Below are 70,178 nucleotides of genomic sequence, written 5' to 3'. Positions count from 1 at the left end.
CCCAGCGGTGCCCAGGGCAGGAGCGTGGGAGGTGGTGCACAAGGTATATGCAGAGGCTGAGGCCCCATCACGGCACGTGACTTCAGGGTGAGAGCCCCAAGTCCCGTGTGGCACCTAATCACTGACCATGCCAGCAGGTTATGGGCAGCACGCTCTTTGGACTAAACAGCACAGGGGGATCCCTGCACCTAGGCCACTGCCACTTCCCCAGAATACCCACTCGGCCCTTGCACTGCTGAGCATCCCTGAGCCCGGCAGTGGGTCAGTGTAGAGCGGCCCAGCCCCAAGGTGCAGTCGTGAAGCCCCATCTGTGCCAATGGGCTCCTGGCAGCTCCAGCTCCTGGAGTGAGTCAGCCAGACTGTGGGGCTGCCACCGCCCCAGAGTCTGCTGAGTCAGGACCGGCCTCTGCTTCCTGGGGACTTCCTGGGGTCTTGCGGGGGTGCACACCCCATCCCAGCTCCTGCAGCTTCTCAAGAAGGGTTGGGGTGGGTGAGCGGCCACAGCCCAGGCTTACCTGAACCCGAGTGAGCCAAGAAAGGGGCTGCGACAAGGTTAAGTGCCAGTAACAGTGGTTAATGTTGCTGTGTGGTGTGTGGAGTAACCCCCAAACAATGTCTTCTAAGAAAATGAGTTGCTTTCACTCATTCATTCATTCATTCATTCATTCAACAGATTGTTGTTGGAGAAGTGGGCAGGAATGAGAAGAGAGCCAGCAATTTCACTCCATTGTGTGTCCCCCAAGATAACCGGAAACATGTGTCCACACAAAAGCTTGTCCATGAGGGTCCATCACAGTATAATTCATCACAGCCCAAAAGTGGCAACAGCCCACATGTTTACCAACTGTCAAATGAATAAACAAAACTGGGGACACCCACTATGGAATGCTATTTGGCCATGAAAATGGAATGAAGGGCTAGTAATGAATACTACAGCGTGGGTGAGCCTTGAAAACATGCTGAGCGAAGGAAGCCAGAGCCGCAGTGTCTCATCGCAGGATGCCCAGAGCAGGCAGATCTCTACGGATTCCTGCTGATGGAAAGCATACAGTGCGGGGGTGAGCAGGGCTCTACCTCTGAGAATCCAGCTCCAGGTTGAAGGGTAGGAACGTCACCCAGTGGGCTGGGCTCTGCTGTCACGGCTCTCTTTGGTGGCCCAGGGTGTGGCCTGACTCTCAGCCTGTTGCAGGGGCTGCTGGACTTCAACAGAACCTTTGAACATGGAGGTCAGTCCACGCTCAGGGCAACAATACCTCTAACTGCTCAAGAACCAGGTTACAATAGGCATTTGCGCCTTCCCCTGCAGGGCCCTCGCAGCGTGGGGCTGAGGCAAAGACAGAGAGAGCGACCTGGTAGGATGCTCACCTGCTCCACAGGTCCTTAGTGTCCTTGATCCCAAGGGGCCACACCTGGGCTGCCCATCACAGTCTGGCCCCAGCCTTCCTTTTTCCAGCACTATCCTTCCAAGCTACTCACCCTTCCTCCAAGCACCCCTGTGCCTTCTGGTCTTCATCCCTTCGTTCACAGTTTTCTCTGCACCCCAGTCCTTCCTCCGTCGCTCCCTGCTGAAGTCCCGCTCCTCTAAGATCTGGACCCAGTGCACCTCCTTCTACCTCCCATGTGTTCTTCACCATCGGCTTCCCTCCCTCTGTCCAGCATCAGAGTGCATGTCCCCCTCCCCTGTGGCCCCAACCCCACCCTCTGTGGCCGGGAGACAGCACCCCAAACGCCTATTGTGGGCATTTCTGACTGGGGATCTCCTTGAGGGCAGGGCTTTTATACGATGCCAATGTGCGCTCTCCCTGGCATCTGGTGCACTGGTGCAATGCCTTGCCCTTACAGTGTCCTCAAGAGATGTCGGCTGAATTATGGCATGGCAGTTTTCTAACCAGGTGAGCTAGGTTCAGGGAACTGATTTTGTAGAGGGGACCCATTCCAAAATTTTCAGCTCCCTTAGCCCATTTGTGCACTTAGGGTTACGTTCCACCGTCACTTCTGCAGCTCTTTGTCTCTCTGTGCCTTCCCTCAGAGTAGCCAGCACCTTGCTCGATGCCAGCAGCTTCTGCAGAGCTCCCTGGGAACAGGGTTTGTGCGCCGGGGAGGGCTCTCAGGACTGGAGGGGGAGCTGCTAAGCGGAGAGGTTTTCGGTTCGTTATGTTCTGTTCAGCGAAGCCATTGGTGATCTTTCTTCTTTAGACCTTTGTGCTTTTCTGCCAAACATGAAAATATTCCAACCATTTGCATTCATATTGGTGAGCCACAGAGAGTAACACAATGAATCTTTTAGCGGAAAACTGTTGTTTTTCTTCTGGGTGATTTTTAGAGGTCTGTTGTCCCTTTGCACAGAATTTTATGATGTGTCGGCGCCAATTTGTTCTCCAGAGAAGCACCTCTCCAAATTTATAGTGAAAGGCAAGCAAAGCGGGACTCCTCGGCCTTGGCCGGACACCAAGTGACGGCTGATTTCTTGCTGCAGAGAAGGTGGAATAACAAGTCCCTGAGTTGCCATTTTCGCCTCCCCTTCTGTTCCTAAACAAAATCGTCTAAATAACAAACTCCTGCCTTAATCATAGTTACTAATTAATGAAAGCGTGTCTGCATTTCAGGAGTATATTTTCATTTTTCAGATCTTGAATGTCGTTCTGGGATTGGCAACTACTTTGGGGCTGCTGCCTTTGATTAATGAATTAACGGTTCATTTAACCTAATGAGCTGGAAGAGCAAACAGAAATCCAGTTGACTAATTGTAGTTCTTTATTGCTGGCTTTAGCTGTCACCTCATCTTTAGCCAGTACACAGAAATGAGGAGTACATCATTTTGTAGGATTAAGGAGTTGTATTCATGCTTGAAACTATATTTTATACTCGATTACTTTCAGAGTCTGAAATAAGAGATGTCATTGTAACAAACTCTGAACCATTTTGGAGTCTCATTTGCTTTCAAGAACAAAGGAGGACCTTAATTTATGTAATTTCTTGTCAAGACATAAAGTTTACATCTCCCTAGAGAGACCCTCTCGTGTTCCTGACCCCTTGCTTTTGGTTGCTTGGATCCCTCATACTGTGGAGCCTCTGCCTTGCACACATGTGCACACACCACACACACTCCCCTGTGTGTGTAAAGGTCCTTTCCTGCTTGTCTTTCTCTTCACTGAGCTCCTCTCTGTGGTTTTCCTTCTTTGTAGACTCCGATCTCTGCCTCAAGGATGCTAATGGATGCATGTATTGCTCCCAATTCATAGTCCATAGTCCTCCCAAGTCACACACCATCATTCTTCAAACCTGAGATGTCACTGATTGCAAGATGCTCCACTAGTTTGTGTGCTGGTAGGAAAGAACACTTATTGCAAAAATCCAGAGATGTCAAGTTATGTCCTGCTTTCAAAGATGTTTAAAGGTGACACTGTGTGGGTTTTGAATTTTGAGGGCAGCTTTCTGGAGGCAGTGCCGATGGCGGGGAGACAGGCAGTGAAGGCAGGTGAGTGGGGGGAGGGGGTAGAGTCCAGTGCCACACACATCATGCCGTGGTGGAAGGTGCCTGGTTCGTCTACAGAGTGGCCGTGGGTGGGAAGACTCCATACGTAACAGCAACGTAACACATCAACACAAACACAAGCGAAGGAGTAGATCCGCGTGTAGAAATCCCCACACGCTCCGTAACTCTGCCTCTATCTCACTGACCAGGGAAGGCCGAGGGAGCAAGGCCCCACGGAGTGCTCCGAGAACGGCCCGCAGCCTGTCCCTGCTGAGGCTTCTGAGTAGAGGCTGGAGACGTGAGTCCCAGCATTTGCTCTGCTGATCTCCAGCCCAGGGGCCCCTGGATCCAGGTCTGCGATTTTCAAACCTGGTCCCCAGGGCTAGGGCCTCCCCGGTGAGGGGGAAACCAAGGGGCCGTGGGCTTCGATCAGAACAGCACCACTTTAAATCTGTCTTGGAGACTCACTGTCTGTGATTTCCTATTTAAAAAGAAAAAGTTTCCCGGGAAAAAAAAGGTCTTGAAAATCATTGACAGACATGAACTCTATACTCTGTTCTGTTGGTAAAATTCTCAGATTTATCATTTCACTTCCAAAACGTAGGTTACAGAGAACATTTCTCCTTAGGTGGTAGCACGAGGACAGAAAGGTTCCCTTCATTTAGGCTGCTAGAACAGCGCAGCGTGGACTGGGGGCGTACAAACACCTGGTTTATTTCCCACAGTGATGGAGGCTGGGAGTCCTAGATTAGGGTGCCAGCGTGGCAGGGCTCTATGAGAACCCTCTTTTGGGTTGCAGACTGCCATCATCTCGTATCCTCACGTGGCAGAAAGGACACAAATCTCCTTTGTGAGGCTACAACCTTCGTGACATAATCACTTCTTCCCAAAGACCCCACCCCTAATACCATCACCTTGAGGGTTAGGGTGTCAACATGTGAGTGGGGGGAGGGGCACAAGCCCTGGGTCTAAACAAGGATCCAGTGGGAGAAGCTGTACCAATTGCTCGCTCTTCGTTGACCCCGTCAAGACCTCCCTCCCCTGTAAGCGGCCCCCTGGAGTCACTAGGAAGCTGGACCTGCCTAGTGCATGTTTCCTCTGTGCTGAATGAATTACTAGAAAGATGGTGGCTTAAAGCGAAACAACCATTATTTTGTAGTTTTGTGGGCCAGAAATCTGACAAGGGTCTCACTGGGCTAAAATCAGGTGTTGGCAGGGTTGCATCCCTTTCCGGAGGCTCTAAGGGAGAATCTGTCTTTCCTTTTGCACTTTCTCGAGGCCACCTAGAGTCCTTGGCTTGTGGCCTCTTCCTCCATTTTCAAGGCCAGCAGTGGTGAGTCAGGGACTTTTCACGCTGCACCCCTCTCACCCCATTCCACAGTCATGTTCCACTCTCACCTCCTCCTTCTGCCCCCCTCTTCCACTTCTAAGATCCCAGCGACTACATTGGCCCCATTGGCCCTATTTTTACATGGTCTGATCATCAACCTTAATTCCAGCTGCCATCTTGCTTGCCCTTTGCCATGCAATGAACATATTCACAGGTTCTGAGCATTAGGACCTGGGCATCACTGGGGGTCATTGTTCTGTCTACCACACCTAGAAATATGTGTCATAGCGTGACAGTTATTCTGAGGTTCAGAAAGTAACACAAAAGAGAAGCCACAGAGCCATAAATTAGCCTATTTTGAGTGATGGCTTATCCCCATGTGTCTGCTAGATAATGTTTATTGAACAAGGGCCTAGACAGTAGCAAGTGAGTAAGTATTTCCTGTGGGACTGGAGTCACAGGCTGCATTCCTCCGGATGCTGAAGCGTTCCATGCAGGACACTGGTGAGGGAGTGTGCTCTTGTGACCTGCACCATTGGAGGGAAGGGAGGCAGGAAGATGGTCCGGGCAGGGAGAGAAACTGGGCTGCAGGGCAGCCTCAGCAAAGCTGGGGTGAGGGAACCGTACCTTCTTCCCCATGTTGACCCGCCATTGGGTGTGGACAGCCCCAGAAAGGGGTCATGACCCCAGAGAGGACTGGTGGCCGAGGGCTGTCTTACAGGCAGCCCCAGCAGCTGGGGGATGTGTCCGTGGGTTCTGGAGAGAAACCTGGGTGCTGCATCACAATGCCCACTACCGGCAGATGAAGGGCGCTAGTGTGGGTGGTCGTCTATACACTGGAGGGGACCCTGGAGCTTGGTGGCAGGAAAGGACCCAAGAGCAGGGAGGATGTGTGTAAGAAGAGATGCGGGGATTTGCCCAGCCAGGCACAGAGTTGATTCGCAAGGGGTGTTTCTCATGGCCCCCCAGGACCCCAAGCCCGCTGCCCACTGAGGACAGCTTGCCGGCTGGTTACCTGCAACCATTTCATCACTGGAAGTGACAGGTAGGACAAGGGGTGGTATCCCTGGCCTGAAGACCCTAGACAGCAAGCAGGTTTACCCAGAGTGAGTAAGAAGCTGGCTTGGACGTGGGCTCAATCCCCGCCCCAGAGACCCGAGCACCGAAAGCGGTTAGTTCCGACGTCTTTAATGCGCCCTACGGCCAGTGCGCGTGGTGATGGCTGGGAGGACATCACCCCACAATCACACATCAGCACTCCTTATTACCTTGTTATCAGTAAGAGGAAGGATGTGGTTATCAATCACTTGCGGATTGGTGCCTTATTTCACTTCCCCCAAACCAAACTCTCTCCTGCCTGCACTGCGATCCCCGGCTTCTCAGAACCCTGGCCGGGAGCCTTGCTTTGTTGCAAGCAACACAGGAGTCCGCTGACCAGCCACCAGAAAACCCTCCTGATCCCAAAGAACCTCCCTGAGGTTCCTTCTGGTGTGGAAGGCCCTCCGTTAGGGCACACATCTTTCAGTGTCAAGCTCTGGTCCTGATTTAAATGCAGATGCTCTCAGAAAGGGTTACTATGTCTCAGTGAAAGGACATTTTAGAAGTTTTCCCGGGAGAAAATTCTGGGAGGTAAGAAGTAACGGTCCACGTATGGATACCCTGCCTAAGGCTTCCACGGGAAGCGGTTCCGCAGCAACACTGGGAGCCCTGACAAACCCTCACATCCTTTGACCTAGTAATTCTCCTCCTGTGCACGTAACGGGAAAAAATTGCTGTAATTACGGAGAGGGCTCTGTACACAAGAACGTGTTCGAGGAATCATTTGTAATGCTGTAACTTTGGAAACCACTTGAATGTGAAACATTTGGAAAATGCTCCAGCAAATAGGAGCATATCCACCCCATAAAAAACAAATCCTGTCATTACAAATTGTAGCTAGGAAGGGTTTGTAATAACCTGACAAAAATACTGATGTGATAAAGTGAGAAGAACCCTGGCTTCACATCCGTCTGTGCGTTCCGTGCGTATCATGACAGCTCTGTAGGAAGAAGGCCATATCCATGAAATGGAATATGCAAATAGCAACCATGATTTGCTGGGCGGGAGGATTAGAGGCGCTCTTAAAATGATTCTATTCTCAGTATTTTTAAAATGTGTCATGGGCCTCTAATGCTTCTGCAGGGCAGGCTGGTGGTAAACGTGGGGCAGGGAGGTGGAGAAAACTCTCTGGACCTGCCGATTCCCATTGTGAGTCCCGGGCGTGGGTCGGGGGTTCTTTAGCAGCTGCGACCACGGTCAAGTGGCAGCTGGGGGCGCGGGCTCACACGCTTGGGAGCCCCTGCCGGGGTTCCCCCTGGGCAGCAGAGCTGGGACAGCGCCCTTGGCCGGAAAGCCTCTCTGCTCTCCCTGCTGGCCGGGGCGCGGACGGGTTTGGAGGCTTAGATCGATTTCCCGGGGCCACTGCTCTGGGAAGCGCAGGGTTCTGCGGCCGGACCCTCGGTGGCCACCGTAGTGCAGAATCGAATCTGCGCGACCCTGAGCATTACGGGAGTTTCGCGTTCAAACCGACCTGAGCAACTCTGCAGCGTCTTCAGAGCATGGGGACTTTGGCCCTCTTGCCTGTAAAACGGGTTCCGATCTCACGTGCCCTGTGAGCCCTAGAGGAGGTAATGCATGTGCAGTAATGAAGGGCTTCACAGTGCCCAACCCCAATGAGGGCAGGCAGCCCAAAGAGGAACCTGTTAGAGACCCCACCTCGGCAACGCCTCTGGCACCAGGCAAGGGACACTGTGGGGTCTCCAAATCCTTCAGTGCAGAATAAGGATGGTGATTCGGGGGTTGCTAAAAGGATTCAATGAGATTATATGTAAAGGGGTGAGCATGGTGGCTGATGCAAAAACAAGTCGTTTTCTGTGCTGCCACCACCCTTGACAAACTGGACATCTTCAGGAGCCTAGGGCGTCTCCTCCCTTGTAAACTGGAGTTAGTAGGTGTGCTGTGAGAAGTAAGTGAGAAATACACGTAGAAAACTTGCATTTCATTAGGACGAGGGAAATGGTGGCAATTCTGTCTTCACTAGGGTGGTCTACAAGCCGCACCTTTGGAAACCCCCACCCTTAGCACCTGAGTGCAGTGGGCGGTGAGAAGGCAGGTGCTGGGTAGGCCAAGGGAGCGGAGGGGAGCCAGCCGGGCCCAGGCAGCCAGCGCAGGCCTGACAGGACCGCACCAGGCCCTCGGCAGCGCGTTGGCCCTGCCTGCTGTTCTCACCACCGCCCCTCAGTTCTCTCACCTCCTCTTGGGAGCGCAAGTACAGCTTGTCCTGACTGAGCAAACCCAGGGCAGCACACGGCAACAGCAGCATCCCTAAAAGCCAGCAGGCAAAGGTGGTACTGGAACCTCAGGGGGACGAGGCACTCCAAGTGAGCTTCTTGGAAATAGCCAACTCAAGGGCTCTCGGAGGTCAGTCCCTCCTCCTCTCTGTAGTAAATCAGACTTCATGGAGCAGTAGAGAAAAGAAAACTGGCATGTCTTTGTTCCAGTGTCCAAATGAAAAGTTTTCCCTTGCATTTACGGTGAGCTGCAGTACCAGCTACATTGATGGAACATTTTCTCTATGCAGCGGTCCTAAGGGCTCGCTCATCTCTTTCACAACCACCCTCACGAGGTAGGTCTACGTATTGGAAAACGAAGACTCAGAGATTAAGGGACTTGCTGAAGTTCACAGCTAGAAGTCAGCAGAGCCAGAACGTGGGTCTCGGCTGACCTTGACTCCATACAGTTCGCTCTTAACAACCGCGCTACTCTCAGTACATTGCCCCTGTGTTCTGCTTTAAATACAGTGCTCTCTGTAGCTAGACTTTCAGCGTCTCCAGTAAGACATTTTGCAGAATGTATTTTCTGGGTTCTCCTCCACCCCAACCCCAGGCTTCCTTCACGAACCTTGAATTCATTGCACGTATATAATAAATGCGTGCCGAATCTGTGAGCTCAGCACCACCCCTGGCAGGCTCTGGTTAAGGGCTTCGGCTGCAAGCTACCTGCTGCCCAGCCAAACCCCCAGCACGGAACTTAGGGGCTGCACAGTATGGGGGGCTCACACACTATGATATGGCCTTTTTGGGTCCTGTCTTGCAGTCCCCTCCCTCTGCCTGCTGAATGCACTTCCCCTTCCCCACAAAGGTACTGGGACAAAATGTCTTCTTCTTTCATCATTAGGAGGCTGCTGATGTTGGGTTTCATTTTTTAAACAATTCCGCAGCAGAAATGTGGTTATGAGTCAGGGATGTGTACGTGTGTGCTCGCCTGTGTGTGAAGTCAGTCTCTCAGCACCAGCTATAAATGTGAAGCAGCCAGCCTGCCAGGAATTGAGGACACCGTATGCTTGCATTTCTAGGTCTCCCTAAGAGTTACATAACCGCCCCCAAAGCCAGGGGGCAGGAGCAGGGCCAGCCGTGGGAGATGTTTCCAGAGAGAAATGCTGAGGAAGGACTGACCTTGGGAAGACGGGGAGTTCGCCGGGCCATGGAATGTTCTCGGTCCTGGGGCTTAAACAAAAACTGTATTCAGAGGGTGCATGCTCTGCCGAGAACAAACCCTGTCTGTCTCCCTGCTTTGTCATGGGGGCTTATCAAGGTGAGCCCTCACCCTGCAGGGCACTGGATATTGAATTTAGAGCCGGGCACAGCTGCCAGGCCGGGGCCCTGGTAATCCTCCCAGCCATCTCTAATTAGCAGGCTGCAGGGCCTACAGCGTCTAGAGAGCCAGGCAGAGGGGAGATAAGAGCTCCAGCCTCATCTGTTCACCAAGAAAGGCCGCAGAAGGCGCTGTTGGGGAAGGAGGGCTGTGGGCAGGGGCGCAGCCCATCGAGCAAGGCTTATCAAGGGCTCCCTCTGTGGTCCTCCTTGGGGGAGGGAGGAATCTGATTGGTCCCTTCCTGTTGAGGGCCTGGCAGAAAAAACTCTCCCTGCCCCCCTATCTTACTGGACGACAACTTATTTTTTCTCTCAGGCCTCAGGGCAGAGGTCTGAGACCGAGAGCAGTGTTTTTTAAACGGCGGGTCATGACCCATTAGTAGCTTGTGTAATCAATGTAGTGGGTTGCACCCAGCATTAAAAAAAAATAAAGAAATGCAATAGAATAGATGGTCCAAGCACACTGGCTGTAGCAGAGGTCCACGTCTCTCCAGCTGTGTGTGTGAAATCAGCTCTGACTGGTGATGGCAGGCAGCAGAAAGAGAGCAAAGTCACCAGCTCAGGGACCGTCTGCCCACAGCCTGCTCCCTGCAGACATCAGGAACCCAGGCCCAGTCTAGTTGAGACAAGGAGGACATTTATCATCTCACTCAGAGGGAAGGCAGAGGTGAGCCTGGCCCCAGGGTCGGAGAAGCAGCCTCCGTCCTGCCACCAAGGACGTCCAGCCGTCACGGTGGGCTTTATCCTTGGGCTGGCAGCAGGGTGGCCACAGCGGCTCCTCGTCGCCTCCAGAGAACATCCGTGACGAGCAGACGGGCTCTTCTGGTGTCTCTGAAGAGTGGGGTCTTCCCTGGGAGCCCTCTGGCTGACTTCTCCATGCCAGGGGAGATCTGGTCGCCACTCTAGTCCCAAACCCATCCCTGGCAAGGAGCACATGACACCCATGAACAGGCGCGAGTGAGCAGGGCATGCCCACAGCACTAGAGACCGGAGGGAAGGAGGTGCGTGACCGAATGGAGGGGAGCAGCCCGCAGCACAGAAGGGGGAGGTGCTCGCAGTGCCAGGAACTGACAAGGGACAGACATCTGGAACGCACCACCTTCTACAAATCAGAGAAAAGAGAGTGACCCCAACAGAACAATGGGCAAAAGATGTGAATGTGCAATTTTCAGAACGGTTCACCTTAAAAGCAAACGAACATGACCAAGCACTCAAAATCAATGTTAATCACCAAAGAGATAGGAATTTAAATGTGGCGTCACACCCATTAGGTGAGCAAGCAGACAGCCGAGGGATGCCAGCCGTTGGCGGGAGGTGGGGACCGGGGAACCGCAGCGCCGCTGGTGCGGTGTGGGCTGGCGCAGCCGTCCTGGAGGGCCGTCCCGTCTTCTTGGTCAAGTTAGGTAAATGCATCATCCGTGTGGCCTGCAGTTCTGATCCCAGGGGAATTCTCACAAAGGCCATGGGACACGTGTGTGAGGACGTCCCCTGCAGCTGTGTCGATGGTGGAGGGGAGCTGTCACAACCCCGGTGTCCGTCACCGAGAGAAGGAAGAGGGCAGGTGTGGTGGGTGCGCCTGCAAGGCTCTGTGCAGCGGTTAGCGGGGACGGGCCCGAGGCACCCGTGGCGACACGGATGGACCTTAAAAGCAATGTGTTTTGTTTGGAAAAAAATCGACTTGGTGGTTATAAGTTTTTTTTTAAATGTCATTTCCTGTTGAAGATACATACTGACGTATTTCTGGATGAAATACTCTGATGTCTTGAATTTGTCCTAAAATACTCCTGAGAGAAAAACGTGAGCATGGAGGGGAGAGATAAACAGATGGAACAAAATTGGCAAAATGGTAGTTGTTTAAACTTGTGATGGCTACGTGGAGTTTTTGTTATATTATCTCTGCTTTGGTGTACCTTAGAGGTTTTTCAGAATACAAGTTTTAAATAGCACACACCAAGAAATGTAACATCCATGTTGCAAAAGGTGGGAATAAAAATACATATTAAAATAACACTGATAAGACAGAGCCCAGGAATGGGAACTGGACATAGTGAAAAAAAAAGGGAAAAGAAAACAGGGAAAACAGTTGATGTTCTATCAGGAAGGCCCAGAAGGCTCTGGCTATCCCCTGCCCCGTGGAGCTGGGAAAGGTGAGGACGGCGGCAGTGAGGGTGGGCGTGACTGTGTGTTTGCAGGTGACCAGCGGGGTCTGCACCGTGCGCACTTTTATTTTCTCAAGGAGCCTCCTTTTAGCTGCCAAGGTTTTGTTAGGCTCCTCCCACAGCATGGGGGTTGTCTATTCTGGCACTTGGCTCACGACATCTTAAACCTTCTCACTGTGCCTCCCCAGTGCATGGCACAGCCCCCCCGCCCCCCTCCACCAGCTGGGTGCACTCTCTGAAGTCTGTTTAATGACAAACAGTAACCAAAGCTTGTGGAGCATTACCCCATTGTATTCACACAACTCTGTGAGGTAGGAAACAGTACTTTCCCCATGTGATCAACAAGGACATGGGGGCTCAGAGAGGTTAAGGAACCTGCCCAAAGTCACACAGCCAAAGCCTGGCAGAGCCAGGATCCAGCCACTGTCCACTGTTGGGCCTGATATTGTCACTCACTCTACCGCACTGTCCTGAGGGGCAGGTCAAGACCATGGTGTTGAGAGGAGAAGCTAACACACCTGATGCACTGAGAGTGCTGGTGGACCCTCCCAAACAGGAGCTAGAGGGGCGGTGCAGGCGTGGCTGGGAAGGAGATGGAGGGCCCGGGAAAGGTGAGGCGAGAGAAAGGAGCTTGCTGTGAACCCCGGGGGGAGGGCAGCCTGTGACTGCGCTGGGGTCTCAGAATGCCTTCTCAGGGTGAGTTGTGAGTTGTGGGGCTGAGGCCCAGCCCTCCCCGATCTGCGTCTCTTTCCTTACGGGAAGTTCTTAATCAGGTCTCCCCTGGTGGGGGTTTGCCACCCCTGCCCCGGGGACATTTAGCGATGCCTGGGAAGACAGGAGGTGACTTAGTAGCATCTAGTGGGTGGAGGCTGAGGATGCCGCTAAACATGCTACAAAGTAGCACAGTGCCCAGGACAGTCCCCTACAAGGAAGAGTCATCCGAAATGGCTCAGCACCAAGGCTGAGAAGCCCTGATCTGCACCTGTCAGTCACTCCTGACCTGTAAGACAGTTCTGACCATCCATCACCCGGTCTCCTGCTTCCCACAGCCCTGCTCCCTCAGCTTCCAGCAGCTCTAAGTGCAAGGGCTTGGCAAAGACATGGCATCGTGGAGAGCAGCCTGAGCCCTGGCGGGGCCCGGGAGCCACGTGTGCTGGGGGCCCTTCCTCGGTGGCTCCTTCCGGTCCAAGGCTGTGGCGCTGCGCTCCCTTCCCTCTCTCTGACGCTTGGTCCCCATGCTGTGCCGGTTAACATTGCACAACTGGCTCTCTGGGAAAGCAAACCCTGGTTTGCAGCATTTGACAATTTCCGTGGTGTAAATATTCCAGCCTCAGCCAATTTCAAGCTACTCCTGTGAAGGCAGCTGGCTTGCAAAACTCCTGAAAATTGAACAATTAAAATAACTAGTTAGGAGCCAGCTCTCGCACACCGGTGCATAGTCCCACCTCCTCATCTTCTAGCATCTCTTACGCCGCACGAACACTTACCTACGGGACACAATGAAAGTTTATTTCTCACTCATACTTCAGTGTGGGTACTCCTGACACCGCAGCTCCGGACCAGGCTCCTTTTGCCTGGTGTTTGCCCTCCACTTGGGCAGTGGCTCCCAAGCTTCGTCGTGTATCAGAACCGGGCGGAGAGCTGAAAACAGGGTTCCCCGGAGTTTGGGGGAATGCAGCAGCGGGTCTAGGAGGGCGGGGGAGGATTGCTGCACAGGCGACACCTGCTGAGGACCGCCTCTCTAGGGCAGAGAGGCTGAACCTGGCTGCACAGCGAAGCCACCCGGGGAGCTCTGAGCACTCCTGATGGCTGGGCTCCCCTCTCAGAGACCCTGATGTGGTTGGTCTTCGGGGTGGCCCTGGGCAGGGAGACAGGTGAAGCTCTCAGGGGATTTGATGGTCAGCCAGGGAGGAGCAGCATGCTCAGGTCTGTACTGTCTCTTCCTCCATCCAGCGGGTGGATGTAGCGAGGGGATGAGAACCGTGTGCAAGGGTTGATGGGCCAGGCCTGGGGCCCATCTGCAGATCAGGTCAGCTCCCACTCCAGGGCGTGGCCACGCCGGACGTGGGAGGCTGGGAAGCGTGGTCTCGCCTGGTGCTGAGGAGGGAGGTTGTTGGTGAACAGCCGATGAGAAGCTACTGTACCTACCTACTAGCTGCTACTTTGGGACGAGCATGCCAGAGGGATGCCTGCGCATGGGGACCCACAAGTATGGGGACGCTAGGTGAGAGTGGGGTGGGGGGTTCCTGGCTTTTGGGTGACTGAGGTAGAAACCGCCAATGACAGCATGGGGTGTTTCTGTGTCCCTAGAGGGAGGCAGCTTGGTGTGGGGAGAGACCCAGGGCTCACAGACCTGTGCTCCCTTCCCCCGCCTCCTTTTATAGGGTCCTAATCCCTGAGCCTCCCTTACTTCCCCTGTCCATAAAGGGCGGATAATCCCTGTTCATAGGGGTAAATGAAAGAAGGATAAGCCCCCAGGACAGTGCTGGAGGCAAATAGCACGTGTTCAGTGAAGGTGAGTTTCCTCTCCCTCAGACAACATGCCCTGCTGACGCCAGAGACTGGGGACCTGGAGGGGGGACCTGTGGAGACCCCGGCTCCTCTCCTGGCTCACACTTGTGGCGGGAAAAGCTGGCTCTAGAGTTTTGCTATCTCGTTTGGGAGAGAACCCCCGTGCAGGCACTCTCATTGTAGTGAAGGATGAAACTATGTTTCCAGGATAATATTTAGTTGGCCACCATGTCCTCATATGTCTGTCTGTCATTCTAGGGAAAATTTAAAACTTTGCAACCAGTTTTACATGGAGTAACAGTTGACACTACAGAAAGATTCTTCGTGCTCACGAGCAACGTCTTTAAACAGCTCTGCTTTCCTAGCTCAGGTGAGCCTCGCAGAGGCCGTCCTGAGTGCAGGTCGGGGTGCTGGCCTCCTACAGGGGGCAGCACGGGCAGGACAGGGTCAGAGCTCCGGACGAGCCGCCATTAAAGCAGAGCCTGCAGGAGGTCGGGGACCCGCCACCCTTCCGCCCACAGCCTGGGAGCGGAGCTGCCACTGGCCAGACAGGCAGGCGGCGGGCGTGGAGCTGGCCTGGGATGGGGCCCCTGCACGCTTTCCGGTTCCGCAGCTACAGCTCCCGGGGGCAAATCCATTTGAGTAACTGTTCAGCAGCATGTGCTCAATTTCCAAGAAACTTTCCATGATCTTATGTTTTAGCACCAACTCTAACCTTCCCTGTTTTCTGTTTTTTATGAAAACACTGCCCTTCCCCAGTTCTTGGCCCCGGCGCCCACTTCCGACCACACGCTGACACCACCCGAGGGCCAGGGTAGAGTGCCAGGCACCAGGGTTTGGGAGCCCGGACTGCGAGCTCAGCCCTCTGGGTGTGGGGCAGGGTCGCCTCCTCCTGCCACTTATTCGTGGTGTGACTTGGGGCAAGTCCCTCCACTCCTCCGAGCCTCACTTTTCTCGCTGGCACAACGGCTGTCATTCAGGACACAGCCTGGCACAAGCGCTATTCCTGTTCTGTGGGGACACCATGGCTGCCCTCCCGGGCGTGTCTTCGGGGACACTGGGAGCACAGTTATGGGGAAGACCCACGTGGACGGTGTAGGAAATGTTACCCTTCACTGACCCCCTCGGGGAGATCCAGGTGCCAAGCCCAGCCCTGTCCACATTTTATTGGGTTGGCCAAAACGTTGGTTTAGTTTTTTTCCATACAATGGCTCTAGTAGTGCTTACTTGTCTTCAACTTCATGTGAAATGATTTTGTTAGATTGTGTTGTGACAGCTCTCATATCAGTGTGCATTAAAAATAAACATCGAAATTGGTGAATTTTTGTGCGGCCATTTTAATATTGAAGGTAGAAGAAAATACGCAGCATTTTTGGCATATTATGCTTTATTATTTCAAGAAAGGTAAAAATGCAACTAAAATGCTGTAAAAGATTTGTGCAGGGTATGGAGAAGGTGCTGTGACTGATGGGATGTGTGAAAAGTGATTTGAGAGAAGTTTCTTGGTACTATTGACATTTTGGCCAAATAATTCTTTGCTCCGGGGCTGTCTTATGCGTGGGAAGATGTTTAGCTGCAGCCCTGGCTTCTACTCACTAGTAGCAGAGAGCTGGCGTACTCAAAATATCCCAATCAATAAAGTTATAGGTGAAGATAAAAAATGTGCCTTTTGTTTTATGGGAAAAGATCAAACGAATTTTCTGGCCCACCCAGTAAGTTCCCTGTCCCGGGAGCGCACCTAAGAAGCTGAGGCATCTGGAGAACCGACCACTGCTGAGATCTCTTCTCCCCAGGAACACACGAGGTGAGGGTGAGGAGGAGTGAGGAAGAAACTCATCACGTGACCGTCTCTGGGCTGAATGCCATGCAGCCCCCACCCTCCTGAGCCCAGCCAGGAGGTGTTTTGCCCACAGGGCGGCTGAAGCTCTCTCAGCAGCATGGGGCCACCTCCAGGACGCGGGGTGGGAGTGGGGGTGGGGGCACAGACCTGCCAGCGAGAGCCTTCTCTTCCCAACTACACAAGGTCATGGACACGTCCTCTTTGCTTCTCTGCACTTCTGTTTGTTTATTTTTGATACAGTACATGATTTTATTTTTTGAGGTACAATTGACACATAACATTATCCTAGTTTTAGGATACACAACCTGATTACACAGTGAGTAGTTAACACCCGTCAACATACACAGCTACATTTTTTTCTTGTGAGGAGAACTTTTAAGGTCTACTCTCTTAGCCACTTGCGAATATGCAACACAGTATTAACTGTATGAGGGTTGATGCCCCAAAATGGAATTTACTTATAAGTTTATTCTTACATGTTTAAATTTTTGTTTTTTAATATATTTTATTGATTATGCTATTATAGTTGTCCTATTTCCCCCTCTTCACTCCCCTCCCCCTAAACATCCCCTCCCACCCTCATCCCCCGCCTTTAGTTCATGTCCATGTGTCATAAGTTCTTTAGCTTCTACATTCCCCATACTATTCTTGCCCTCCCCCTGTCTATTTTCTCTCTACCATCTATGCTTAGTCTCTGTACCTTTTCCCCCTCTCTCCTCCTCCCACTCCCCTGTTGCTAACCCTCCATGTGATCTCCATTTCTGTGGTCCTGTTCCTGTTCTAGTTGTTTGTTTAGTTTGCTTTTGTTTTAGGTGTGGTGGTTAATAACTGTGAATTTGCTATCTTTTTACTGTTCACATTTTTATCTTCTTTTTCTTAGATGAGTCCCTTTAACATTTCATATAATAAGGGCTTGGTGATGATGAACTCCTTTAACTTGACCTTATCTGAGAAGCACGGTATCTGCCCTTCCATTCTAAATGAAAGCTTTGCTGGATAGAGCAATCTTGGATGTAGGTCCTTGTCTTTCATGACTTGGAATATTTCTTTCCAGCCCCTTCTTGCCTGTAAGGTCTCTTTCAAGAAATCAGCTGACAGTCTGATGGGCACTCCTTTGTAGGTTACTATCTCCTTATTTCATGCTGCTCCTAGGTTTCTCTTCTTCATTTTTACCTTGGCTAATGTAATTATGATGTGCCTTAGTGTGTTCCTCCTTAGATCCAACTTCTTTGGGACTCTCTGAGCTTCCTGGACTTCCTGGAAGTCTATTTCCTTTGCCAGAATGGGGAAGTTCTCCTTCATTATTTGTTCAAATAAGTTTTCCACTTGTTACTCTTCCTCTTCTTCTTCTGGTACTCCTATAATTCGGATGTTGGAACATTTAAAGATGTCCTGGAGGTTCCTAAGCCTCTCCTTATTTTTTTGAATTCTTATTTTTTCATTCTTCTCTGTGTAGTTGTTTCTTTCTTCCTTCTGATCCATTTCATTGATGTGAGACCCAGCTTTCTTTCCATCACTATTGGTTCCCTGTGTATTTTTCTTCATTTCACTTATTGTAGTCTTCATTTTTTCATCTAATTTGTGACCCAAATCAACCAATTCTGTGAGCTTCTTGATCACCAGTGTTTTGAACTGTGGATCTGAGAGGTTGGCTATCTCTTGGTCGCTTAAAAGGATGGGTTCTGGGGCTTTCATTTGTTCTTCTGTTTGAGCAATCTCTCTCTCTCTCTCTTTTTTTTTTTTTTTTTTTTTTTTGGTCTGGTCGCGCCTGTTACGTATGAGGGGCGGAGCCTTAGGTGTTCACCAGGTGGGGGCAACCCAGTCGCTGGGTTGTGACGTTCTATGTGGGGATGGGGTCCAAGAGGGAACAGCCGTGCTTGCTCTGCTCTCTGCCGATTTCAGTCCCTTCTGCTGCTTTCCCTGAGCAAACTGGACCTTTCTGGTGCTGATTCCCGTGTGGGTGGGCTTGTGCACCACGTGAGTCTTTCCAACCACCTCTCCTGTGAGGCTGGGAGTCTCTCCCTGCGCCTCAACCCCCCACAGGTGTTTTCAATCAGTGCCCCGAGGCTCTATTTCCCAGCGCTGGGACCCTGGGTTGTGCGCAGTGCCTTGCTTCACAATCGCCGCATTGCTGAGTCTGCTGGTTGCCACCCCTCGGCCAGGGCCTGCCAGCTGCGGTCTTACGTGCCCAGTCCCAACACTCCTTGTGCCATGAGACCTTTCTCTGCCTGGCTACCTGACTCTGCCCCTCCTACAGGTCTGGATGCACGTGTCTATTTTAACTCCTTGGTTGTCCAACTTCCATACAGTTCAATTTTCTGTCAGTTCTGGTTGTTATTCTGTTTCTCAATTATTGTTGTCTCTATGTTGGTTGTTCGAGGAGGCACAGTGTGTCTGCCTATGCCTCCATCTTGGCCGGAAGTCACATGTTTACATTTTAATCACCTTCAAAGTACTCTCCATTTGATGTACTAGACCTATTGAGATGTTTTCCTACTGCTCAAAACAGTTTTTGAACTTGCCAATTTTGATGCCTTTTAGTGCTTCTGCTGTTTTTTGTTTCACCTCTTCCACAGCAGCAAAATGTTTCCCTTTGAGCACTTTTTTCATCAGGGGAACCAAAATAAATTGCTCAGGGTGAGATCAGGTGAATAGGGAGGGTGGGGCACAGGGGTCATGCTGTTTTTTGGTCAAAAACTGCTGAACGCTCAGCTCGGGGTGGGCAGGTGCGCTCATAAACCACCCATCATGAAATGGGCAAATGTGTTGAAAGAGTCTGTGTTGAAAAAAAAAAAATTCACTGAAGCCAAACACAGCCTCTCACAACAACGCCAGCTGGTGCACCTATACAGATGGGTTCCTAGAACACTCACCTAGAGGTGGAGAACTGTACTACAAGGGACCCACACTACAGAAGATAATTCCGGTTCTTTTTGGGTCCCCCCTGGTAGTCACCATGCTGTATATTACCAGCTGTGACTTGTTTAATAACTGGAAGTTTGTGCCTTTTGACCCCTTCACCCATCTGCTCCCCATAACCCGCACTGTTGCCTCTGACAACTGCTAATCTGTTCTCTGTCTGTGAGCTCAGTTTGTTTGGATTGTTTGTGTTGGAGTTTGCATGTAAGTGAGACCCTACAATATCTACCCTTTGACTTATTTCACTTAATATCGTACCTCCAGGTCCATTCGTGTCATTGCAAATGGCAAGATTCCCTCCTCTTTTATGACTGAATAACATTTCTCTGTGCATGTGTGTGTGTGTGTGTGTGTGTGGACACTTAGGGTGTTTCCATATCTTGGCTCTTATAAATGAGGCTGCAATAAACATGGGATGCAGGTATTTTTTCCAGTTAGTGGTTTCATGTTCTTTAGATGAAGAGGTAGAAGTGTAATGAATGGGTCCTATGGTAGTTCCATTTTTAATTTTTTGAGGAGCCTCCATACTGTTTTCTATAGCAGTTCACATTCCCAGCCGTTCACAGTGGCCCCCTCTGCTCCAGGTCCTCGCCAGTACGCGTTTCCCGTCTTTTATGAGAGCCATTCCAACAGGTGTGAGCTGTTCTCTCACTGCACCTTTGATTTGCATTTCACAATGCAAATTTGCTTTGATTCGATTTGCAACTGATGATTACTGAGGTTGAGCCCCTTCCCATGCACCCATTGGCCCTCTGTATGTCTTCTTTAGAAAATGCCGTTCACATCCTCTGCCCAATTTCAAACTGGATTATTTGTTTTTGCTCTTAAGTTGTATGGGTTGTTTATGGATTGTGGACATGAAGCTCTTGTCAGATCAATGATTTGCAATTTTTTTCTCCCATTCGATAGGTGGCCTTTTCATTTTGTTGATGGTTTTGTTTGAGGGGCAAAAGCTTTTTAGTTTCATGTAGTTCCACTTGTTTATTTTTACGTTTATGGCCTTTAATTTTGATGTCAAATCCAAGAAAAATCATCACCAAGACTGACGTCACTGAGCTTACCACCTGTCTTCTAGGAGTTCTTTGGTTTTAGGTCCTATGTTCAAGCCTTTAATCCATTTTGAGTTAATTTTATGAATAGTATATAATAGTTGCCCAGTTTCATTATTTTGGGTGTAGCTGTCCAGTTTTACCAACACCACTTATTGAACAGACTGTCCTTTCCCCATTGTATATTTTTGGCTCCTTTGTCATAAATTAATTGACCGTATATGCATGGATATATTCCTGGTGTATTTTGTTACATTTATTTATGTGTTTGTTTTTATGTTAGTACCATACTGTTTTGTAATATAGTTTGAGGTCAGGATGACTGATGTGATGCCTCCAGTTTTGTTTTTCTTTCTCAGGAATGCTTTGGCTTTTCAGGGTCTTTTTTGCCCCATACAAATTTTAGGTTTTTCTTGTTGTAGTTCTGGGAAAAATGTAGTTCTGTGAAGTTGGAATTTTGATAGGGATTGCATTGAATCTGTAAAGTGCTTTGGGTATTATGGAAAAGTTACCAGTATCAATTTTACAATCCAGGAGCATGGAATATCTTTCCATGTATTCATTTCTCCAACTTCTTTGTCTTTTAACATTTCCTCTTTCATTTCCCATTGTATCTGAGGCCTCTGTTTTTCTTGAGGACTCTAGCTAAACATTTGCAAATTTTGTTTATCTTTTCAAAGAATCAGCTCTTAGTTTCATTGATCGTCTCTATTTTTTTAGTCTCTATTTCATTTATTTCTGCTTCAATCTCTGTCTTTTCCTTCCTTCTATTAACTTTGGGCTTTATTTATCCTTTCTCTAGTTCCTTGAGGTGTAAAGTTATATTGTTTATTTGAGATTTTTCTTGGTTTTTGATGTAGGCATTTACTGCTGTTAACTTCCTCTTAGAACTGCTTTTTTCGTATCTCATAGGTTTTGCTATGTGTATTTCCATTTCCATTTGTTTCAAGGTATTTTTTAATTTTTCTTTTGATTTCTCCTTTGTCCCATCAGTTGTTCAGCAGTGTGTTGTTTAATCTCCACATATTTGTGAATTTTCTAGTTTTCTTTTTGTACTTGATTTCTAGTTTCATATCGCTGTGGTCAGAAAAAATGCATGAAACCTCTGTCTTCTTCACTGACTAGGACGTGCTTTGTGGTCTGACATGTGGCCCGTTCTGGAGAATGTCCCATGTGCTTGACCAAGGATGCCCCCTGGGCACCAGGTGTGTATGTGTGTGTAAATCTCCCTCTGGAAGATGCTGGTATTTTGGAGTGTGCCAGAGGAGCGTGAGAAGACAGTGCCCGCCTTCGAAGGGCTCCGGAAAGGATTGCTGTAGACCCTTAGATACATTTCATTAGAAGCCTATCCCTCAGGCCACGGAGGTGAAGAGAAGCTCATAAACGGGCCTCTTTTATAGGAAGACCGGGCTCCTCTGACCACTGCCCCTTGCAGTGCCCTGAGGGTAGCAGCCATGGAAGGACTCCTCCCTGGCCCCCAGTCCCGTGGGACCCTGGAGCATAAGCCCACAGCCACCAGAGCCAGGTGACCTGGACGTGTGCCCTGGGCAGCAGCTATAGAAGTCGGGGCCAGCGGAAGGATCCAAGCTCCTTTCCAGGGGCTCCTGGTGACCTAGAGCAACACGGGGAGGACTGCAGAGAGGGCAGCCCCCAGCCCGAGTGGGGCAGGGTGGGCAGAGACAGTGTGCACCGGTCGCCGTCCCCAGAGAGCACCCTGGCAGGCCCCTGAGTGTGTTCCGTGAGGCGCCTGCCCTGTAGGCTGATGCGTTGAGATAAGCAGCCATGCCTGTTTCTCGGAAAGTCTGGGCCCCTCTGCGGGTCTCTGCAGAGTGAGCGGGTCTGAGCCCTCGGCTCTCAGAGAGCTGTCGGTCAGTTCACTCCAGCCCTGTGTGCCTGAGCCCGTGGGTTTGCAAAGCTGGACACTTTGGGGGCTCATCTGTCAGGGGCAGGTCTTCAAAGTTGGGATACTAGATGTGGGGTTCAAATGCTTCGCTCCTTGGGGAGCTCAGAGATGTGGGACTGCCCCACACTCCCCACAACCGATGCTGGGTTGCCGCGCCAGGGGTGGGTTTATGGCAAGATTGCATCTCAGCCTTCCCTACCTGCTTCAATGTGGTTTGTTTGTTTGTTTGTTTTCATTTGCCTGATGTGTAGGAGTTGCTTAGCTAGTTTTTAGCATTTTTCCTAGAGGAAATTGTCCCATGTGCAGCTGTAGATTCAGTGTCTGTGGGAGCAGGTGAGTGCAGGATCTTCTTGCATCGCCATCCTAACCGGAGCCCACTGTGCTCTGCAAACAGGGAGGACTGGCCACGGGACTAGCTGCCGGTCCTCTTTTTAAGGCAGGGAGCTGGGCACATGGGGCAAAAGGGGCAAAAGGGGAAGTCAGACAGGCTGCCGGACTTCATGGAGCTTACAGGTTAGCAGGGAAACATGGCTGTTAAATTAATTACATAGTTGGGTGATAAATTCTATGACTGTGAGTTCTATGAAGAAGTAGAGTACTAATGGACTAATAGATCCCCGTGTAGTTGGGGGAGGGGGGAGGTTGGGGAGGGTTTTCGGTGAGACCGTTCAAGGCCCAGCTCGGGGATTCAGAAGCTCTGGAACCCAGGCAGGTCCAAGGGCCGACGTCCCCCTCTCTCGGTGTCTGTCTCTGTGTAGACCTCCTCATCTTCTTCACCTTCTGCCATCACTTGCCATCCTAATTCCATGAGCGGCCCATTCGTAACACACTCTAATTTCCAACTTCCAAGTCCCGAGAGAGAAGGAGCGGCCCTGACTTACAGACTGCCGGCAGCCTGGGCAGTCTTATAGACTTGCCATTCCCCTGGGGCGATGCGTCGGCCCTGATTCAAAACACAGACACAAGGTGAGGGCCAGATGTTCCATGCAGCTGCTGGGGCAACAGAAGAAAGTCTGGCAACAAGCGTTTATTCATGCAAAGAGCACCAATTGGGCCAGGTGCTGGGGAGGGGATGGCCGGGTCTGTGTGCTCAGGAAGTTTAGGGAACACACCCATCCACAGAGGCCTGGGTGCCGCCGAAAGGTGTACAACAGCAAGGGCCCACGGAGCCTTTCCCAAGGAGGGAAGGCCCGGACGGTACCCAGAAGGGCCCGTTGGTCGGCCGGGGAGTGCCGCTTGGGGCGAGCTGTGGGGCTGGAAGCCGGATGCCGAGGGGTCTCACAGAGCGGTGTGCAGCCCAGTGTGGCTGCCCAGCTGTTTCCGTGGCTGAGCAGAGGTGGATTTGCGTGCTGGGGTCCGGGGTGTAGTCACCGATGGTGCAGAGGCGGCCAGGCAGAGCTTGGAAGATGGGGGAGAGCTGGGGGCTTGGAGCGTGACGTGCATCCATCAGGGGAAAGGTTTATCAAAATGGATCACTGGGTCCTGCCCCATTTTTGACTCGGTAGGTCTGAATCAGAACGTGCTTTGCTCAGGAGCTCCCAGGGAATGCTGGTCTTGAAAATGTTTGAGAACCTCTGGGTCAGAGGAAGGCGGAAGGGAAGGTCACTCTGGAGGTTGTTGCCACTATCGAGGTGGGAGGGGCGGTGGTGGGAGAACAGGACACACTGAGCACCAGCCACCGTGCTAATCGAGTCACCTATAATCTCACTTAATCCCTGTAACAACTCTGCAACATCATCCTTATTCCAGAGTAAATGAAGCACCAAGAGGCCGATCCTGTGCCCACTGTCAGTCGGTGACAGGGCCACTGTCTGTGTCTAGGCTGCTAGGACCCCAAGCCCGTGCTCTCAGCTGCCACGCTGGGATCAGCAGTGATGGACCGGAGGGGTGGCTGGGGCCACAGCAAGGTAGGGGCCAGAAGAGTCTCACATGACCTCCAGGCTTCTGACAGGGTGACAGATGTCACTGCCTACAGCATGTTCATTTGGAGGGGCCTCAACTCAGGTCTGTCATTGGGGTTAAGACCCCAGCATGCCACGCTCTTTCTGAACAAATACAGTGTCCAGGAGACGACTGCATGTTTGGGTCTGGAGCTCAGGAGACGATGACCGGGTCGGGACAAGAGTTGGAAATGAGTTGGAAACTCCAGGAAGAACGTGAAGCTGGCAGAGGCAGGAGTGCGGGGAGGGATCTCCCTGAGGGGAGCTAACAGCCCAGGAGCAGATGAGGGGGAGGTGAACGCTGAGGAGTGGGCACACATGGTGAGTGACGGTGACAGAGAGACAAGGCCTCTGGTTCCAGGAAGCATGACGGGGGCACAGAGGCCGAGGAGGGGCTGGGACGTGCCCGCGGGACTTAATAGTGAGGTGGCGGTCACCTCCCCCAGGACAGTTCCAGGAGACTGGTGCTAACGGGAGGAGGGGGAGGGGTGACCAGGAGGTGAGTAGAGGAAGAAGTCACAGCGAGTCTTGTCAGGCGCTTGTCTGTGACAGGAAGGAGGGCTGGGCAGGGGCCTGGACCTTGGACATAACTGTCGAGAGCTCGGCTACTGAGGTGGCCAAAGGGGCACGTGGCCGTGTCGGGAGGGTGGTTGGGGTCAGCTGCCGACTTGCAGGAACAGACAGTGGCGGGGCACACACTCAGCAGCCGTTTCGGTACCAGACCTGGAGCCGTCCCTGGCTCTGACAGACAGGGCCCACGTGGCAGTTCGTGTGCGAAGGTGCAGAAATGAGAGTGAGGCCCCCTCCCTCTGGCTGCTTCTGGAAAGCTTGGCAAGATGGGCCCAGGAGGAGGCCTGGTTTGGTACTGACTGTACCCAATGCTTATCTGGTTTCTGAGACCCAACGTCTGGCCGCAGAGCGTTTTATTCAAAGCATTGTCAAACAGAAACAAGGCAGAAACGCCCCACCCTCCCTCGCGGTGTTCCCGGAAATCTGGGGCTATTTTGAGGTGCCTGGGAAGCCTGGCCGGGACGCTATCTGGGGCCATCCATCTGCAGAGCCTGCTGTCTCAGGCTGCTTTGAGAGAGGAAAGCCCATGACCTTCATTGCAGCCGTGCGGTCACTGGTCAGCTCGCCAGGGGCACCAGAGAACAGGCACGGGGGCCACGGCGCACAGCCCACCTCTGACCAGGCTCTGCCAGTCCATGCACATGGGGCGCCTGGTTCCCGGCACACAGCTGAGTCAGTGCAGCGCGAGGCGTCCCCGGGGAGGACCCGATTGCCACACCTCTCCTGGCCCTCTGACCCGGGGTCTTAGCTGGTTCCTTAGCTTCATCCTAGCTCCCTGCCATCGGGCTGAACTGGCTCATTCAAGAGGACTTGCCTGCATGTTAGAGACCATCCTAGAAGCAAGGGCTCAGGATCAACCAGTGGGTTAGACTAAGAAGTCATGGCCCAGCTGGACAGGACAGTGGCTGGCCTGCATGTGGGAACTGGCCGTCCCCTTCCAGTCTGCCTGGAAGTAACCAGCACTCACGAGCTGCAGACGATCTCTCAGAGGCATGAGCAAGCAACTCAGCTTTTCAGAGGAAAAAAAAAAAACCTGACCCTAATCTCAGGTCAACTGGCAGATCAGGACTACAGTTTGGGGCCAGGACAGCCAGGAGGTGTGGGCGCTCACAGCCCTCAGGATGGAGAGCCTGTGGGACGGCTGGGCCGTTCTCACTCACTCTTTAAAAGCAGGAGGTGTTCTCGAACTTGACCCTGAAGTAAACACACCTCTCTCACCCGGAAGTGCCTCCTGAAATGGAGCTACGTGCTGCTAAACGAGGAGCCAGTTATGTGGCAGGGCGGTGCTCTGTGACGCGCACACGGACGGGCCGTGCCGACACACACAGGTTTCTGCCGCTCGGACTGACTTTGGCGGAGACACGCCGGTGGGCTGGCGCGGTGGCCAGAGCGAGACAGCGGGTGGGGCGGGGAGAGCAGGGCCTCCCGTGCTGTTTGCTCCAGAGCGTCTGAAAAGTCCTTCTCGGGACGTGTGTTTCTGTGAAGCAGGGGGTGCTAAGGCAGCAGGGGGAGGTACAGCCCACCACAGAGGGAACCCACTGCAAAGCGGGGCGGGGGGGCTCGGGCACTTGAACCAGAAGAGCGTGGGCAGCGAGTCTCCCAGTGACTCGGTCACCCGGGGAGCTTGTTCACACTGACCGCTTGTAGCTTGCGGTCCAGTCTGCACGGCCCGGGGTCTGCCGTGCTAACGAGCTCCCAGGTGATGCTGACCGACCGGGCTGCTGGCCCAGGGACCCGGGGCTGGGACCCCAGCACCGGACCGAGCCCACACGGCCACCCGGGCCACAGAAGTGAGGAGGGCACAAGACAAACTCCATGATAATAGCCATCTTTATTTGTAAAAATCCAGATATAAAATGTATTCTTTCAGTCTTTCCATGATTTCCTTTTTACAAAAACAAAAAGGCACATAAAAACCTTCCCCGCTGTCATTCCCACAGACGGATGTTTGTCAGGCAGCCCTCCCCCCTCCCCCCCGATAGCTACATGCTTCATTCCGGGACGTCTCGCTTCCCCCACATGCTTCGGTGCTGTCCTACCAGGGTGGAGCTCCGGACTCCAGACTGAAGTACACAAAGGGGGCGGGTGAGGGGTGCAGAGTGTGGCGTGTCGCTCCACGGCGTGCAGGACGGGCTCTAGTAGTAGGTCTCCTTCTCCACCCAGCCTGAGGACGGCAAAGGGGGACAGGGTGGGCTGCAGCGAGTCCTCCTCGCGCTCGCCCCCCAGTGCAACAGGGGGCCTTGACTGTGCTCAGGGAAACGTGTTTCGGAGCACTGTGATAACTGGAAGATGGTTTAGATTTCTGACCAAGTTTCCACTGCGGCAGATCTGGTTTGTGTTTGATCGGTGTCAAAACTCTGAGACTGAGTTCTAGGGATGGGACCGTGACGGCCTTGGCCCGTCGGGAGGGGCGCCTCACAGGAAGCGTAAGGAAAGCCCGCAGACCTGCCGCCCGCCCTGCCCACACACTGACGAGGCCTCCACTTTACCTCCAGGGCTTCGCCTGATGATGAGTTTCCGGACTTCGTCGTACACGAAGATGAGCAGGGAGTAGGGGAAGGCACAGAACCACCAGGTGGGTCTGGAAGAGAGCAGGTGACGATTTGACGGGACGCATGCACACAGCCGCAGACACAAGGCTCCTGGCACTGCACACCGGGGCCCAGGACGGCGGGGGGACTCAGACTGCAGACTGCACCCGGGACTGCCCCAGCCCCCCAGGTCTGGTTTTCAAAAGCCGCAGTTTACAAGGCACAAGTTTTACAAGTTTAGATTTTTTGGGTGACCATCCCCGGATTTTGGTGACTGGACATTTTCTTCCCTCTGCAAAGTACTTAAGAAGCCCAAGTCCTCTGTGGGATGGGCTTCACAGATAAAAGAGCTGCCAGCTGGGTCAAAACCAGCCCACTCCAGAAGTGGGTCTGACAGCGACACTCCAGGACACAGAGCTGTGCTGTCCCGAGTGCCAGACCTGGGCAACGAGCAAGCGCAGCCCCGACAGACCAGAGAGACCCGCGGAAGCCCAGGGGCTGCGGCCACAGTCCCGGGCTGGAGGCAGGCACCCGAGCAGCCTCCGGTGGGGGCTGCGTGCTCTCCCCCACCAGCTTCCCACGGTGAAGGTGCACAGGCGAGCAGGGCTGCAGCCAAGCAGAACTCGGGCAGTTCCCCTCCTGTCCTGTGAGTCCTCCACAGCAGCCAACGGTGTCCTTGCCTGACTCAGGCACCAGAGTAACTAAGCCACCTTCCAAACTGGGCAGAGTCCACCAGGAACAAACCCTCAGAGCCAGATGTCCTGAGGCCTGTCCCTGTTTTAGTGACATTCCTCGTCAGCCTTCCCGAGAGCCCGCATTCCCCTAGCCTCCTCTCGGTAGACAGTGGCCCTGAGGCTGGAACTTGCCGGGGCATGGCTTATTCCCGTCGTGTAGTGGACAGCAGCAATGACAAACTAGTAACGCCACGCAAGAGGCGCAGTGGCACACACCGGGAGGGCCAGAGCACGTGGGGACGAGCGCTGCGGAAACCGGCCTTACCGGATACACAGGCGGGGGACACAGTGGGACAGGGACGGACCCTGGCTGCCCGTGCACACTCCCGACGGGAAGGACGTCAGGGGGCAAGGTGGTAGCAACAGGCCAGTGAGCGGCAGCCCAGACGGCTGAGTGGGATGGGGGACTGGCGTTTTGAGTCACAAGTTGGTGTCGTTCGGGTCCTACACTCAGTGGCTTTGCTTATTTTAATCAAACTGCAGCTGCTTAAGCTCAAGCAGTGAACGGACACCACCAAACACATTCAGCATTTCGAAAAGTGACTGGAGTTTGTGGTAAACCCGTATGTGACAATTCAAATTTGTCAGATGCAAAGCCACTGTTTAAGGCAAATCAAGATGGGAATCTGGGTCCCCCAACTCCAGGATACCCTAGTTGGCCTCCAAAGACGACTGGCCTGTGGGGCGGGGGGGGGGCGTGTCTCAGTGCTGGAAGCAGCCAGTGAGCGAGCCCTGAGGCACCAGAGCCTGTCGTCCTGTCCAACACCCGCCCCGAGCACCACAGACTCGCCGCCTCTGCGCTCGCTAGTCTGACTTACTGACCGCCCGGCCTTTCCTAATTTCCCACCCAGGGGAACTCCCACACACGGCAACCTCAGGTTCCGAAAACCAGAGCTGCTGACACACATCTCGAGGAGCAGGACGAGGGTGACCTACTTGAGGGGGTACATCCTCAGGGCGACGCCCATTCCAGGGCAGTAGGAGAGGAAAGCAGCAAGGGCCGTCTCTTCGAAGAGGCCAAATATTAAGATCTTGTTCCTAAGATCAAGGGGGAGAGAAGACTCAAAACCTAGGAAACCACATTTTGCTTCCTCATCTGCCCCCGAAACTACATTCCCAGAACTTTGCCATGTGCTGGGTGCTGGGCTTTCGGCAAAGGGTTTGGAAAGGACCCAGGACCCGGGACTGCCCGCTGCTTACTTCATCCCCTGCTGGAAGACTGAGTTCCTCCTGGTCTTGCAGATAACCAGGTCGGCCCACTGCACCACCACGATGCTGACGAAGAAGGCCGTGTGGCAGGTGAACTCCACGATCTTCCTCTGCTCGTAGGTCTGAAATGCAGAGGCAGACAGCTGAGCTGGCGCTTCGCCCCCGCGGCCGAAGGCTGGGTGGCCGGCGGCCACTGGCCGAGACGGGAGGAGCCAGCCGGTCAGAACCGCACTCACCCACTGCTGTCCATAGCTGTCCTCCACGTCGTTGATCCAGCGGTCATCCCAGTCCACTCGGAGGCCCAGCAGGTGGATCGGGAGGAAGCCATTCTCCGCCAGGATCACAAAATAGGTGAAGAAGCCCCCGAGGGCCTGGATCATACCTGAGAGGGTGGAACAACCAAGACTTTAGTGGGAGAGCCTGGTGTGCAGCACCCCACACTCCACCTGCCCGTTGCAGCGGGCCCGGGAGGGCCCCGGAGGGCGGTCTTTGTCACTGGTTTGTGAAAGCTCGGGGTGCTGCATGCTGTGACCAGTGGGATGGAGGACCCCAGGCGCACTCCCTGCCCAATGCCCCCTCCACTCTGAGTCACCTTTTAGAGCTTAAAGGGGTGAGACACCTGGACCCTGTTCTTCAAAACCCTCAGCTATTACCTGATCCTCATTCCAGGCATGCCCCCTGAGAAAAACCACTTCCCTACTTTTTAATCTCCTAAAAACTGACTGCCCCATCTCTCGAAAGCTGCAGCCTCTGCCAGCCACGGGGGCAGTAACGAAGGCGGCGTGCCCGGGGGCCCTTCTCCCCGGCACCCAGACCGGCCTCACCCCTAGGTTCCTCGGGACAAAGTTTCACCCCACGCTCTGGACCCAGACGTCCTTCTGCTCAAAATTAGGTCTTCCTGGCAGAGCCGGGATGGGCTCCCAGCCAGGACGCTGCTGTCAGCAGCTGTTCCACGAATCTGAGCCACGTCTCCCTAACCTACTAATCTGTCCCGCTTGCCCTGAGGGATCACAGTGAGGCAGCCCATGAATCCACAATGAGGGGCTCGTGGCGGCTCCGCCGGGTGCCCCCACAGGGACCAGGCAGAGGATCCAGACCAAAGGCCTTCTCACTGCCCACCGCCCAGAGCTCCCATTAGCTAGTCAGGTGCCCCTGGTGGCCAGAGATCAAGCACCAGGTGTGGGGTGCAGGGTCACCACTGGGTGGTGGCCTACCAGCCAAACCTTTAAACCCACATAATCTCTCCAAGCCTATCTCTACTCAAGGTAGTGACGGACACTGTGAACCCCCAGGAAACGGCGCGTGAGGTAACACAGTTCCCCAGTACCGGGCCCCAAGTTCCAAAAGGTTTGGAGGTGAGGGGCAGCCTGGCTCTCAGGCGGAGCTCAGTCTGGACTGCAGTTCCTGCACCAGTGACTGGGCGGCCAGCTCAGGTTTCTTCTCGCGTGGAGAACTGCAAGAGGCCCCAGTCTCGCCCTAGGTCACGGCTGACCCTGGAGTTGACGTCTCCGATGTCTGAGGTGGCGCCCCCACCATGGACACCGTCAACTGGCCAGCCCCCTGCTCGGGGCCGTGAGCCGCTCACCGATCTGCCCGTAGGCCATGCTGATCAGCCGCTCGTTCACCAGCTTGTCCGTCTTGGGGTTTCTGGGCTGTCTCTTCATGATGTCGCTCTCAGCCTGCTCATAAGCCAGGGAGATGGCAGGGACCTGGGGAGGAAGGGATTTAAAATGACCAAAAACCGGGATGTTGACACTGTGACCTTTTGTTATGCAATCCTTGCCCTCCCTTTAAAAACCTGTTCTTCTCACCGTGAGCTGTTACAGCCTCCCACCCCATCCACCGAAACACAGCAAAACCAGGGCCCTGTCTGGGCGGCGGGAGCTGAGAGTCACCCTGAGAATGGCGCTGGCCCTCTGCTGCTGGGCACCGCTCCCGAGAAGCTCTCTCCTTAACGGGGCGGTCATGTGGGCCCCGGGCGCGCGGCGCTGAGCCCTGAGGTCGCCCCTGAACACTGGGCTGTTCGGACGCCGACATTCACTCACCATGTCCGTGCCCAAGTCAATGCAGAGGATGGTGACGGTCCCCAGTGGGAGTGGAATGTTTGCAATAATAAATATCAGGAAGGGGGTAATCTCTGGAATGTTACTGGTCAGGGTGTAGGCAATGGATTTCTTCAAGTTATCGAAGATCAGACGACCTGAGGAGGCAAGATGTTCCACCGTCGCGCTTCGCGAGGGAGACTGAACACCGCACCCCCCGCCCCGCGCCGTGCGCCGTGCAGGGGTGGCCACAGGTGGGCGGCAGCGGGCGAGTGCCTGCTGAGCACCTTCTGCGCGCCCTCACCTTCCTCTACTCCAGTCACAATGGAAGCGAAGTTGTCGTCTAAGAGAATCATGTCAGCAGCTTGCTTCGACACGTCCGAGCCGGCGATCCCCATGGCAACCCCGATGTCCGCCTTCTTCAAAGCTGGGGAGTCATTTACCCCGTCGCCAGTCACAGCCACGATAGCACCCTGCCAGAGAGGGGGAGGGAGTGGGTCAGCGACCACGGGGTCCCAAGACGCGTCAGCAAGGTGCCTGCCCCCGCTGCCCCTCCTCCTCAGACACGGCTCCTTTCCCAGAGCTGCCTGGGCCGGGAGGCTGCTCCAAACCACAGGCTCCAGGCAGAAACGCCTATGGCATCACCTTCTGGCAACCAGGGCTACTCCCGATCTTGGTTTGGGTGAGCGGCATCTGGAAACCCCATGCTCTCGCGCCCCCGCCCCCACCCAGGGCCTTTCCAGGGCATTTCCCCTGGCCGTTCTGTCGCCGGGGCAGACTCGGAGTCTGAAGAGACTCGGACTCAGGGCACGGTGAGGCGTGTGCCTCTACTAAACCGTCATCAAGGCCCCTCTCCCCTGTGCCTCTCACTGGCACCCACGTGCGAGCCTGGGAAGAGCCCAGCCGTGTTTCCACCACTGGTGCTTCGCCCTTTGTTTGGACGGGAGCTGCCATCACTGAGGCCAGCAGCCCGGAGAGCCCGGCCCGGCCCGGCTGCACACCGACCTGCCTCTGGCAGCCTTCCACGATGATGAGCTTCTGCTGTGGAGAGGTCCTGGCGAACACGATCTCGGTGTGGTGCTTCAGGATGTCGTCCAGCTGTTCGGACGTCATGTCCTTCAGGTCACTTCCATGGATCACACAGGCCTTGGCATCTCTAGGATCAGCACCAGGGGAAAAAGGTCACCCACCGCTTCACCAGTGCCACGCTTATCCCCAAGTGGGGATGATGTTCCACGATGCAGAACACTTTGTAAACCACGCGGAGCCGGGGGGGCGGGGGGAGTTCCCCATCACTTGAAAGCCAGTATCTGTACAGTGTTTTGTGGGTTACAAAGCATCTCCGTGTAGACCGTTATCTCACTCGGGACTCCCAACCACCCGGGGGCAGCCCCGCCCGGCGTCTTCCTTCCCGTGTTTGGGAAACACAGGGTGACCGGGCTCCAGACAGGAGCAGAGCTGATGGAAGACCAAGCCCTCTCCTAACACCCAAACCTGAATAAAACATGAAAAACAAGTTCATCTGCACTTGTTTTACTTTACTGCCAGAATTTTCCTTTCTTGTCCTAAAAACTACCTGGGCAATTGTGCCTTCCCCACTTTACTTATTCAGCGGGGACCTGGAGATGGCGAGGTGCTTGGTAGTGTGCCCGGGGCTCACAGGACAAGGTCGGAAGCCGGGCTGCTGCGAGCACAGCCCGACTGAGCCGCAGCCGCCCTGTCCTGCAAGCTGGGACTGACGCCTACCTTACAGGTCTCAGCACCAAGTGCTTAGAACAGTAAGCTCCACCCAAGAGCTGGCTGCTGTGACGCGCTAAGGCTGCTTTCTGGAACTGGAGGGGCATTCCCTACTCAGCCGACACTGCAGAACCGGGCTGACCATCTCCCGCCCCCACCAGCTGCACATCCAAGGCCAACGGCGGCTCTGAGCTCCTGCCTCACCTGGGGTTCACCTGGTTTACTGGGATGTTGAGGCGGGCAGCGATGTCCTCCACGGTCTCGTTGCCCTCTGAGATGATGCCCACGCCTTTGGCAATGGCTTTGGCTGTGATTGGATGGTCTCCAGTGACCATGATGACCTGCAACAAGGAGCAAGGCCATTTACTGAGTGAGGCTGCCAAGCTAAGGATCTGTCAGTAAGAAAACATTACTGATAAATGTGATTCAGCTTGGAAAATCAAAAGAAAAAGAACGCAGATATAACCACGTATCCACCGAAAAAAAAAATACAAAGCCAAAACCCAGACTTTTATCTTGATATGCGCATACATAGGATGCACAATATTTTTTCTTTCACATAGTCACATAAAATTATTCAAAGGGCCCTGGCTGGTGTGGCTCAGTGGATTGAGTGCAAGCCTGTGAACCAAAGGGTCGCTGGTTCAATTCCCAGTCAGGGCACATGCCTGGGCTGTGGGCCAGGTCCCGGGTAGGAGGCATGTGAGAGACAACCACACGTTGATGTTTCTCTCCCTTCCTTCCCCTCTCTCTAAAAATGAATTTAAAAAAACTTTAGAAAAAAAGAGAAAATTATTCAACGTGATAAAAATCTGATGCTGGTGGGACTGCAGGGGGAGGGAGCCACACGTGCCTGGTCGGCATCCTCAAAGGGGCCCAACTGGGGGGAGAGCAGCACGCAGTCCTAAGAATTCCACGTCGTTCCTACCCTTTCTGACCCAATGATGACGTTTAGAAGAATATACTCAGTGGTGGGGAGTTAAGTTTTAGAGTTTTTCAGGGCGGTGTTACTCACGAGAATGGAAAAGAAGCAAGTCAAACGCCCAGCATCAGGATGCCTAGACAGTACTCCACAGCTTCACAGACCCCCCCCCCCCCCCCCGCAAACATGCTGTTTTCTGTATGCAGCATGCTTAGAACGTAAGCATTTCCAAGTTTTCTGCTCTTTATTTGTTCACGTCTTTCCCTAAAAAAGAAATTTTAAAAAACCCCTCATCTGTTTACACCAATTTTAACACCATTTGTTTTTTTCTGGAGGAAATGAAAGTCTTGGAGACAGAATGCTCCCGGTGAGAGACCAGCTGGCCAGGTGGCTCCCGAGGGGCAGCCTCTGTAAGCAGGGTGCCCCCAGGCACGAGCGGGTGATGGTGATGCCGGGCAGGCAGCTGGGCCTACCTTAATCCCCGCGCTGCGGCACTTGCCCACAGCGTCAGGCACGGCTGCCCGCGGAGGGTCGATCATGGAGATGAGCCCGACGAAGCAGAGGTTCTCCACGGGGAAGTTCACGTCGTCCGTGTCGAACTGGAACCCTTCGGGGAACTGGTCATCTGGCAGGTAGAGGTGGCAGAAGCCTGCGAGGGGGGCAGGGGGGACAGGCGGCCCATGAGAGGCCGTGGCAGGACAGCGGCCTGCCGCCCACGCTGTCTACCTCTCGCTGAACGTCTGGCTTTGGTATTTGTAACAGTCCAGAAGGCTCTGTTTCACATACACGAACGACCCCGAGTCGTGTGGAGAAAACCACCTGCACGAGGCAGACCAGCACCGAGCCCCCAAGAGGAACTCGACGTGGAGAGGGCAGCCACGCGTGGATTCCGAGCGCCAGATCTGGGGCTTCAGACCTGCCCCCCCCCCATCTTGGACTTGGCAAACGGCGTCATTATCTGTCTCAGCTTCCTTCTCTGGCCAAACTGAGGCCACGTCTCCGCTCGCCACTCATGTACAGGGAGCAAACTGCTGAGCGCCAGCTCGAGCCACGGCGACGGCTGCTCAGAGGATGGACACAGGGCAGACACGCTCTGCCCGAGGGGTCTAGTGGCAATGAAGACATTCCTTTCTGTTCAATGTTGCCTAATGGTTACAACGTGCGAAATCACGCGCTCTGTGGTGCCATGTGGGCTCATGGGAGACAGGCTGCGTCCACCTTGGGGTGGTGGGTGGAAGTGCAGAGACACAAAGACACCTCCCACAGAGGGGCAGCAGGTGTGAACCAGCGGAGGGGACCAGGCGGGCTGGCCCGACTTGTCTAAGCTAAGCTACCTGTCAACCTACGGCATCTGGCAAACGCCGCCTTCCCAACCACACTGCACGGCGGGTAAAAGCACTCGGACTCCGCAGTGGCTGCCGGTGTGTCCCAGGCCAACAGCTGACTGTCCGTCTGATTTACAAGTTGATGGCCTGGGATCCCATGTAAATGCACAGCAGTTCTGTGGCCATCAGGAAACGGTTTACTCTAGATGTCCTAGGAATTAATTTGAATTTCACTAAGTTTATAGACCAGGGACAGAACAAAAAGGCCAGATGGGTCATAAAACTCTCCTCCTACCCCCCACCCTCCCAGGGTTTTCTGGCAAAGAGAACGGACCAGCGTGAGAGACCAGAGGTCTGAGTATGAGTCAGGGGCAGACCGGCGGGAGTCCACGGCCCGCGGTCCCATACACCGGCCATCTCTCGGGCACCTGCTGTTCTCACACCAGCAGGGCAAGCAAAGAGGTGGGAGGGCTGTTGGGGAGGCTCACACACCCCAGAGCTCACGCGGCCCCTCGCTCTGCGCCCAGGGGCTCCCCGTACCGAGCACGCGCTCCCCCAGGCCGCCCAGCTCCAGGTAGGCGTTCTGGAAGGCGTCCTTCATCTCCTCGTCCAGGGGCTGCTCCTTGCCATGCAGCAGGATGGAGCTGCAGCGGTCCAGGATCCTCTCCGGGGCACCTTTCATCACCAGCAGGTGTCGGGGCTCCGACGTGTTGGGGTTCTTATGGATGGACAGCTGGAAAGGACCGTCCGGAGGTAAGTGGGCGCGGAGGTCCGCAGAGGAACACGCAGCCCCCGCACAAGTGTGCGTTTGTTACAGGAAAGGCCGAGACGCCCACGTCTGAACCGGGAAGTGCCTCAGGCCCTGCCACACGCTGTGTGACTTCTACCACGTTCGTAAATAAATGCCTGACTCGTGCCCGTACCCAGAACTTTCTGGAAGAAAATGTTCCAAAGATTTCCTTTATCCTGCTGACACTCAAATAAATGAGGATTTTCTACACGTAGTCTAGATAAAAACTCTGAACAGCTCCTTTTTGGAAAGCACTTATGCCTGTAAAATTCCCGGAGGGAGACTGGTCCTTCTGCTGGCGCTCTCCCTTCCTTTCCCTCTGCCCCTCGCCCCCCAGCCCCCCAGCACCCCCCTCTCCTCGGACCTGGTACTTGTTGGTGGAGTTGAAGGGGATCTCCACGATCTTGGCGTACCGCTCCCGCATCTCCTTCACGGAGCCGCAGCACAGCTCGATGCACTTCAGGAGCGCCGACTCGGAGGCGTCGCCCGCCACGGCCCGCTGGGGACGGAGGTGACATCCGTTAGTAGTGTCCCCCACGGGCCGTCGCTGCCAGCTGGGGGAAACGACCGGGAGTGCACTCCACTCCCCTCGGAGGTCAGGACAGGGCAGCGGCGTCACCAGGACTGACAGGACCCCCACTCCCTCCTCCCCTCCCCGACCCCACATCAGCCTCGGGTCCAAGAAAGGCACTTGAAGGTGTCACCTGCCCTTGGGAGAAGCAAAACACACCCTTCCAACCTACTTCAGCCTACTTTTTGTCTTCCCCTTGTAAAAAGTCTCAGAGCCAACACTATTCACAGACACGTATTTCTGGTTATGAATCTGAAAGCACCCGGTGAGAGAGCAAACACTTCCAGCGCTCTTCGTCACCCCACAGTTTACAAGAGAGCGCCTCAGGTTCTCAGCGCCGGGAACAAACTGTCTGGGCCGAGGGCAGAGCCGAGGACTTTGCATTCTAAACACAGTCGTGGAAAAACATCTGGGCCTGGAGGATGCGATGGGAAGGCATTACCAGCTGCAACAGACTCGTCGGCAGCCAGCGTTGCCGTTAAAACCCACGCTTCAGGTCACGCACACTGACATTGCCATTAACATGGCCCCAACCCCTAAGATACCTAGAACGCATCTCAAGATACCTTCCTGGGGCTCTGCCTGATCAGGAAAGGTTTGATGCTCATGAGGCCCTGCACTCACAGCCTGGGGAAGAACTTCTCTGAGGCAGGCATCTCGGGGTGGATCCCGAGATAACAGGAGCCCCCCAGGACCGAGGACAGCACGGCCTCCTTGAGAGAATGAAGGAGCCAGCCCCATCGGCACGACGGAAGCCACCTCAGTGCCGGCCGGGCCCCCCTCTCTCTGACAGCGGGGTCTCTGCCCAGCGCCACTGCAGGCAGCCTGGCCCCGGACAAGCCGGCCCCAGAGCCGCCCTCGGCTCCTCCTCGTCTCCAGGGACCCGGGGCAGCTCGTGGCCTTTCTGACACTGTCCTCGCTGGGTAGCACGCTGAAGCCTCACGAGGCCCAGCTTATTTTTGCACCATTAGTAAGCAAGCTAAGAACAAATAAGATAAGAGAAACGGCCGAGCTATTTTAAGAAAATAAATGGCTTAAGGGATTTACTGGAATGATTGGATCCTAACATGCAAATGCGCTTACAGAGTCACACGAGGGGGGCCCTCGCTGCTGGGCGCGGTGGCAGCACAGGAGACGGTAGTGACACTGGGTTTCATCGACTAGGTTTTCTCTGAAGATTGCCTCCCCCTGCCCCCACCCTTCTCTGGTCATTTTTTTTTACTGTAGATCCCCTTTTCCCCAGACTGTGTGGACTGCTGGCACCGCGAGTACTCCAGGGTCTCCGGGCACACGAGTTACACACCACACAGTGTGACACGGACCACCCATGCCCTACGAGGCCTGGATTTACAGACCGCAAACGTCACATGCTGCTTCAACGGAACACTGGCACGGTGGCCCTTGGGTGATACCGCTCCCAGCACCCCCCAGCCTGGGGCGAAGAGGAGCTCCTGGCGCACCTTGAGGATGGGCAGGTTGTCCTGGTTGGCCTGGAACACGGCCCTGTTGCAGAGACCCGCGATCCTGGACAGGGCGAGCCAGGTGGCTGAGGACTTGTCGAACGAGACACCTGAGGGAGTCAGGATGGGAGAATAGTGCATTAACTTCGTACCCAAGTCCCATCAAGATGGAAACGCGCATCTCACTGTCCGATTAATGAAACGAGCCAGGTTTTGGGGGGTTTTCACCACCTCCATATGGCAAACGCAATTTTTCCATTGACATGAAAAAAAAAAAAACAAAGTGAAACCTACGCCCTTGACTCCTTCCCAAATGATTACAAAGAAAGAAAGAGAGAGAACGTGAGTGAGTGAGGTTCCGACGTAGGGTGGCCTCGGGTCTCACCGCTCTGATTCTCTGTCGTGTCGGCTTCGTGGATTTGGTTGTCAAACCACATGTGGGCCACCGTCATCCGGTTCTGAGTCAGAGTTCCGGTTTTGTCCGAGCAGATGGTGGAGGTGGACCCCAGGGTCTCCACAGCTTCCAGGTTCTTCACTAAGCAGTTTTTCCTCGCCATGCGTTTGGCAGTAAGGGTCAGACACACCTAGAAAGCGTTAACACCAGATCACTCCCAGCTCGCCCGGGCTGGAGTGCTAGGCCAGCTCCAGCTCCGCCCTTACAGAGAGGCTCATCTAAAATGGACTCTCCAACCTTCCTCTGAGGTCTGAGGAAACGATAGCAGTTACACAGGGGCCTTTCCCTCCCTCCCGAATAAGCACTAGGCTAATGAAAGTGAAAATCAGGATTTAGCACATTCTATGTCCCCCACCCCACCCAAGTTCCCCTTTCTCTGCTCCACTGTCCTGGGTTCTATGGTGACACAGGAACAAGGTTCGTGCTTGGGGACGACCACCTCCCACATGCAAGCACTCTGAGGTCCCCCCACTGTCTGACCCTCCCCCGGGGCTCCGAGGACAGTCTCCACACGAACACGCACTAAAGCCCAAGCTGGCGGCCCCCAGGAGAGGGGACTGGAGGAGTCTTCCACGCACGCAAGCCGACCCGAGTCACCCCTGAGCAAGCGCCACTTCCCCCGGCCTCTTACCGTCACCGTGGCCAGCAGACCTTCGGGCACATTGGCCACAATGATACCGATGAGGAAGATGACGGCCTCCAGCCAGGTGTATTCGAGGATCAGGGAGAGGATGAAGAAGGACACCCCCAGAAACACAGCCACGCCCGTGATGATGTGGATGAAATGTTCGATTTCTGCAGCGATGGGGGTCTGGCCGCCTTCCAGCCCCGAAGCCAGTGTGGCGATTCTCCCCATCACGGTGCGGTCCCCAGTGTACACGACAATGCCTCGGGCGGTGCCTGCACAGTGGGGAGAGAGGGAATCATACCAAACTTTAACAAAGAAGCCAGAGAGGGTGCCGTCACCTGGCGCGGCTGGAAGGCAAAATGCGAACACACATTGAGGGTGAGGGCCAGCTCTCGGGTGTTTGGTTTAAACCGCAGAGCCTCTGGCAGAGGGAGTCCCTCCGCTGGCAGGAAGTGGCTCCCAGCACGGAGCCGGAGGAGGGCAGCCACAGGAGGGGCTGCAGGGGAGGAAGAGGGAGCCGGCCACACGCTTCCCCAGGTTCCCTGCCAGCAGGTGAGCGCTTTTCTGCTCTGGGCTTGACCCAAGTGGTCAGATGCGGAGTCGATAGAACGGGAAGAGAAATCGTGTCTACGACTCTTCTGGTGTTTGTTATCAATGACTAAGACAAGTGCCATGCTGTGGGGGTTCATGCCCTCAAATGGTCTACCTTCAACGCAGTTGGTCGAAAAGAAGGCAATGTTCCTCGTCTCCAGGGGGTTTTCATTGGTGAAATCCGGAGACCTGGTCTGGGGTTCCGATTCACCGGTGAGCGAGGAGTTATCCACCTGTCGGGCAGGACAGGAGTTTAAGTGTCGGTGTGAGCGCACTGGCCTCGGCACGGGCACTCGGCCCCCGCGGCCCGAGCGGCGGGGGTTCTGCGCCGACCCACCTTGCAGCCGTTCGCAGATATGATCCTGAGGTCAGCAGGGATCCGGTCCCCGCCTTTCACTTCCACCAAATCCCCGACGACGACATCCTCTGCGTTTATGCTCATCTTCTCACCATTTCGAATCACCAGGGCTTGCTTTAGAAGGGGAAAAGTTCACGCCATTAAGTCAGACAAAAATAGATACCAACGAGAAGGCAGTGTCCAAACACACACACACACACACACACACAGTCAAGCAAAAAGGATCTGTACTCCTAATTAACTGAATGCATCACCAACTATGAATAACTTTTATGTGCACCAACAAAAATATGAATCTTTTCATGCAACTTGCAAAAGCTTGCTCGACAGTGAGCCGAGAGACTGTCCTCTCCTTCCTGCCCACGTGCCCCTTCAGAGGAGGACGGTCACGTTCTGGGCTGCCAGGAAAGCTCTGCTTTGTGGGGGGGGGGGGGGGCGGGGGGGTGGAGGCATCCCCCTCACTGAGGGAGTCATGACCTCCCGGGAAAACCTGAACTTCACACTAGTGCACATTCTCGAGGCCATCAAGTCGCCCGAGGGGGCAGGACAAGCGAGCAGATACCTGTGGAACCATGTTCTTGAAGGATTCCATGATCTTCGAACTTTTGGCTTCTTGGTAGTAGGAGAAGCAACCAGTGATGATGACGACGGCGGACAGCACCACACCGAGGTACAGCTGGGAGGGAGGGGACACACAGGTTAGGGCCGCACGGCTCCGGGGACAGCACTGGGAACACTTGGTTAATTTTTGAGGGAATCCAAACAGATCTTTAACAGAGACCAAGGCCTCGGAAATACAGAACTCGCGTCTTCACATCTTTCTGAAGACCAGGTCCCGGAGGGTCCAAAATGGAATCGCACAGATACTTGGCTGGTAAGACTTTTGGAAATGTTCTAGATAAATCATTTTCTCCTGCCTTATCAACACAAAGATATTTTTGGAACTTGTAACTGTGGAAAAGTGGTGACCAAACACTTCTGGACAGGTGTACGGGCCAGTACTAAAAGCCGTGGTCTGTCGCCTGACGGCTGGCAGGCGGCCCGAGGCCAGGGCCCGAGCAGAGCTGCCTATTCAGAGCAGCGACATGCAGGTGGGGGGCAGGGGGCGTCCGGCCGGCCACCGGAGAGAGCACCCACAGGATGGGCCGTGGGAAGAGAAACCTCCATCGAAGAACGCACGGGTCCTGAAGGCAACGGCTGCTGACACCACTTTTCCCCCGTGTTAAAACCCGTTAAGAAATAAGAAACCACCAAGAGGCTCAGGGCCTGCCAGGTATCACCGGTCCCGGGGAGCCAGGAAACCCTCCCTCGCCTTCTCCGATGGCCAGGCAGATTCTAGACAGACGGCGGCTGTGACTGAAAGTGAACGGGCAGTGAAGACCAAGGGGACGTGTGTGCGCACCCAACAATCCAAAAGAAGAGGAGACACTCACATTATCATTCTGAGGTTCCTCTTCCGTGGCAGCCTGGATGCCGTAAGCCAGGAAACAGAGGATCGCTCCAATCCACAGTAACATTGAGAAACCCCCAAAGAGCTGCCGGCAGAACTTGACCCACTCGGGGGTGGTGGGCGGGGGGGTGAGGGCGTTGGGGCCGTCGCGGGCCAGGATCTCAGCAGCACGAGCACTGGTCAAGCCCTGAGGAGCAGAGGGACACAGATAAGACAAACCGCTCCAGCACCTCACAAGGTAACGCGCTCGCCCAGGAGCGGGAAGGCTGCGGCCAAGGCTTCAGGAGGGAGCGTTTCCCAAGCTAGAGTCAAACCAGGCCAGTTCTGACGACGGTCCCCAGCGGCGGTCCCCAGCGGCAGCCCCCGTTTCCTTAGGGACCCTCGACACCCAGTTGGAAATGGCTTCTCAAACTGACCCGTGGCCAAATTTGAATCCAGTCTGGTCTCTTCTAAGTTGCAGATAAGGGATTCATGCTAAACTGCATCTTTACCAAAAAGCTACCTGATTTAATTCATTGATCCGATTTTGCAAACTAAGTTAAGCTTTGAATTTTCTGTATACTGAATTTGTCAGGGAGGAAAAAAAGCCCTGTATCAACATCAAAGGGGAAAAACAAAATCTCTGCAGGAACCCAACCTATGCTGGATTAACAGCCAAGTTTTAAGTATAGAACGCCATTCTCTAGAGGATATCAAAACAACGGTCTGGCAGGGGAGGGCTCACCTACGGGCATATTTTAGCTATCCCCCCCAGGCCCCCAGTGATCTGTGAAATATTCACTGGACGGGTCCACCCCATTTTCTACGTGGGCCTCGACACCCCGATCCACTGACGGCAGATGGGAGACATGGGCCCCTAGCATGAGGGAATACGTGGACACTTTCACACGGTCAAAATACCGAGTCAGAAGAGACATCACCCTGCCCAAGGTGTCTGTCGGTATCGACACAGTTGGGGTTCACGTTATTTTTAATATCTGAGTTAACTAGGGAGAATGGGGAAAGAAAAAGCAAGCAGTAAGGGAAAACGACAAGTCTCCCCTTTTGTTCAGGACCCTCCCTCCTCTGCCCCCAGCGCACACCGTGACCTGGGGCAGAACAGAAAGCACCGAGGGACGCCTGAGCACATCCGTGTGCATCCGTGTGCCGGGCACTGAGGCTGATGCGTCCAGTCCATCGACGCTGAACTCTCACGACAGCCCTTTTCGGGCGTCAGTAATCTCATTTTGCATGTAAGGAAAGAGATCCACAGCGTCTGAGAGTGCTGAATGCTGCCTCAGGGTCGCAGGGAACACAGTTCACGGGAACCCAACGGAAACGCAGGCCACAGTGGGAAGTGCCCTGAGGCCGCCCGACAGTGCCTGTGGGCCGGGCCCCGCGTCGGGGCCGCGCCTCGGAGCTCAGCACCCAGGCCAGCACGCCTCCTCAGAACTCGGTCATTGATGGAGAGTGCACCTGCTTTCCTGAAAGGTTTCTCTGGATTGTGTTTAAAAAAAAAAAAAACAAAAAAAAAACCCTTCGAATAAATGACTGAGGTTCTGCCCTACTTCAGGGAACGAGCTGGAGGCGCGCCCGAGTCTGAGTGGCTGGAGGCGTAGCTCAGGTCACCGCATGGAGCAGAGTCAAGGGCAGATCCGAGGGGCAAGGCTGGGGGCACCCTGGCCGTGGGGCTCGTCAGCCTCAAGCCCCGGTGTGCCCGCTCACTGGCTCTCACCGACTGTAAAATGGGGGCCGTAACGAGCACTTTCGAAGTTTCAGGGGAAACAATCTTTTAAAAAAGCACATAAAAGACCAAGCTCTGTGCATGTCACCTAGTAGATACTCAGATGGTGGCTGTGACCATGCTCCTCCTAGAGTCCCAGAGGCTAAGGCCTATGACGGGGGGCGGAAATGTGACAAGGGAAATGGATTCTGTACAAAAACATTTCAAACAAACATACTCGGTTCAAGTCTGTTCCATATTTGCGATGAAGTTCGTCAAGGCTAAGTTTATGGTCATCCTAAGGAAAAGCAGAAACAAACAAACCATTAAACACTGTGCTACTAAAAAAGATTTTTAAAAAAGCATTATCACCACTATTAGGCTCCGTAAACAAGTGTGTCTTCAGTGCAGGTGCTGGAATCCTTCTCACCGCTGCCTCGCGGCCCAACAGCCACGGGGCTACCCACTGGGGAGCTCCCGAGGGCAGGCCTGCCCCGAGTCACCAGCTGCATCAGTGGTCTCGGGGAGCGAGCGAGGAAACCCTCCCCCGCGGCCTCTGACAACCGGGCAGGTTCTCGACAGATGGTGTGCGTGGCGTCTGGGAGCCTCCGAAGCCGGGAGAGGCTGGAAGTTCCCAAAGTGAATGGCCCTCATATCGGCCACAGCTCCTCTGGTTACGCCAGGGTGGGTGAGTAACTTCTGCAGCCCTCAGACAACTTTTAATACAAAAATCCTCCTCATCAACTCTTGTGATTTGGTAAGATCTGTCCAAGTGCAATGACCATTTTACCTGAAAATAAAGCAAGTCTCCGACTGGGGCTGGGGGCGGGGATTACACAGTGAAAAGGTCGGACACAATCACTCCTCAGGAGGAAATCGGAAGCGGTCTTCCTCCTCGCACTCACCATAGAAACTTCTTTCTTCAGTTCATCCATATCTCTCTCCTTCTTGAGCTTTTTCTTGTCACCATGCTCTGACACGGCTGCAGGCTCATATTTGTCACGTCCGACCTACGGGAGAGTGGGGCGAGGACACGGTTAGTTATGGAGAGCACCTGGGAACCTAAGACTGGGAGCAGGGGATTCCAGCCGTTTTTAGGACAGTCACGATTAGCCATTTTCTGAATAGTCACTGGGATAACCCTCCTGGAAATGTGTGTGTGTGTGCCGCACACGGAGCAAAGCAATCCAGTACGAATGCTGACGCCGTAAGGTCGAGACACACCGCCGTCGGCACCCCAGGGCAAGGAGACCAGCAGGAGTCTCGGCAAGGGCCTCAGAAGGGCCCTGCGCTCTCTTCCATGGGGTGAACGTGGAGGGGGGGCTGTGCCCTCAAAATCTGTAAGGGTGAAGCCATCTTTACACTATTGACCTAGGACTTCTTCCTGTGCACCCTGCATCAGACCCACTTGACTTTAAAAACCTGGGCTCTACCTCGTCCCACCTGTGTACCCAGTCGCTAAGTCCTCAGTTTCAACTCTTTTCTTCTGCAGTGAGCAGATGACAATGAGCTTACCTCCTTTAGTGCTGTGGGGAGGACTCAACGACACTGCATGTCTAAATACCAGTTACTTTTACTTAAATTCTTGGCTTTGCAAAGAAGTCATTAGGTATCAAATGTAAACATTTTTAGGGCTCACAGAAGAACTCGTTAAAAAGTCAGCCGAAGAGTCCTTAAAATTCTTTAAATGAAAGAGCAGAAAAAGGGGTCCCCACCCCAACTCCCAGCCTGGAAAAAACAACCCCAAACGAAAGTCACTGGAAATGTTTTGACACAAGCGGGATGCAGGAAAAGCACATGCATTATCACAGAATTCACAGGATCCACCTACGCCTCCTGGAAACTGGAACAATTTTTAAAGAAAACGTTGATTCCATAGTTTAAAGTTAGAATCAACTTTTGATTGTTCCACTCCCCCACCCCATTTAAAGTGCTTCAGCTCACCTACACTAAGCCGGACCTCGGTGCTGCAAAGCTTGGTCCGTGGAGCAAAGGCCCACACTCCGGCCACCCCCCTCCCCACCCCCACCATAACCGCCACCTAAGAAGGGCAAAGAAAGGAGGTGTCACAATGTTCTTAAATGGATGATCTCTGCTGCTATTATTATTTCGTGGCTCCCTCTTACTCATTTTGAACTCTCAGAAGTAACGGACCAACTACTGTGCTGACAATACACTTGACTACAAAACCCGAGCAGGTTTCGGACATGGCTGGTACTGTCACAAGCAACTACAATGTTCACATGACCTCTGAAGACTCTACAATGAAATCCCACCCCAAACGAGCCAGCGCTGCCCACCTGCAGAGGCACCTATCACACTGCTGGTTCAGCCCCTGCGGCCACGGCCGCAGTGAGTGCCCCTCAACTCTGAGCGCCTCCCGACGGAGAGGGCAGTTCTGTAGTTTCCGCCTTATCTGTCAGGAACGGAGCAGGTCTAAAGATAGCCAGCATTCTTGACATTCCCTCCGCGACGGAGCAACTGCCCGAGTCAGTGCTCTGTGCACACGGCCCCGGTGCCAGCCCAGGGCAGGCAGGCAGGCAGGCAGGCAGACACCAAGGACAAGGCTTCCACCGGAGAGGAGCCTCCGTCCAAGACGCTATCTTCTTCATCTATTTAACAGGAAAGCACACGCTGACAAATCATTTTAGAGCCACTGACCAGGGAGTTCTAAGACTGTGTGGTCAAGTTTGTATTGATTTTTGAAATACGGCTCACAAATTCTCTTTAAGCAAGTGGAGTGTCGTGAGGACATACTTCATTCAAATGCATGAAAATCAGAGTTAAATCCCCTCTGCCTCACCCTCTGTGGGCCTGACCACTCACAGGCCTGCCACACTCCCACTCCAAACGGGGCCCGGGGGAGTGCCCTGGACACACCCCTAAGTTTCACCCCCTTTACGAAGTAAATACAGGGTCTTGCCCGCAGCTTCAGTTCTCAATGGTCAGGGCAGCTGAGAATGAGGTGCCCGAACACTCCACCCCTTCATCAACTCGTGCCACACGCGGCAGCATCGTCAGAAACGGGGGCATCCGTGAAAGGGGTGTGGCAAGTGCTACCCTGAGGTTTCTTTTCTCCCCTTCAAGACGTTAATGTTTTCACTAAAAAATGTTCGTCCAGGAGACCAGGTAGCTTACACAATTCAGTTGTCCTTCCCTACAAGTAAAATAATAGTCCGAAAGTCACTTATCTTTATGGGGAACAAACAGGACTCAAGTCCCCATCAACCTCAATCCTTACAGCTTCAGAGCAGAGTCATCGCTGCGTGTGTGTTTGGGGGTGGGACAGGAGCACGGGGTTAGGAATGAGTGAGATAACAGTTCAGTAATTCTTGCTCTCAAAAGCATGTTGTAAGAACGAAGGTCATGGTGGGGGGAGGGGGCCTGACAAATATGGTTTCCCCAATGACCACAATGGCGTCCCCACTCCTTTAAGTACAGAATTCCTACTTTTCCATGTGGCAAACTCAGTTCACCTCTCCCACTCCCACCCTGCTCCAGGGCAGGGCACCCCGTGGGGCACTCCGGTGTCTCCTAGGGAGGCACGATGGAAGCTCAATGTTGCACCCGTCTCAAAAGGGTCACTTGTGAAAATGAAGAACTTGGCTGTTTTTTTTTTTTCCATTCTAATTTAGGAAGTAGGAGGTCACAACAAGGGCAGGGGCTTGCCCAGTGTGACCCAGCTCAAAATGGGTCATTACTCAGTCCTGTGATTCCCAGGGATTCCATCTTGTCCAGGGCTCACACTCCCACTTTGCTGCCACTGGATCCGGGCTGTGGGAAAGGGCGCCCAGGAGAGGGGAGCGGGAATTCTTGTCAGGAGGGGCCAAGGTCAAGCCATGTAAGAAGGTCCACTCGTTGAAAAACATCAATGGAACCCCTAGTTTGAGTGAGGCACCCCCACCCCTCCCTCCTCTTCAGCAGTTAAGGACCCAGAGGGGGAGGAGTGGGGCAGATAGACAGGCACAGAAGGCCAGCTCCAAGTTGTAAACCGACACAAAAAACGCACCGAGGGTCCGGAGGGAAGGCTCGCCCCCACAGGTCAGTCACAGCTGCCCAAGCCGAGGCTGCTCCCCAAGCCCCCATACCTGGCGCGGCCACCTGCCGCCAACAGGGCTTGGGCTCTCTCAGCCGCGTGCATGATGGACAGAAGTTCTGGCCCCCGTCCCCATCCATCGGCACAAGGCCCTGGGTCAGCAGGGAGCTCGCAGTTCTTCAGACTGCCAAGTTCCAGCCGAGAGAATATTGGGGCTTCTTGGAAGCTGGGCTGCCCACCCCGTTTCAGAGTGCTGGAAGTTCATCCCCGAGCTATTCCGACTCGGCCTATGTCTGCTACGGGGCCTCAGCCAGCTAGTCCTGGTCTCCTCACCCCCAAAATGGGAGTGACCCTCAGTGTGACGATGAGAGAATCCGGCGATGGCATTCTGATACCATCGGCGTCACGATGGTCTCGTGAATTAAGGGGCTGCTGTCAAAACCGAGAACAAAACACCTAGAAACTTCCAAAACCCACGAACCAAAATTCTGGACGAGCAAGAAGGGCCACAGGCAGGTAAAAGTAGCTGCCCCCAGTGCAGCCCACCTCCAGGCTGGCCAACGGGGTCCCGGAAGTGGCACCTCTGGACCCGACTGGGCCAGTTCCGCCTCAGCAGGGAAGTTGGGGGGATGGTCTATGATCTGGCTGCCACCTCGAGGCCACAGGTGACATCTGGGCTACATCTTCCCTTTCTGGAAAAGGTGGTGAGGTCCCAATCTTCCTGGAACCACGTGTCATAAATCATCAGCAAACACAATTATTTATGCAAAGGTACTCTGCAAAGTGCTACAAAAAGGTTAAAACCTGGTTTTAATTCACAAATTATTGCCATTCCTCACTTACTATGAAAATTCCTTTTAAACCTTACCAAAAAAAAAAAATCTCATTATTTTCCTATTTCATCTCATCAATTAAAACTTACAAAACATGTAAGAAAATGACCAGACCCAGTTCATTAAACCTCCAGTTGTTCCTAAACGGCTAAGCAGTTAATTTAGGTATGCGGAATTTTCTAGCCAAGTACCTGAGGACGAGGTGGCCCAGTTGGGGGAGGACACGCACTGCCATCTGCCACAGTGAAGGACAGCTGTTTCCTGCACAGGTGACCCGAGGGACCACCGTGCCTTCAGCGTCCCCTCACTGCCAGAGTGGCTCATGTAGGCCAAGGCAGTGGGCCCTCTGTGAGGCTGGCCCAGCACCTCCAAACCCAGGCCGCACGCAGCCCATCAGCCAGCAGCGGGCCCGTTCCGCACTAGCCCGTGGGTTACCTCGGCCCCGAGTCAGAGAGGGTTGGCCTTCCCCTCCCCATCTGCCTGCGTGTCCATTTTTAACCAGCCTGCCAGCCCACCCTTCCTGCAACAGTTAGTAGTATATCGCCCATGATTTCAAAGAATTCTAAAATTTCTAAAGAATCAATATACTTTGGACTTACTCTCTTTTCAAACATGTGCTTTGTTTTTCCAATGAAACAAACAAACTCGCTTTTCAATGGGGCGCTCTGCCTCCACATCAGGCACCCGGATCATTAGGAGTTAAAACCTGCCCGTTCCCTCCACCCACCTGCCACTGTCCTCGGCCCCTTTCCACGGTGCCAGTTGGAGAGGCAGAGGCAACTGGCAGGAGTGTCGCCAGTGGCCTGAACCAGTTACTGGGAACCCTGACCACTCCCCACAGGTAGAGGAGAGAGTCGCTCAGCAGCCAGGCCCAGGAGCTTGAAGCCGGCCCCAGGCCCTGGGGAAATGTCACGTGAGCTGGAACAGCAGAACAAACATGGATGGCACCGGGGAAGGCGCATCGAGGAGGACAGAACACCACCACGAGCTAATCCCTGAAGTGCTCCAGGCACTGGGCACAGCCCCTGCGGTGACCACAGACCCATGGATCCAAAAGCTCACACTCCGATTCCCAGGCCCCCAAACTCGAGTCCCAAAGGCAAAATACAGCCACTGAGGACCGAGTTTTCCGATCACCAGATCACCCACAGAAGATATTCAATAGCTATTGCTAAATGGGGTTTGAATAAAGCAGACACAGAGATCATTAATGTTCAGATGTAATTTGTTGTAAAGCGAACTAAGGAACTGAGGAATGAGGTCTAGTGGCCAAATTCCCTTGGCTCGGGACCCAGATGAAACCAGAGAGAAGCGCTGCGGGGTGGGGGGGGGGGGGGGGCGCTCCACACGCACTGGCGGAATCTGCTCTTCCGAGCGGCAGTCGAATGAATGTGCAGAACTTCTTGTGGATTCCTGACAGCAGATTTCAGCACAACTAATGAGGTGAGTCATATGCAGAGAACAGTCTCTCTGATTCCAGCCAAGGAACACACTTCCTCTCACACACGCAATTCATGGCGACGTGAGAAAGTTCAAACCTGACTCGGTTACTCTCCTTTTCCAAAAATGTAGAAAGGAAGGAGAGCTTAAAAAAACAGTGAGTGGATTCTAACATTCTCCTGACTTCACATCACTGCCGACTGGACATGCATTTTCAGCATCGCCCAGAACTGGACAGCTCTGGCAGGGACGAGGGCACATTCTGCCCAGTGTTTTGCTGTCCAAACACAGCCACTCTGATGACTGTGAGCCCATCTGATCTGACACTCGTGTTTCTTCTCGGGGCCCGCTGCCTGGCACAGAGCCCCGGGCTGCTGCATGGAGGCACCGCGGCAGTGCTCGCGCTCCTTCCCATCGCGGGGGGCTGGAAAGCCCGTTGTAATCCGCAGGACTTTCACGAAGAGTTTAAAAATGTCAAGGCCTGGACCTGAAGTGAGAGTAGATGCTATAAAACAGGCGGAGGTCAATGTCAAATGACACTTCCACTTGGCTTTCCTCTGGAGAGTAAGAGCATTTCTCATTATTTTCAACCCTTAAGACGTTTTTCACGGGGAAGAGCTTAAGACTAACACGAAAACCCACAGTTGGTGAAGATCTGACCTCTTGGTGCCCACGATCAGCCCCAAGGGCAACCGCAGCTCACACCTGCCCCACGCTCACGCTCGCTCTGCACAGAGTGGCCAGGGCCGTCCGTCCCCAGTTCTCAGGTGAGGGTTCTGCCTAAGGGCTTCTTTTCTGAAACCCGTTTGTGTTTTTAAATGAATAAAACGGATCTTACTCTTCCACACAAATATCCTTCATAAATGTCACTAAAGCCTACTTCTTTTTCCTTCAGTTTGGATGTATTTAAACCCTAGCCTGATTTGCACAGAAACTCACTCCTCTGTTAATTTGTTGCTAAAATAATCAGAAAGTGACTTAGAACAGTTCTGGGACAAAACGTGGCTGTGTACCAAGTCTATGGTGCTTCACAATGTTGCATTCCCTTTTTATTTCTCCATGCCCAACTGCGGAATAAGACTTCCAGAGGTCTGTGTATTTAAGTGTTAGCCTTCACCTGGATAAACATCTTCCTGGATTTTTACTTAAACCTCCATTGTATTTTATTTTTTGGTTGTCAGGTTCAGCCTACTCTCAGTTGGATTCTCCGATTTATGATGCCCACCTCCTCCCTTGTCTACCCTCCCTCCCAAAGGTGAGTCACTGCTGTGCTACAAACTTAGTGGCAGAGAACACTACAGATGAGCAAACACAAAGTTACCAAAAGAGGATACACCCTCAGAGCCGGGTACAGAGAGAACACAGAGCCGGAGCTGGGAGCTGTCACTGGTGCACTGAACGCTCCCCAGGCGGAGGGTGTGATGCAAGCTGACCTGTTCTCGGCCCCCAGTGCTAGTTCCCAGTCCCTCCAGCCCCAGGGCTGCCCTCGCTGGTGGCCAGGCCTGGGCACCTTTCCATGTTGAGGACTCTGCCTTACAATGTTTTCCGTCTAAAGTACTAGCTTCATAGCAGCCAGAGAAGATTTAGTCACACCTTCCAGTTGAACTCCAAAAGGGCAGCTGATAAAATGTTACCATACAACCAGGATTTCTGCTGACATGCCTATCCTTTGTGTAACCTTCCCCTGGACCTTCCCCCCCCCCGCCTTAAATCACTACCCACAGGCTCTGATTTCTTTTCTAGGTAAGTAACTAAGTTAATATTCAAACAATGGAGAGAACTGCAGTGAAGGACTTGGTGACATCCTCGCCAACCCCCCATTGCCCCCACCCCCAACCTTTCGTGAACTTGAGAAGAGAGTGGTTCCGTGTACCTCTGACTGGTTGTGGGTGGTGAGGCCCAGCTGCAGGTTTAGGCCAAGGCACTGGCAGAAACACCCAACATGAAAAAAAGGACAAAATCCTATTTCATCCAGGCATGATTCAGCTGTTCTTTCATTTTCCTACCAAAAGCTTAGGAACTTGATTTTGGAGGAGAAATAAAATCACCTGAAATACCATCAAAACCTAGGCCCCCGATGGTAGTGGGAAGAGGAGGGGAAGAAATGAACAATGACCTTAAAAATTAGCTGCCAGCACAGGCTTCCTGGTTAACCAATTATCAGCAGGGCTTTAGTCACCACTCCACCCACACTTTAATCCTCGTGTGGAAAAATCCCAGCGTTTCGGCACAAAATATCCTTCTGAACATTTGGACTGTCACAATAAGTCACTGGGGACGAAAGGGGTAATTTTATCCGAGGAGAACCATCACACACACACCTGCTTCATGTTCGGATTATCAGAGTATCCAAAATGCTAAATACAGCCCAGAAAATCAGCAGCACATCATCTTGTATTAATCAGCTGGAATTCAAATTTGTGTCTGCTAGCCCCTAGACATCTGATTAGGATCCACACAGCGTCCTGGCTGAGCCCTGCGATGGAGACGTATCCCTGTCTTTCCCACTGCTGTACATGTGTGTGGTTATGAAAGAGACACACAGATACATGGATGCAACTTAGTTACTCAGATACCTCCCTGGTCCCTGCAATACCATGAACACCCCGGTTTCGCGTGAAGACCAACTTTAAGAGCTCTGCATTCAGGCAGTGTTAAGGAGTGAGTGTACATTCAGGCTGGGGAGGCTGCAGGCTGTTCAGGAATTAGGGACATCTGGTGTGTCACTAATGAACCATTTGACCTTGAACTAGTCACTTCACCTTCCTAGGCCTCAGGTCCTGTCTAAGATCTCCATACCCTCTCAAATCAGTAATGGCTGGCTCAGAAAATAATTTTTTTATTTGAGGGGGTTAGAGATAGAGGAATGAGCTTTAAAGAGCCTGTTTAAATGAATGACCTAGGGTTTCCTGGTATGGTACAAACACAGGCCACTAACCCAGTTTCCACCGTGGGGAGTGACAGGCTGGCACTCAGCTCTTGGCCTTCAGCTACTTGACCTGGGCCAGCCCTCCATGCCTCGTCCTTTTAAAAGATACAAAAGTTGGGCATTCCCACATCTCCTTACCAGGTCTTCATCTACCTCTCTCAAAACCCATTTAGAGTCAAGATGCACCCTTCCTTTTCCCCATCTCTCACTGCACATTGAGGAGCCCTAAGAATCTCTGAAGGCCTACTAAGTGCAGGCCTTGGAGATAAGAGAGAGGTTTCTCTCCTACCAGTATTTTCATGACCTAGTCATTTTATCCCATGAATTGATACCTTGGGGGTTACTTTGTATAAACTTTTCTCAACTAGACTTTGGCCCCGTTGGGGTCGGGGACCCGGTCCTCTGTTCGGGCTACAGGGTAAGGCAGCTCCGGGTCACAGAAAGGTAGGAACGAAAGGAGCCCCCTCCTGCCTTCGGGAACGCTCTAGCTCGGCTCCGCGCTGCTACCACCACCTACTGCCCGCCACCTCCGGTCCTTTTTCGGGTTCATCGTACCCAGAGGCCCTGGTGGGTCAGCCCGTCCTCTTTCCAGGTTCAATACTCCAAAAACTACACACCCCTGCCCGAGATAGCTGCTCCGAGGCGCATCCTGTGTTTACAGAAAGTCTCCCAGTCAAGCTCTCAAAAGTATACCTTAAAGGCCATCTTAGGGCGGTGAAGACACACCCTTGCTGGCACCAGCCCGCACGACCGGCTCCGCAGTAAAGGGAAGCCAGTTTTCTCCTTCGGGGGAGGACGGCCGCCTCCGCGGGGAGCTGGCTAAGCCCAGCGCCTCCGGGAGAAGGAGCCTCGGACCCCAAGGCCGCCCCCGCGTCGGAAGCCCCCGCCGGCGCCGGGGGCCGCGGCGGGAACCGCAGCAGCCCGCGAGGGGCCGGGCAGAACGCCCCAGGGGAAGGGGAGGAGCGCGCCCGGCCTCCGGGCACGGAGGGCGGAGGGAAAGAGGAAGGCGAAAGACGGGAGGTGAGGGCCGGCGGAGGGTGGAGGGAAGCGGGCTCGGGGATGCCGCCGGCCGCCGACTCCATCCCCGAGCGCCCTCTTCCCGGCCCCGCGGCTCCGAGAGCGGCCTCCGGGAGCCCCCGGCCGCTGCGCGCTCGGACCGCGGGGCCCGCAGCCCCTCTGCCGGGGCCGCGCTCCCTCCCCCTCCCGCCGTGCTCCGTGGCTGCGCTGCCTGCATTTCCCAAGTGCGTCGTCTTTTAAGCCTCGCCGCGCAGCCAGCCCGTGCCGAGCCGCGCCGCTTCCTCCTCCGCCGCCGCCGCCCCCCGCTGGCTGCCTGCGGTCTTCCTCCAGACTTCCTACCCTCCCTGCTCCTCCCCGGCCTCCGAGGCGCCCCGCGCCCCGGGCCCCATGTCTCCCGGCACTCACCCCCTTCCCCATGGTGGCAGTGGTCGGTGCCCGGCGCCGGGTCCTGCCGCTTGAAGATCAGAGAAAAGGAGAGAGCAGCTCCCGGCCGAGCGAGCGCGACCGGGGGAGAGGCGAGGACGGAGCTAGGGCTGCCGCGGGGCGGGAGGGAGGGAGGACGGCCGGCGGTCGGGCCGATACCGCCGCCGCCGGGGCTGCTACCGCTGCTGCTGCCACGTGTCTACCTCCTCCCGCCACTGCTCCGCGCCCCAGACCCGCCGCTGCTCGGGCCCGCGCCTCCTCCTCACTTCCTAAAATATGCAACCTGCGTGTTGGCCCCGCCCACGCCTCGGGACGTCACCGTTACCGGAGCAACCTGACACCCGCCGCCGGCCAGACCCCGCCCCCTCCCCAGACTCCACCCCCAGGCCCTGGCCGCGCCGGCCGGGGCCTGTCGGGCTCCAGGCAGGAGGGCGCCGCGCCCGGAGCGCGCGTGCCCACATCCCAGGAGGCCCTGGCCTCGCCGCTGCGGGGCGCGCAGGCTGGCTGGCCAGCAGGGACTCAGCGGCCGTGGAGCTCCGGCGCCTGTCCTTTCTCCGCCATGCATGACCGCCCTGCTTTGTAGAGCAAGGAAGGTCCGCGGTGGGTGCGGGTACGTTTTCGCAACTGGGCTCCCTGAATCTCAGGGAACAGGGACAGAAGCCTCGCGCGAAGGGGCCTTTCTAGTGCGTCGCGGAGTTCCTCTGGGACGCGCCGAGGTGGGGTTGGCGGTGGTGTGTTACTGCAGCCAGCGCCCGCAGGAGAGACTGCGCCTCCCTGCGAAGTTCTAGCCCCGAGCCCACCTGTGGGTTGCCTCCCTACCCTTTGGTGTCCTTCCCAATGCCTCCTCTGGTTTGGGATCCCTGCTATGCACTTCCTGCTGGGCCCCAGGAGGAACGGATCTGAGCTGGCCTTGCCAGAGTTCCCAAGCGCCATCGCCAAGTGACAAACCAAAGGGTATATCCAGTGAATTCATTCAGACTACTACAGCGAATGAAACCTCGTCCAGTCTGGTGACTGGCCTTATAGAGGAGCAACACTTGAAACTTGAAGCATGCATATGGGGCTGGCTCTAGGTTTGAAGACCTGTCTGGTGCCTCTCCATGGTTCCTACCTGGCACAGCAGCGCCTCTTCCAGGTCAGCCTTGGGTGCCCTGAGGCCTGGATTGCAATGAGCCCCAGGAGCCTCGCAGAGAGCCCTGGCTGGCTGCGTGGTGGGACTTCCCTCCCACTATAGCTTCTGCTTCTTAGCAGAGACTGCAGTGGCTGCAAGTCTCCAACATTTAGAATGCAAAGTATTGTTGTTGTTGTTATTATTATTATTATTATTAACAATGCTTTCAGGAAGTCAACTATGGGAAAGTACATGATTCCCAGGAGAAAGTTACTCCACCTCTCTGGGAAATACAAGATACAAGGAAAATATTAACTTCCTAAGCAAGTAAAAGCTGGCCTTGTCAACTCCTTAAGTATTCATTCAGCATGAACAAATAAAGATGTGAAGCTTGAAGGAAATGAAGGAGGAGGAAAGGGAGGAAGTGAGAAAGGAAGGAAAAGAAGGAAAAACTTGCAACTGTTATCAGTTAGAACATTAGGGTAATTTTTATTTCTCCATAAAAGAAACTTTCTTCCTCTTGCCCAAGAATGTGTTGTTAAGGTCTGGTGCCTTCTTCAGCAATCCTCACGCTTGGTTAAATCAGTCTACACTGGGAAGAGCAAAGGAATTGTAACCTGAGTTCATATTCATGACAGCTGGGGGCGAGAGCCCCCAAATCCAGAACAGAGCTCCCAACACCTCGAATTCAACAGAAGGTGTTTACGGGGTGTTATCGGGGCCCTGTCCTCCAGGGTCTAGAAAATGCTTTCTTTACAGCCCCCATAACTGCTAACCCATAGGAAGCTTTTGCTTGCTAAAGATTTCTTGGCCTCTTTAAGATCAATCATCCCTCGGGCCCTGGTCTGAATGGGTCAAGTGCAGCAAGAACCACCACCCAACGTCAAAAGCAAAACTGAACAATGTCGATTTCTCCTGCCAGCTGGTCTCCTTTTTCTCCATAAGTAAAATGATCATTTTTCATTCAACAATATAACCCTGACAGATGAAAGCATTGATTGCCCTTTGTCTCTAGAGCTATTTATTTGGCCGCCGAAGACCTTCGAAGGAATACAAAGTTCCAGCTGTATTCCGGAGTGGGGAAAATGAAGGCGTGCTCACAGAAATCCATATTTTTGCCTTTGCTTTCACTTAGCACTTTTACGTATAAAATCCCCTTGGTGGCTCAGAGGTCTGGAAATGGCTTTAGCTACATTTTTCAGATTGGGGACTTTCTTCTCACAAGACCACACAGTGACTGGGACAGCCTGGCCTCCAAATCGCAAACTGGAAACCACCTTCCTCCTTCTGAAGTCTGGTCTCAGAGCACAGCGCCAGAGGAGCTGGGGCGCGGGACTAGCAATTGCTTTCCACGCTGCTGTCCTCACGAGCTCAGGGGCTTCCCCATGCCTCTCCTCTCCTACAACCGGGACGACCTCGGCTAGAGACGTTTCCTCCTGTTCCCGTCCATCAGTCTGCTGTGCGCACTCTCCTCGGGCAGAGAACCCTTATTGTATAGAAGCGCCCCATACAGGTCAGCAAACACTCCCCCACCCCTGCTCTGACCCTTCTGATCCCACCTCCAGAGGCGAACCCTGTTCCATGTTCAAGGTCTTTGAAATGCCATTTCCCACAGCAGTTCTATGGGAAAAACCCTATTGGGCAAAACCAATTCAGGATATCAGACAGGGCCTCGCTGTTGCCTCTCTAAAGTTGATGCTTTTCTACACACTACACCGAAAGGCTATGGCCTGGGCACTTCTGGGCGGTCTTAGGAACAAGGGTTATTGCCGGGAGTTAAGGCTAGTTTTAAGAGGTGAAGGGAAAAAATACGGTAAAGAATCAGGTGTTGGCCAGCTTTTCACGGGAAAGAGTGATAGGAGAGCAAAGCCCCTGGTGGTTGTAATCAGGAGCCCTGGGCAGGCCCATGGAATGAAGACACAGACAGCGTGGCTGGACTGAGTGCGGACATCTCAGATGCCAGAGAGCTACTTTGGAACATAGGCAACCAAATGGGGCTTTCCCAGTCCTTTCACTGGGAAAGATTTCTCCCCTCTTGGCAGGGTCGGTGGGGCGGGGGGGTGCTTCTGAGTGGAAACTTTGAGGTCAAATACGTCCTTTTTTACAATGAAGAAACCGAGGCCCTGGGAGTGATGGGCACTGGATAGTCCCAGGAGAGTGGCAGAGCTTTCGAGCACATTCTCGACCACCCAGAGCAGGGCAGGGGACAGAGGGTGCTTCTAGAAGAGAGGGAGGGGCAAGTCCCGCCTCGCTACTCCACCTGCCTCCCATCAGCTCTCCCGAAGCGCCCAGCTTGGGCACAGTTGAAGGCCTGGAGACCGGCAGCAGCGTTCACAGGCCCCGAGCCTGCCAAGTGTGGTGGCTTCGAGGAGGGCTGACACAGCCACGGAGGGCTGGCCCGGTCCCTGTGAACAGACTCAGCAGATGTAAGAAAAATATGATGCAAGCCAGTATTTTGAGCCAAGAATGCTAGCACTTTGAATAAGTACTTGCTGAAATGAATAAACACATCATTGCAATTAAGGACTTGAAAATACGAGTGGGAGCCTACACCAGACTGGCGTTTTCCATAGGAAGCAAAATGGGGGGTGGGGTGGGGGATCAAAGTTTTGCTTCCTATGGAAGCCAAAGAGACAGAAGGCTCTTCTGGCCCATGGAAACAATCTTCAACGTGATCTTTGTCTTCTACTGTTTCCTAGCTGCCTCAGAAGGCCACTCAGCCGCCGTTCTCAGTGAATTACAGCCAGTGCTTCTCAGTCCACTTTCCCTAGCCAAGGTCTCTCTCGCCATTGCGAGTCTGTTTTCCTGTCCAGCAGCAGACATAGGTCATTTTAACTTTTTTAAATTAATTAATTTTTTAATTCTCACCTGAGGATATGTTTTTTTAAAAAATTGACTTTGGAAGGAGAGGGCGAGAGAGAGAAACAACAGTCAGCTGCCTCTGGTACATGCCCTGACCAGGGATTGAACCCACAGCCTAGGTATGAGCCCTGACGAGGGATTGAACCTGCGACCTCTCACGATATGGGACGATGCTCCAGCCACCTGAGCCACCTGGCCAGGGCCAGAAATAGGTCTTTAAAAGCACAGGTCTAGGCAAACCACTGACCCTCAAAAACCTGTCAGCTGCGTAATTCTGACCCCTTTAATTTTTCCTCCAGACTCTGTATTCTGTTCATCTTAATTCCTTTTAAAGCTCTTCAGTACTCTTCTACAATAAATATACTTTGTTAATGATCGGAGGCCCTTGAGTTTTGCCTCCGGAGATTGAGAAAAGTCAGCCTTCAACGGGAGCCTGCCCTGGGGGCTCTGATCAACCACATGGAGTCCAGTCCTCAGTCTCCCCCTCAGCGTCCCTTCACACGACTGCCACTTGCATGGTCTGCTGTTGCTGGTGCCAGCCTTAGTAAACAGAGCAATTACAAAGGAATCCTCAGTTGTTTCCCACGTGTTTGACAGCGGACCCTGAAATTAAGAGACTGGGTCTCCTTGCGCTCTCCCCCATACACTTCTTCTAGTCCCCTCACCCTAATCCCAAAAGCTATTAAAGGTTACAATATCCTGGCATGGAAAAACTCACGGTTCTTTTCCTTCCATTCAACAACCACTGGGATGTTGCAAACAAATCAAATGGCAACAAAGAAGGAATCTAGACTGAAAAAGACTCTATTGCCAGAGGCCCGTCTGCACTGAGACAGTAGAGATGCGGCCTCAGGCTGGCTCCCCACCCAGCGCGGGCGGGCCTGGCGCAGAGGAGGTGGCAGGAGAGAATTGTCATCTAACCCTCCTTGCTCCCAGGGGAATGCAGCCATGAGCACTAAGGAAATGAGTGCTACCGTCGGAGTGGATGGGTTTGCTATTCTTGGCTTTTCAATCTTCCTGGGAAAACAACTGAGTGAGTCCTGGGGAAGCGGGTCCTGCTGAGAGCAGTACTCTCCCACAGGTGGCTTTGCCCTGAAACTGGGTTTCGGGGCCTGTGCCGATTTCCTAGGGTGAAAAGCCACCTTAAGAGGAAGGCACACAAAACGATCACAAAGTGGTTTGGTTCATTTACAAAAGTCTGGGAGTTTTTGTAACAGCCGCAAAAAGTAACCAAAAGGTAGGTCAAGCACAAAAATAGTAACAGCTCGATTCATTTCTGAGGGCTCAGATTTTACTCCGGAGGCTGCCATTGGGTCGGCCGGTGACCCCGCATGTGGAGCCTCACAGATAAGCTCCTAAGAAAGCCGCCCTCTCTTTCTTCCCCTCTCAGCAAGAACCCTCTCTAACCCCTACCTCTGGGACTCCGCAACATTTAACCGAAGTCGGAGCCAGTTCATGCAAAAAACCCAGAGCAGCCCTTATGGGGCATCCACTCTGAGCCTAGCAGTATGCTTGATGCTGGCGTCCAAAGATGACCAAGATGCAGCCTCCACCTTACACAGTTCACTGTCTTAAAAGAGCAACATGCAAAGAGTAACACAGCAAGAGATGCTGTATCTATGAGGCATGTGGTGGGGGCGTGAAGGAAGACATGGTCAGCTCCGCCGGCAGACCTGGAAAGGCTTCTCTGGCTGGCTCCTGGAGGACGGGCAGGGATTCATTAAGGAGGGGAGAGCGAGACGGAGACAGAGAGGTGGGGCTGCCCGCAGTAGCACGGAGAAAACCTTCAGGACATCAGCACACTGGGCCTGTGGGAGGACCGGCCGGTAGCTGAAAACGGAGCCCAGGCCGTGCGAGAGACACAGCCGCGGCAGATCGGCCGCAGAGGCAAGTGGGGTGCAGCTTGGGCAGGACTTGGATGCCGTTCCGAGGGCTTGGACGGGATCCCAGAGGCCAGAGGGAGACACGGCGGGGTTTGCCGCAGGGAGGTGGCATGACCAGGTCTGCGCTCTGGAAAGTTTTCCCCGGCGGTGCCAGCCCCCTGGGATAAGCCTTCACAATCAGTCACCTACCAGAGCTTTTCTGAGCGTGTTCTTGAATGCAGATTTCCCAGACACCTCTGTCTCCCCACCTGTCTTTGGGGAGATGGTGCACTAATTTCATTTTTGCGTGTGTGCACACGCATGCACATCTTACTCCTCATTGTACTCCTGATCACCTACTACTTCCCCCAAACAGAGGCTTTCAGATTGCTGCATAGGATGAAACCCCGGGCTTTGGACGTGAGTTTGCAATCTGTTAGCCTATCTGTTAACCTGACCCCAGAAGGGAGTCCAATTTGCTGGGAAGGTTCAGGCATTTTCCCCAGTTTTCCTAATATTTTTGACTAAACTGAATTCCAAACATCCCAAGGACTGCGGGCTTCCATTTCTCTCAGAGACCAGGTCTTGATGCAAGGCTGCTGGCTCCGGAGAAGTCCAGCCGCCTGGCTCCCGATTCCACATGCAAAGGCTGAAACGGGCGGGGGCGGGGGGGGGGGCAGCTACAGAACACAGTAAAAGGCCAAATGAATGAATAATGTGGCTTCGATTGTCCAGAGAGTTTAGGTAAAAGATGTCCTTCTGTAAACAAATGTCAGCGCTCGTGTGCGCTCGCTCTCTCTCTCTGACAAGTCCCTGTCAATTTGACATTTAGCATCTGGTGGTGTACATGGCTATAGAGGTGGTGGGGGAGACAATACTAGAGATGGTGGGGAGGTGGGGGAGGGTGGTAGAGGGGAAAGGGGGGGTGTTGGAGGGGATAAGAGGGGTGTTGGAGGGGGTGAGGGGGGTGGTGGAGGGGAGGTTGGTAGAGGGGGTGAGGGGGCTGGTGGAGGGGGTGGTAGGAGGTGGCAAGGAGGGCAAAGGTGTTGGACCAAAAACAACTGATCAAATAACAGGACCCCAACCAAACACCTCCTTTAAGCCACGGCATTGACCTTGCTCAAGTGGAACTTAGGAATCTGTTTCATCAGTAACTAAACCCCGGGGCTGCTGGGAGGGTCGATCGACATGATACACTGGAAGGACTGAAAACACCGCCTGCCCCATAGTAACTGTTCCACAAGTATAAGGGCTTGCCTGGACTTCAAACGCCTCCTCAGCCTGGAAGAAACACGTCCCGAGGAAGGATGAAGGCAGCCATGAAAATCTGTCCAGAGAAGAGGGGAGAACAGAGTCTATGTTACGCTGGCTCTCCTCTCCCCTCACCCCCCACCTCCTTTGTCCATCAGTGGCCTGTCTGCGGACACACGGCCAGCCTGAGCGAGAGCAGGAATGACTGCAGGAGTGGGGGGGATGGGGGGGTGGAGGTTGGTCAACACGCCACCTGCCTAAACGGGTCTGGTCATTGCCAACCACGGCTGAGGACCAGGGACACAGAGCCCCTAAAACGGCAGTGCCAGCCCAGCGCAGGGATTTTCACCTTCAGAATAAGAAGTCTGAATATCCATGCTTCAAAAAAAAAAAAAAAAAAAAAAAACAACACCCAAAACCAAAAAGAAAGACACCATCTGCTGAAGCGATGGCTAATTAGAGAGGAGAGCTCTGAACGGCTTCCTGAGAACGGAGCCGGGAGGAGGCTGGGTGTCAGGGCCGCGCTCCCGTTCCGGGAACAGGCGGCTGAGGCGGCCGAGGCGGCCAGGCAGGCAGGCAGGCAGGCACCCCGCTGCAGGCCGGAGGCCAGCGATCCGCTCCCTCCGATGCCTCTGATCTCGTAAACCAGAAGCATCGGCCTCCATGTGTTTTCTTCCCCCTCTCATTTTCATAATGGCAATAGAAGGGGGGGATGATGTTAAAGTTTTGAACTGAGAAGCAGCTGCCATCTGGGTAATTGAATTCTGCTTGAAGCTGGTCACCTGGTTCACTCCACGGGCTCCCGGCAGGTATGGAAGTGTCGGCGGAGGCCCTGCAGCGACGTCTAAACATAGGCTCGCAGTTCATGCGCGGTGCAGAAACCTGAATTTCCAAAGAGCAAACACTGTTTTATATCAGGTTAGCTCCATGCATGACAGATTTCTTAGGCTGCAGAACATTGAGAACTGGAGTGGTCGTGTCGGTCTTGTCCCTTCCCAGCCACGTGTTAAAAATACGGAGCTTCCTGTTTGGACATCCATGTCATGAAAATACGTGTGACTGAAACCACCTTGCTCTCTCCTACAGGATTCAGGAGGCTGAGTGTTTCCAGCTCCTCCAACAACAGAGAGAGGGGTGGGTGGCCCAGCAGGACCGTCAAGGGTTTGTCCACGGGCTGGAGGCCACGCCCCACCCTTCCCTGCAGCTTTCTTGGTTGCCAGCCATTCCTGTTCCCCAAAGGGAGACGTTATCAAGCTGGAGTCCTTGCGCCCAACCTCAGAGGCCCTGCACATCAGGAGGAAAGAGACTGAGCAGTTCACATGCCACTGCCAGCCGGGGCTGCCCTAACCAAGTGCAAGTGTGTTTTCCATGTCCAAGCACAGACAGAGCCGGTGTCAGGAGGAAGGGCCGGCAAGGTCGAGATCTAGGGGGGAACAGAACTGCTAGGAACTTGGGTCGTCGGCCTTGGAGTCTATTTCCCACGCATCTGAAGTGTCTGCCCTGGAGCTGAGTGCGGTTAGGAGTCCTGCTCAGGCAGCGTTTGATTCTCGAGTTGGGAGGGGAGCTAAGCATTGGAGAGAAGTCTTGCTCCATAGGCAGCCTGGGTTTTACAATGGTCACTGAGCTTACGGAGTGAGAATTCGGCACCGGAAGGAACCTGGCCTGACCCCTCCTTTCCAGGGCAGAGCTGAGAGGTGCCCACGCTTCCCCAGCCTCACAGAGCCCCCGCTTAATTATGAAGGAAGACCCCATAATTAATTGGGAAGACCCCAAGTCCTGTCTCCTTCCACCGCTTCGTGCTGTTGGTTTCTTCAGCTTTAGGACCACTAGAACGAGTCAGAGCTAAGCACAGAAATAATGTTTTGCTCCCAAACAAAAGCACGAGGGTTATCCAAAACATGCCATTTAAAGGACCAGACTTTTAAAATAAAGTTTTCCATGATGCCCTGGGAACTCACATAGATTCATCTTTAAGGTCCCTCTTGTCACACTTTTCTCAAGGGAGCTGTATCTGAGTGCGTGCGCGCACACACACACACACACACACACACTCTTACACTACTACTTTGAATTTGAGAGAATCCAAGGATACCTCTTCCTTTTTTCAAAATGGCGTCAAGGTAAAATTGAAAAATCTTGCAGGCTCGGGAAGACCCTCCCACCCCGTTTCTCTGCCGGGAAGCCTCTGCTTTCCTCAGTGACAGTCCCCTGGGCCCCATCACACCTGCACCTCACTCCCTGGCCACCTGGGCTGCGCCACCCTCAGACATTCCCCGTCTCTCCACCCTGCCAGCTGCTGGAGGAGGAGGGCTCTGAAGTGGATGTGGAGGGCGGTGGCTTGGGGGCCAGGGTCTGGGTGTGGAGCTGGGCTAAGGCTTGAGCAGATGATGGAGGCATGGGGTGGGGGGGGGGTTTCCTCGTAGCCAGAGAGGCCCCAGTAGCCTGTTCCAGTGCCCAGCGGGCTCACTGTGGTCTCCTTCTGAATCCAGTGCAGGGGCACTGCCTGCATTTGAAACGGTGCCATAAGATTATTTAATACACAATATCCTGTCCTGAAGCAGTTAAGTTCACCCGCCAATGTTCTCTTCTGGTTTCTGTCTAATAGGACTCTTTCGATATCGATCTAGAATCACTGGTATCACAGCCTCTGAAGCATTACTGCCTCTTTACTCTCCTCCTTCTTGCCAAATGGACGGCGTCTCAAATCGCCTTGTTCCTTCGCCCACTCCAGCTTCTCTCTCTCTGCTGTCACAACATCCACATCTCTGCCGTGGCTCCTCCGCAGACACTGAGCAGGGGAGGCTCCGTCTTCCTCAAACATCTGGACCCACCTCACTGTGCAGGAAACCAGATGCCCCGCTGGAGAACGGAGTGATGGGGGAGGGGCGCTGACTCCAGCCCCTCGAGCCCCAGGGGCAAGGACTGCTGGCCTCACAGCAGAGCTGCCCTTTTTGCAACATGGTTGTCAAGATTTCTTTGGCAACCTCATTTCCCTTTTTAAGGCTGCTTTACTTACCATAAATCATATCCTGCTGGTAATCAAAGCTGGGTTTTATAGAGCTATACTGTGATTTCTCCCTGGGTTGTTGCCCACAGCCTCTAAAAACATCAAGAGCCCTGGCCAGTGAGGCTCCGTTTGTTGGAGCATCGTCCCATGGACAGAAAGGCTGTGGGTTCGATTCCCGGTCCGGGCACATACTTAGGCTGCAGGTTCGGTCTCCAGTCAGGGTGTGTGCGGCAGGCAACTGATCCATGTTTCTCTCTTGCATTGACGTTTCTCTCTCCCTCCCTCCCCTTCTTCTTTCTCTAAAGAACAATGAAAATATGTCCTCAGGTGAGGATGTTTTAAAAATCAAGAAAACACGTCTGGGAAAATACTGGAAATTGTTTCTCTGAGGTTGGGAGTGAATGACTGATACCCATTATCACCACTTCTACCCCCACAACAGAGGCTCTGGGACCAGGCGGCCAGCCAGCGCCCGCCAGCTATGTCCTTCTCCCCCAGGGGCGGGCCCTCTTGTAAGCCGATGCCCTGTTTGTCCATCCCCGGTGGTTCTGCGGGGCTCTGTGGCGGCCACACCAGCTCCAAGGGGGTCAGAACCTCAGCCTCGGCAGTGGGGAAGGGGCCCTTCTAAGTGCCCCAGAGGGAGGAGCTCATTCTGGCAGTTGCCCCTTCTGTACCCTGATAACCCTCTACCCTTTTGAGTAAGCATCCAATTCTCCCTGTTGAAATTCCCGCTCTGGTTTCTGTCTCTTCACTGGACCCTGCCTGATACAGCAGTTAAATTCACCCGCCAGTAACCACAAGAATAATAGTATTTATGGATTAGAAGGTTCAGTATTGCAGAGCAGCCATTCTCCCTAAGCTGAGCCGTCAATGTAAGAAACGGTTCTCTCCTAGGTGCTTCTTTCGAGGGTGCTGGGGTACCGGGCACGTATAAAGTGTCCAGTAATACCTGACTGTCCCTGCAGTACATTTCTAGAACTCACGTGGAAAATCCCAAATCTCCTGGCTGGTGTAGCTCAATGGATTGAGCGCGGGCTGCGAACCAAAGCATCGCAGGTTTGATTCCCAGTCAGGGTACATGCCTGGGTTACAGGCCATGACCCCCAGCAACCCCACATTGATGTATCTCTCCCTCTCTCTCCCTCTCTCTCTCTCTCTCTCTCTCCATATATATATATATATATATATATATATATATATTTCTCCCTCCCTTCCCTCTCTAAAAAATAAAATCTTAAAAAAAAAAGAAAATCCCAAATCTGCTCTTACCCATGGGATCTGTGTTACAACTGGATGTTGCATTCTTGATCAAAAACTAGGCATCAAATGATCACAGATACTAAATATGTCATAGAGGCAAAAATCCAAACTTTAAATTAGTATTTCTCAACCCTGATTGAGTATTAGAATCATCAAATAAGATTTTTTTTTAAATACAAACACCTGGACCCCACTGGGGACCAGTGAAAGCCGTCTTTATGGGTGAGCCTAGCTAAAACCTGGAGCGGCAGCTTTCTCCCAGACGGAAGTATTGGCAGAGGCCATTGCTCCTCTTCTAAACCCGCTCTCCGCAGAGCCAGCAGATGGGCACCATATCGTGTCTCCATGACCCTGGCTCACACTCTTTATGCCATCCTGGTGATTCCCTGAGACCTACCCCACCCACCTTTCAGGCCCACCCAAGCTGTTTCCAACGGCTTTTCCATATCCACAGCTCCTGCTTCAGACTTTCCTAAAATCTCTCAGACAAGCAGCATCTGGCCTTGGTGTGCCTTGTACCTCTCACTAAGTGGCCCCAGGCCTGGCACTAGTGGCAGCTGGCCTTGGTTCACAGCTTGGCTTCACCTGGGCACCTCCAGGCCCAGCCCAAGTAGCAGCCATCTGCGCATCGCTCTGTAGCTCATGCCAGGTAGTTCTGGGTAGAAAACAGGTGGAGGCTGACCTTGGCCTGTACCTCCCAGGTGGCCCAAGAGCCAGCACACCCAGCGGGCAGCTTCAAAACACATCAAAGCACCACTCAACCTCTTCCACAAGGGCCACACTCAAGGGGTGGGCACCAGAGCCCCCCTGAAGTAAGTCCTGCTCCGAGGGCTCACTACAAGGCTCAACTACAACAGGAGGGTGTACACAGCTCACACCGGAGGTTGGGGCACACCTGGGAGTGCCAACTTGGGTGATCAGGGAGGCTGTGCCATTGGGCCCTGGGGAACATCTACTACCTATGGCCACTCTAGCAAGCCCAGGAGATGTAGCAGCTCTACCTAAAACACAGAAACAGACACAGGGAGGCAGCCAAAATGAGGAGACAAAGAAACATGTCTCAAACAAAAGAACAGAACAAAACTCCAGAAAAAGAACTAAAAAAAATGGAGACAAGCAATCTACTAGATGCAGAGTTCAAAACACTGGTCATAAGGATGCTTAATGAATCTAGGGGAAAAGTAGATGAACTTAGTGAGAACTTCAACAAACAAATAGGAAACATAAAATAACTAGAAAACATATAAAAAAAGAACTAGTCAGAAAGGAAGAATACATGACAGGGAATCAACAGTGGAGCAGAGGAAGCAGAGGGTCCAATCAGAGATTTGGAATATCAGAAAGCAGAAAACACCCAATCAGAACAGCAAAAAGAAAAAAAGAATCAAAGAAAAACGAGGATAATATAAGCAGACTCTGGGACAACTTCAAGTGTACCAACATTCACGTCATGGGAGGGCTGGAAGGAGAAGAGAGAGAGCAAGAAGTTGGAAACCTATGCAAAAAAAGGATGGTGGAAAACTCCCCTAACCTGGTGAAGGAAACTGCAACTCCAGGAAGCACAGAGAGTCCCCAAAAAGATAAACCCAAAGTGACCCACACCAAGACACATCATAATTAAAATGCCAAAGGCTAAAGACAAAGAGAAAAGTCTTAAAGGCAGCAAGAGAAAAGCAGTTAGTTACCTACAAGGGAGCTCCCATAAGACTGTCAGCTTATCTCTCAATAAAAACTTTATAGGCCAGAATGAATTGGCAATAAATATTCAAAGTGAAAAAAAGCAAGGACCAACAACCAGGATTACTCTATCCAGCAAAGCTGTCATTTAGAATGGAAGGGCAGATAAAGTGCTTCCCAGACAAGGTAAAGCTAAAGATGTTCATCATCACCAAACCATTATTATATATGAAATGCTAAAAGGGTTTTCTTTAAGAAGAAGAAAAAAAGATGAAAAATATAAATAATAAAATGACAATCAATACATATCTATCAATAATTGGACCTAAAAAAACAAAGTAAGTGAACAAGCAGAACAGAAACAGACTTACAGATACAGAGACCATTTTGATGGTTGCCCGCTGGGAGGGGGTTTGAGGGGATGGGTGGAAAAGGTGAAAAGATGAAGAAGTACAAATTGAGCCCTGGCTTCTGTAGCTCAGTGGATTGAGCGCCGGCCTGTGAAGTGAAGGGTCGCCAGTTTGATTCCCAGTCAGGGCACACGCCTGGGTTGCAGGCTGGGTCCGCAGCTGGGGACATGTGAGAGGCAACTGGTCGGTGTATCTCTCACACATTGTTTCTATCCCCTTTTCTCCCTCCCTTTTGCTCTCTCTAAAAATAAACACAACCTTTAAAAAAAGAAGTACAAAGTGGAGGTTACAGAACAGTCACGGGGATGTGAAGTACGTCCCCGGGGAATGTAGTCAATGATACTGGAGTGACTGCCGGGTGTCAGAGGGGGACCAGATTTACTGGGATGGTCACGTAGTTACATAATGTCTCATCACTGGGGTGTACACCTGAAACTGATATCACATTACAAGTCCACTGTAATTGAGAAATTAAAAAAATTATTTGAAATAATAAAATAATTTTTAAAAATGCAAAAAAAAGGGAAATGACAAGATTCACGGACTCCCCCAGTGGCAAGGTAGAGACCCCACGCCGATGAATGAGTCATCCCACGTGGTAACAAGATGAGGCATAGCATGCACACCGTCCACAGGTCGGAGTCAGAATTTGTGCCCCAGAGGATCAATGTTCCAAGGCTGATGGCCATGGAGTTAATGAGTATTTGGAGAGACTCCATGACGAGTGTGATAACTCCGTATTGGGAAACTGGCCAGGAGTCTTTGGAAAAGAGGAGATACAGTCCCTGCTGTTGAGAAACGTTCAGGGAGCGGAGAGCGCGGCGATTCTGAGGTTAGGCTTCCGCTAATCTGGGAAGGCGGAACGTTGCCCTTTGCAGACAATGGCCTGGGTTGTCTGAAATGCTCTCAGCAGGATCAGTCGGGTTATTTATACATGCTGATAATCCAGAGACACATTTTGGGATTCTTCCCTTCTCTGGGCAAAAGGCTGGAGAGAGCCAACCCAGGGAGGGGGGCCACCGCTCACTCTCGGGGTCCCCTCCAGGCACAGCCAGCACAGACAGGGAGGCAGCGCCTGGGAGCTGGCTGCCGGGGGCTCTGAGAAGGGGCCAGCCTGTGCGTTGGTCACCAGGTTCAGGTAAGTGGGGCTGGGGACACCTCTGAGAGGTTGGTTCCTATTTCAGATTCCAGTTCTTTGTTACAAATCATGTGATTTGAGGCAAAACATTTTTGATGCCTCAGTATACATCCACTTAAAAATGAAAAAATAGCCCTGGCTGGGTGGTTCAGTTGGTGGGAGTATCGTCCTGTGTACCCAAAGGTTGTAGGTTTAATTCCCCACACACCTAGGGCACACACCTAGCTTGTGGGTTCGATCCTCATATGAGAGGCAACTGGTCAATGTCTATCTCTCATCTCTCTCCCTCTCTCTTTCCCTTCCTTGCTCTGTAAAAATCAATAAACATATCCTCAGGTGAGGATTTAAAAAGAAATATATTGTCTATTTCCTACCTGCCACAAAAAATACCTTAAAGACAAATTAAATTCTATCAAAAAGATATCTGAACATTTTTACAACCTTTCCTGATAATAAGAGTGGCATCCACTGAAGAGAATTAGGAAATTACAGAGAAATAGTTATATAAAATAAGGAAGAAAATAAAACGTATCCATTCATAATCCTATCATCATTATTTTATTTTAAAATATTTTATTTATTTATTTTTGGAAAGGGGTGAAGAGAGACAGCAATGTGACAAAGAAACATCCATTAATTGACTCTCATAGGTGCCCAGACCAGGGACTGATCCCACAACCCAGGCACGTGCCCTGACTGGGAATCAAACCAGTGACCTTTTGGTTTGCAGGCCGGCACTCAATCCATTGAGCCACACAAACCGAGGCCACATCCACATCTTAAAAATATGATTTCAAATATAATTTAATGGCTGCAACATATTCCATGGTGTGGCAATACCATGATTTGTTTATTTGTGGTAAGATATACAATATGAATAGTTTTAAAACATAAGGGAAAGTTAATAACCCAATAAATTTTGGTTACTGTTATTTATAACGGTACATTTGGAGATTTTAAAAATATACAGATAACAGTTGGAAACAATCTCAGGGCACAGAAAATGAGATTTAAAAAACAATCAAGAGCAATTTTATTTTTAAAGGTCAATTTGTTTACCAGGGACACAGGGAACATGCAATCATTGCCTGTAACTACGTTTCCATCGACCCCCGAGTGGTAATTTTATCTTTAACACCCCCTACTGGTTTGCCTCATGGTTTTAGTGGTATCATTAAAAAAAAAAAAAAAAGAATGATGATTTCATTAGAAATCTGAGACCTTTCCAGTCCTATCTTCTTCATTCTTTTCCTCAAGAAATAAGTGAGAGGGGTAGGGGCAAAGACGAACACAGAATGGACTATTAAATTATATAATTAGTTCCCACCCCCGACTCTACCTGCTAGTGAACAGAGGAAGGGGAAGCCCAAGAGAATAAGGAGGAGCTATTCTCAAACTCTCTTTTAAGAACTTTGAAACTTTTCGCATTACTCATTCATTTCAAGACCATTACCACAGGCTCTGTATCTCAGATTACTGTTTATCAGAAAGATAAACTCAGGAATGTGCCGGTTCACTGGAACCAGGGGTTAAGTCAGGTCAGGAACAGTGTATGTTTATTCTTTTTATTGCTGGAATTCCAGGCAGATCAATTCAAAGTGCTCATCGAGATGCCACTTAGCTGAGCAGTGCTGGCACCGTCAAAGCATTTTACGGCATCTTCCACCCAGCAGCTTCCCACTCTGCCACAAAGGTCAGCCGCTGCCCCGGGAGTGATCCGTCGAAGCAGGGAGGGTGTGCTGAGTGGCCGGTCCGTGCATGCCACCGGCCTAGGCACACCCACAAGACAGACCTGGTCCCGGTTCCTGCGGATCATCCGGCTTAGGGGAAAAGATGAATGATAACAAAGCAGAGAGGTTCCAATTTGTTTCAGTTATACTTTCAAATGTGCTGTATTTGCATTGGACGACAGATAGCTGTACGTACTACTCGGGATTCTTCTCAAGTTATCTCTTTGCAGAAGAAGAGTCTCTCCCCACGCACAGCAGCTTCCTCCTCTACCAGAAAGATCGGCTTCTGAGTGAGGGCGTC

The 70,178-nt window shown here is 53.0% G+C and overlaps 1 protein-coding gene across 3 annotated transcripts; it reads right to left on the bottom strand.

Moving 5' to 3' along the window:
- Positions 1-26,251: 26,251 nt before the first annotated feature.
- On the bottom strand, positions 26,252-53,851 carry ATP1A1 (ATPase Na+/K+ transporting subunit alpha 1). Of its 3 annotated transcripts, none has more exons than XM_028503225.2 (23): positions 53,552-53,851; positions 43,797-43,901; positions 43,130-43,189; positions 41,173-41,376; positions 40,302-40,415; positions 39,719-39,853; positions 39,497-39,614; positions 38,794-39,062; positions 38,094-38,292; positions 37,709-37,818; positions 36,042-36,176; positions 35,428-35,620; positions 34,036-34,211; positions 32,845-32,981; positions 31,909-32,059; positions 31,208-31,376; positions 30,907-31,061; positions 30,447-30,570; positions 29,098-29,243; positions 28,853-28,983; positions 28,589-28,690; positions 26,877-26,968; positions 26,252-26,551 (listed from the first exon to the last, which is right to left on the bottom strand). In XM_028503225.2, the coding sequence occupies exons 1-23, from the start codon at positions 53,561-53,563 to the stop codon at positions 26,523-26,525; spliced, it is 3,066 nt and encodes a 1,021-aa protein (XP_028359026.1). In that variant the 5' UTR covers positions 53,564-53,851; the 3' UTR covers positions 26,252-26,522. The 3 variants fall into 3 exon arrangements, with proteins under 3 accessions (XP_028359026.1, XP_028359028.1, XP_035871445.1); XM_028503227.2 differs by lacking the exon at positions 53,552-53,851 and adding an exon at positions 52,823-53,049; XM_036015552.1 differs by lacking the exons at positions 30,447-30,570; positions 30,907-31,061; positions 31,208-31,376; ... (13 more) ...; positions 43,797-43,901; positions 53,552-53,851 and adding an exon at positions 35,718-35,725 and having other exon boundaries at positions 29,098-29,266.
- Between the last annotated feature and the right edge of the window lie 16,327 nt (positions 53,852-70,178).

Source organism: Phyllostomus discolor, chromosome 14 (genome assembly GCF_004126475.2).
Source record: "Phyllostomus discolor isolate MPI-MPIP mPhyDis1 chromosome 14, mPhyDis1.pri.v3, whole genome shotgun sequence".
Lineage (NCBI taxonomy): Eukaryota > Metazoa > Chordata > Mammalia > Chiroptera > Phyllostomidae > Phyllostomus > Phyllostomus discolor.
The sequence above is the reverse complement of the archived record's forward strand: the minus strand, read 5'-3'. Positions and strand labels throughout refer to the sequence as shown.

Bases quoted from the DNA above. Each gene is read 5' to 3' on its own strand.
- ATP1A1 (XM_028503225.2), bottom strand. The intron at 31,377-31,908 runs GTCGGTGTGCAG...CCTCTCTGGCAG, and splicing joins TGGAAGGCTGCCAGAGGCAG to GGTGCTATCGTGGCTGTGAC. The intron at 31,062-31,207 runs GTGAGGGCGCGC...TTGCCTCCTCAG, and splicing joins TGTGACTGGAGTAGAGGAAG to GTCGTCTGATCTTCGATAAC.